This window comes from Rhinopithecus bieti, unplaced genomic scaffold (genome assembly GCF_001698545.2).
Source record: "Rhinopithecus bieti isolate Rb0 unplaced genomic scaffold, ASM169854v2 scaffold_70802, whole genome shotgun sequence".
Taxonomy (NCBI): Eukaryota; Metazoa; Chordata; class Mammalia; order Primates; family Cercopithecidae; genus Rhinopithecus; species Rhinopithecus bieti.
The window spans coordinates 1-52,237 of record NW_016827192.1 but is presented as its reverse complement, the minus strand read 5'-3'; the positions used below and the strand labels follow the sequence as shown (position 1 = coordinate 52,237).

At 40.7% G+C, this 52,237-nt stretch overlaps 1 protein-coding gene across 1 annotated transcript; it reads right to left on the bottom strand.

The window, feature by feature from the left end:
- Nucleotides 1-16,375: 16,375 nt before the first annotated feature.
- Nucleotides 16,376-34,480, bottom strand: SC5D (sterol-C5-desaturase). The gene is made up of 5 exons (XM_017863727.1): nucleotides 34,383-34,480; nucleotides 25,780-25,999; nucleotides 24,933-25,065; nucleotides 22,961-23,061; nucleotides 16,376-22,397 (listed from the first exon to the last, which is right to left on the bottom strand). The coding sequence occupies exons 2-5, from the start codon at nucleotides 25,987-25,989 to the stop codon at nucleotides 21,942-21,944; spliced, it is 900 nt and encodes a 299-aa protein (XP_017719216.1). The 5' UTR covers nucleotides 25,990-25,999; nucleotides 34,383-34,480; the 3' UTR covers nucleotides 16,376-21,941.
- Nucleotides 34,481-52,237: the final 17,757 nt, after the last annotated feature.

The window sequence follows — 52,237 nt, the reverse complement described above, 5'->3', positions numbered from 1 at the left end:
TGTGGTGTTGGTGTGTATTGTGTGTGGTGTGTTGGTGTGTGTGGGGTGTGTGGGTATGTGTGGTGTGTGTGGTATGTGGGGTGTGTGTGGGGTGTGTGGTGGGGTGTGTGGTGGGGTGTGTGGTGGGGTGTGTGTGAATAGGGTAGGTGGAAGGTGGTATCTTCCCTGAGACTGAAGAAGAGGGAAGGGTATGTGTGATAGGGCTTGCTTGGTTGTTGACGTTGTTTTTTTAATGGAGGCAAGAGGTGAGGGAGGAAGCAGAAGAAGTTCGTGCCAGCGGCCTCAGTTTTCATGATGAAACAGGAGGCTAGGCCCTGTGCTGACAGAGAGTAACTTAAGAAGAGTGAAGGCTTGGTGTGAGCACCAGGCAGAATGGGGGAGGAGATGCCAACCAAGGAAATGGTGATCTACTCTTGAGTTGGCCTGGTTAGACGGGAGAGGAAAGACGGGAGGATCCTGCAGGCTGGGTGAAAATGGAGGGAGCAAGGAACTTGGTATCTGTCAAATCCTAACAGTTGCAATGGTCTGCCTGCCTTCACTTCCCCAGTACCCAGCCTCTTCCCCATGCCCCATCCCCTGAGCCTGCACCAGAGCAATGCTGTTGCAGTGTGAGCCCATCACCTCCCTCCTCTGCTCAGTAGCCTGCTTCTATCTCATTCCATGTGAAAGGCAAAATCCTTTCAAATCCCGTCAGTGCTCTGTATGATCTGGCCTCTGTGAACTCTGACTCCATCCTCCACTCAGCAACATCAGCGTCCTCACCCTTTCTTAGGGCACTGCGCTCACGCCCACCTCGGGAGCTTTCACTGTGTTCCCTTGCCTGGAATTCTTCTCCACCAGATGACGTGATCACTCACTCTCTTCCACCCTTAGCTCTTTGGCGCAGGTACCTCTGTCACCACGAGGCATCCCTGACCACCTATCAAATCTCACCACTTCCTACTCGCACCCCTGACATTTCCTCTGCATTTCTCTGCCTCGTTTTCTATCCAGCACATGATACTGACTAGAATACTGCATGTTTTACCTACCCTGTATTTTTTCCGCCTGCCCCAGTAGGGTGGCGACTTAGATCTGTTCTGCTCATTTCTGTATCCCCCGTGCCCACAGCAGTGTCTGGCACTGAGTAGGAGCTCAATGAGTATCGGTTGAACGAGTTCTGATTCAAGGCTGACCTCCTTACCCTGGTTCTCAGCCGGGCACGGTGGCTCACGCCTGTAATCCCAGCACTTTGGAAGGCCAAGGCGGGTGGATCACGAGGTCAGGAGATCGAGACCATCCTGGCTAACACGATGAAACCCTGTCTCTACTGAAAATACAAAAAATTAGCCGGGCGAGGTGGCGGACGCCTGTAGTCCCAGCTACTCAGGAGGCTGAGGCAGGAGAATGGTGTGAACCCAGGAGGCAGAGCTTGCAGTGAGCCGAGATTGCGCCACTGCACTCCAGCCTGGGCGACAGAGCGAGACTCCACCTTTAAAAAAAAAAAAAGAAAGAAAGAAAATGCATGGTTCTCAAATTGTTTCATAGGCATTAGTTTTGTTTAATTAGAGCAGATTGTTTTCAAAAGTAGAGACCTGGTTTACATGTCATGCCTGTTGATTAATACAATATAATGGCCCTCATCGCTCAATTGCCTCGGTCCTTTGTCCCATCCACCACTTTATACCTGATCAACTCTTCCTGTTCCAACTACCATGTATCCCTTTTCACACCCTCAACTCCCCCCTGTTGCCTTGTCTCAGGGAAACCCCATCACTCCTGAGGAAATTATTCTTGCTGATTTAATCTTTGCTTTTTAATCAGATATAAGGAGGTGGGGGTAGAAGTAGAGAATGTATTCAGACCATCATACATCATTTTATGGAAGAAAAAGCCTGACATTTTCATTGGCAAATAAATCCTGGAGCTCTGAGACTGGGAAGGACCTAAGAGGTCAACTCATCCATCTTCACATCTCTGGGCACTTCTGTACTGAAAATCCATACCCTAAATGCAAGTATCTAGTGCTTTCCCTCACTATTCTCTAAGTAAGCTACCTTCCTAAACTTCTTTGACAAGCCATTTTAGTATTTTAGTAGAAAGTATGAAATTATTATTAAAGAACCTGCAGTGCAGTAGGGTTATGAAATTGGAGCACAAATGGAGTTAAGAGGCTGGACTCTGAAGCCAGAACAACCTGGGTTTGAATTCTGAATTGACCACCAGCTCACTGGGTGACCTTGTGCAAGTCAACCTCTTTAAAAAATGAAATAATAAAAAAAGTTCTCAAGATGTTATATGCACATATATACACATATATGTAAAGGATAAATATATACTCAATAAATACAGACGTACAAACATATACTTGACAAATGTCTCTTCTTCCTTTCTTCTATTCCTCCCCCTACCCCACCAACAGGCATTTCATGTTTAATAAGCTAAGCCTTTATTATAGAATTTTCAAGTCTAAGAGATTCATTCAGCTTGATATCCCAGACTTTCACGAGGACTATTTCTAAATCATTCCTACTTGAAGAAAAATACTGTCAACTTAGAGGTTAGATGCACAGGATATGAAGGTTGGATTTGAATCCCAGCTCCAGAATATATCAGATGTGTGGATGTGGGCACTTGTGCTCACAGAGTCTCCGTTTCCTCATCTGTAAAACGGTCGTAAGGTATCTGCTTATCTGTGGGGTTCTTGCAATGATTCAGTGAGATTATGTATGGAGAGGATTCAGCAGCGTGGCCTGGGACTTAGTGTGTGCTTAATACCTGATAATGATGATGATAATGCTAGCTAATATTTAATACATATTGCCCATTTAGTATGTGTCAGGCATTAAGAAGTACCTCACAGTCAATGATGGAAGAGGTTGCTGCTTTCCTTATCATTACTAATATCATGTTTTAAAGACCCATGAAGGATGGTGGCAGAGTTCTTTCCTCTCCAAGGGTCTATTATTTTGTTGTTAAAGTCAATGAGATGCATCTAAGTCAATGTCAGTGGTTGCTGTTGACTGCATTAAACAGAAGAGGTGAAGAGGGTCTCAGAGAGGAATGGATGGAAGGGGCTATCTGTAAGAGAAGCCCACCCGCCAGCCCTGAGTATCAAAGTGGTTCCTTACTGTATAAATGCTGGGCACCACAGTTCCTTTTTGAGGGCAGAAACAGAGCAAGCTGCTCGTCACCACGGCAGGAGCGCTGCCTGGGACAGGGTAGGGGTGACAGGGAAAGGGCATAGAACTTTTGGGCAGTGTTGTTCAGTTTCTGTGGTTTGTGAGTGTACACTTCTTCAGAGGTAGAGGTGGGAGGGAGGGAGGGAGAGAGGGAGAGAGGGTGTGCGATTTTAATCTGCAAAAAAAGCCATTGCAGGTCAAACTGACCTAGCTAAATAAGAAGCTTGATTTGAGCCAAACAATGAAGTTGACAGTGTTGTCAGTGCTCCAAAAACATCTTCATTTAACCTGCAATTTTTTAAATTGTCAAGAACGTACAATTATTGTTTTCAAAACCACTAAAGAAAATGAGGCAAGGGAAAATGTCAGAGACTACGACTGTATAACAATTCATCATGAAAGAGGAAACCTGCTCTATGTTCAAGGTACACCTAGCTGCTGAGTGTCCAGATGATTCCTAACACAAAGGGATCTGAGGTGTAGCAGTCTTCTATACTAAAGGGTGGTGATGGGCACTTTAAAAAGAATCAGTGCAGTTCCAGTTACCAATTTAGGATACCAAACCTGAAATGTCCTTCCTAAATTGCTACGCTCTGTTGAAACTCCCAATTTGCTTTAATAACCTATCAATTTCTAAATTGTTAAACATGTAGGTGGGTGCTTTCTAAGAGCATTTTTGAATGGGTTCCTGAAATACTCGAGGAGGCAATAGGAGAAACAGGATCTCGTTTCTTAGGAAGTGCCTCTCCCACTCTCCACCAGCTCCGGTAGCTCTGTTCCTCTAGTATTCTGTCAGCTCAGGCCTTTCCAACCTCAAACACTCTCAGCTGTAGTTTCCTCTCCAGGAAACAATGTCTCCCTCCTTCTTCCCTTGGTTGTCAGCCTCTTATCCTCTAGGTTGCAGGTTCAAATCCCCCCTTAAGGGAGGCCTTTCCTGACCACACTATCTGCAGCCAGTCCCCTCATCACTCTTTTGGCTTGCAGTGTGCGTTCGTTTCATGGCCCACATCCGCTTATGTGATTTGTTCGTTTTCTTGTGAATGGGTTCTCCCTGCTTGACTCTAAGCTCCATGAGGGCATCCCAGGCCTGTCTCATCTCTCACAACAGTCCCAGCATCTAGCACAGTGGCTGTCACCTAGTCCTCGTTGAAGCTTAATGAATATTGGTTAAATGAGAAGAGTGAAAGTTCACTATTTCCTTTTGATTCATGACACTCTTATGGAAAATACAAATGCCTAGAGCACTAGTCTTTTTTTAGCTGTGTTCAGATCTATCTACAAAGAAGATTCATGCAAATGATTTAACTGAAGATGGGTGGCATCTGACCTTAGGTTACAAGACTAGGAATAAGATTGTGAAAATGTATTGACTCAAGTAAATACACTTTGATTTAAGGCTCATCTCCATTTGGGTAGTTGGGAAGAGCATTCCTTTTGCCATTTAAAAGAGAAATGAAAATGCCTTTCACCTTGGGCTCTTAGTATCTATGAAGACAATATCTTGTACAGCACAGGGCAAAAACAATCATGGTCTACTTCCTTATAAAACTGTTATAGGTAAAGATCGAATCTCAGATGCTCACTAACTGCTGGACTGAGAGCATTACATTAATACTTGGCATTACATTCTCATTTGACTAATGATGAAAATGAGGACCAAGTTTTCAAACTTAGCTAGTGGCAAGAGGCAAGATCCAAGGCCAGATCCATCCAATGCCAAAACTCACATGCTTAGCTCTTACTACAATAAACAGTCCAATCATGAGTGGCATGGTCTGAGGTTGCACTGCACAGAGACAGGAATGGGCATCTAGGAAAGAAGTAGAGAGCTACACAGGCACTGATCTTTGCTTGGAATACATCATCAAAACACATACAAAACATCCCTAACATGCACCAACAAGAACAAGCCTGACATTTCTGAGTAATTAAATACATGAAGGTCAAGAAGAATGAGGCTAGCCAGGCATGGTGGCCTGCACCTGTGGTCCCAGTTACTCAGGAGGCTGAGGAGGGAGGTCAGCCCAGGTGGTCAAGGCTGCAATGAACTGTGATTGTACCACTGCACTCCAGCCTGGGTGAGAGAGCAAGATCCTATCTTAAAAAAAAAAAAAAAAAAAAAAAAAGGAGAATTAGGTAACAGGAGCAGACAGGGATGATTTTTTAAAAAGCCTCTCGGAAAGAAAAAAGTAGTTAGTGGCATTCTCACGAGATAATGAGGGAGGAAGGAAGTGCAAGAGTGTGACTTCCTCGGTGGTCACTCCTGGCCCTTCCACCAGTATCCAATATTGGCTGTATAGCCTTTGGGTCTTGGCCTAAAATAGAGCCAGGAAGGATGATGGGACTGGTCAAGATATCGCAGGTCCCAGGATAGCCAATATTGGCCTATGAGATTCAAGGTCCCCACAGTTCCTGAGGAGCCAGGGTGGTGATCTTCAGGAAAGGAGTAGATCTTTGATTCCTCTCTGATGTTGCAAACAACTTACTCCATTATGATGAAGGGACATGGGGCTGGGGTTGGTTTCCGACCGTCTCTGGAATAGAACTCATGTGAGTACGGCTTCTGGGACTGCTGCACCAAATCTGAAGTTGCTGTAATTCATTTAGAATTACACCAAAAGAACAAAAACAAAACAGAAACACAAACTTCTGGAGGTGATGAATATGTCTATTACCTTGATGGTTGTGATGGTTTCATGGTGTATGCATTTGTCCAAACTCATCAAATTGTACATGTTCCATTTTTTGTACATCAATTACACCTCAACAGACCAGTTTAAAATAAACAAATACAGAAATAAATATTTAAAATTGAATACTATTTTAAAAAACAATGGAGTAGGGGAGCTTGTGGGCTCCTTACACACCTGTAGGTTTCAAGTTAACGCCTAACTTTGCTATAGAGGAAAATTAATAAGAAGGAAATGTTGTAGAGAAGATATGCAAGGAGCCCATATAGGAAGGAGTGTTGGAATGATTACTCAGGGGATTTTTCTGTAGAATCCTAGGTCGCACATCCGCATTCTTCTCTCTCTGCTGGAAAGAGAGAAAATCGTAGATTGAGTTATAAGAGAACATTGGTTCCTGCTGCCAAGGAGCCCTCCTAATGCTCTGTGGGTCCTTTTCTAGAGGACAAGGACTCCCTTCTGCCAAAAACACTACAAAAAAGATGGCTTCGGTGAGGAGGATGAACTCTTTGTAGTTCGAAACATTGGATTCCGCATAATGACGTTGAGACAAGGAAATGATAAGCTTTCCCGTGCCCGCCCCACCCCCAGGGTGGCATGAGTATGATTTATTTATTCTGTCGCATTTCTTCAAACATCATTGACTCTATTCGTGTCTATTCTTACTGGATTATGCTGTGATATTAAGGATGCACTTAAAGTGGACATCAAAGAAAGCACTTGCTTATTGCCGGCATTTAATATGAGCATCTAATTAAGTTCAGGTTATTGTGTTAATTATTGTTCAGATCCATAGAGTTTATTAAACTACCTGATTTTCATATAATTCTACTGCAGTTAGTGGTTATGTATCCATTCAACTGCTCAGATGAAACCCATTAAATCTGGATACGGAGAGTGAATTGTTTTCATTTACCTAACCATTAGACTTGCTCATAAATGTTTATTAGAGTAAGATACACAGTTTTTGTTTGAATTCATGTCTTTAGTGCATCCACCATCGATTGCTGTAGGCAGAATTTGCACGGTGTTTACTTTCATAAGTGTCTTGACCATCAATTACTTTTGCCTAAATTTGTTTTTTTTAAAACACATTTTAGGAATTCTCTGTCCTTCTTCCGATTTCATGAATACTTTTTAAAAACTTTCTCTTTGGGCCGGGTGAGGTGGCTCATGCCTGTAATCCTAGCACTTTGCGAGGCCGAGGCGGGCGGATCACCTGAGGTCAGGAGTTCGAGACCAGCTTGGCCAATACGGCAAAGCCCCATCTCTACTAAAAACACAAAAAATTAGTTGGCTGTGGTGGCGTGCGCCTGTAATCCCAGCTACTCAGGAGGCTGAGGCAGGAGAATCACCTGAACTAGGGAGGCGGAGGTTGCAGTGAACTGAGATCGCGCCATTGCACTCCAGCCTGGGCACCAAGAGCGAAACTCCGCCTAAAACAAAACAAAACAAACAAACAAACCAAAAAAAAAAAAAACCACACACACACACAAACAAAAAAACCTTCCTCTTTGAGAGGAATTTTAAACTTTTGCAATGGGTGTGGAGAAAATTGTAGTCCCTAGTACCTTTTATCCTCACAGAGAGAATGAGAACTGCCAGACAGGAACACTCTCACACCATTGCCACTGAACCCAGAAATGCACAAAAGGCAGAAGCCCATCCCTCCTCCAAACAAAGCCACTGCTCTGTGTGTGCTCTGAATCACAGCCTCTCCAGCCTTCTCGATAAACTTTATCTGAGACTTCCTCCATCCTCCCACTCAATTTGCCACTTCCTTCAGTACTTAAATATCCTCCAAATTTCTTGTATTTGTATAACACCTCCCCACCTTGACCCAATGCCCTATTATCGACTATTGGCTCTATCTGTCCCCACATTTGGAACTGTACTTCCAGAAGACCATCTCCATTCCTTTACAACCAGTCATTGTATTTCTTCATCATAGTCTGGCTTCTGCTGCCACCACTCTACTGAAGCTGGTTTTATCAAGCTTACCCATCGCCTCCCTGTGTTAAATGCATCAGATGCTCCTCAGTCCTTAGTTTCCTTGGCTTCTTGGTGACATTTGTCATCACTGACTTTCCTTCTTTTGGAAGCAGTCTCTCCCCTTGGTTCCTGCAAAGCAACTTTCTCCTAGTTAGGCTCATTTCTCTGGCTCCTTCTCAGTTTATTACTTGCTCTTCTTGATTTTTCCATATTCCTTAGGATTCCATCTTTGTCACTTTTATCACTCGACACACACTCTCTGGGCCATGTCTTCATGGCTTTTGTTCACATCTATACCTGCTAACTCCCAAATCTATATCTCCCTGGCACCCATCCATTCACACAGCAGTCAGCGTGATATTTCTCACGTACAAACCTGATTCCATCACCTCACAGAATATCCTTTTCAGTGTCTTCCCATTGCGTTTATGATAAAACCAACTTTCTTTGCAGGAACAACAAAGCCTTCCAGGATCTGGCCTCACCTTGCTCTCCAGCCTCTATCTCTTTCCAATCTTCTAGAATTCTACATTCCAGGCATGCTGGACCTCCTTTAGTGTCTTGAATGGTCCATGCTCTTCCCACTCTTAACCTTCCTTAACACCAACTATTTCTACCCAGAACCCTCTTCTACTGGCCTTCCTACCTGTCACTTTCAGACATCTGGTTAAGCATTGCATCCTTTTGGGAGAATTTTCTCTAGGGTATGTTACCTCCTGCAAACTTACTATCTCACAGCACTTCCACAGATTTCCTATCGAAATGTCCACTATTGATATTCCTTCTTAACTATTTACTGCTTTATCCTACCTTCTAGCACAACACCTGTTATACACCAATCAAAATTATTTGTTGAAAGAATTTACCTAAATGATAATAGCATTATCTGAGGATTCATGTTTTGAGAATTTTCACATCCCTTCAGGGGGGTCGCCCTTGGGTATTCTCCCATTTGCTAATCACCCACTGCTTCCAAACCAGCCTGCTCATTCATAACAACTGGGCTCTTCCATAAAATTGTGGAGGAAAAGGCTGCAACACCCAGGCAGCTGTGTTGGTCTCCAGGTGTAGGATACAGTATGAGTTTCATTGAAAAGGTATCTAACATCTGATTCAAACAACTCCTGGCTGTTTTATCTTCAGACCGGCTGAGTAGTTTGTACATATACTGTGAAACCTGCTTTGAATATTATGATTAATAGATGATCACAAACATTGTCCTTTTTTTTTTTTTTTTTTTTTTTTGAGATGGAGCCTCACTCTGTGCCCCAGGCTGGAGTGTAGTGATGTGATCTCGACTCACCGCAACCTCCACCTCCCAAGTAGCTGATTACAGGCATGTGCCACCACACTCAGCTAATTTTTGTATTTTTAGTAGAGACGGGGTTTCACCATGTTGGCCAGGCTGGTCTCAAACTCCTGACCTCAAGTGATCCACCCACCTGGGCCTCCCAAAGTGCTGGGATTATAGGCGTGAGCCACCATGCCCAGCCAACATTGTCCGTTAAACATCTAAAAAGTATTTATTAAACCCTAAATGTGGCCTCACATTAGCTCTTATATCTAGGTTTTTTCCAAAGGAAAACAAAGTGATTTCAAATGGGAAGAAAAGGATTAGATATGCAGACAATAACTTCACAGGAAAACTTCCAGGGCAACCAGCTTCATATACTTGAGAAAAATCTTTCTATAAACATCCTTCTGGGTGAGACATAAGTCATGGGGCATGGGTCTTCCTGGGGCCTATGGAGGTGTTGCATCTAAATCTTGCCCTATTGACTTTTAATCCTGCCTTTTTGTCAAGATATTTACCCGATGTTTTCCCCGCTCTGTATCAGGACCAAAAACACAAGGAAATCTTAACCTAAGATAAACAAAATGTTTGATGAGAATCCAAAGATAACATTTACTAAAGTATCAGAATGTAAAGAACTATCCAGACCCTGCAGTACCAAGAGCGATATTTTGTCCCCGGGAAGGGATGTGTGTACACACACATATTTGATTACATTTGAAGTCTGTTATTTTGTGTTTTGTTGTTGTTGTTGAGCCTAAAATAAATGGCCAGGAATGGAATGGCGGGGCTTTAAACACAGTTGAAAGGAACGTGGCAGGGAGGATGCATCCCCACCAGGCTGGTTTAGGAGCACAATTTTCTAAAGGACAAGGGAGGGAGTAGATGACCTTTCCGGATCCCTCCTGTCTGAAGATTTTATGATTCCATGCACGTCCTCTGTCTAGACATGAAATGTGGATGCTTCTGCTTTCATTGCTGCAACACAGGTGAAAAGCATAACTGCTCCACCTACAGTCTGATCCTAGAAACTGCTCAGCCTCAGCCAGGAAAAACAACACAACAAAACCAACAGAACAGGTGAGGAAAAAGCCCACCGGAAAGAACGCAATTTCAGAGTCCATAACAGGGAGTATTCCCCAAGAATCTAGACTTACTTTTCATCTACCCTTTCAAATTGACTATAATTTTAATAACGGTGTCTTACAGAGTTATCAATTATTCATTCAAATATTTAGTGTCTAACAGGAAATACCATTCCATGAGAAAAGGAGGAGACAGAAAATTTGGCCTTTCCTTTGACACATGGGGAACAAAAACTGGAAGAGGATGTTGGATGTCCACAGTTTACACAGTGACCACCAAGATCAGGTGCTCTGACTACCAGTAAGACACAGATCGGAAGACATCTCTGTTTCCAAGAATTACTCAACCTTGCATTGCTGTGCTGTCTTCACATTGTACACCTCACCTTCTTTCTCCCTCACTCACAGCCCCTCTGCTACTCTTCTGTGTCCCAAGACACCTGAACATGCCTTGTCCCTTCTGGTCTCCTTACATTTCTCACCCTTGTCCTCATTACAATCTGCCTCCCATTCCTATAACCCTCCAGTTTCTATGAGGCAGCCCCTTTGTTCCTTCTCAGACATGCCACAAGATCTGCCCTGAATGCTCTTCTCTCGGATGCCATGTGGCCTGCTCTTCCTCTTCATTCGAGTCTCTGCTCAGATGTTAGCTTCTGAGAGGGCTTCCTAACCACCTTATCTGAAACAGCACCCCATGAGTTCTTCTTTCATTATTTCCAAAGATCAGTTAGATCTGTATTTTAGACTTGTGCTTATTTTGAAATGTAATACGTATATACTAAACAGTGTGCAAAGCACAAAGCCCTCCTCAACCTGCTGGGGCTCCTCCACTTGGCCATCACCAATGTGGACATCTTACTTGCCTGATCCAACCTGATGGCTTTAGGACTGAATTACCGAGAAAGAGGAAAACAGAAAGATGAAGAGAGAAAATACTTCCATGCCACTTTAAGTCCCCATCCTTAGTCCTAAATTGTAAGGTTAGGCCCTTACAGAGGCCTTTCCGTATCAAAAAAAAACCCAATTTCTTTTTTCTTTTCTTCTTTTTCTTTTTTTGTTTTTTGAGACAAAGTTTTGCTCATGTTACCCAGGCTAGAGTGCAACGATATGATCTCAGCTCACTGCAACCTCTGCCTCCCAGGTTCAAGTGATTCTTCTGCCTCAGCCTCCTGAGTAGCTGGGATTACAGGCATGCGCCATCAAGCCCAGCTAATTTTGTATTTTTAGTAGAGATGGGGTTTCTCCATGTTGGTCAGGCTGGTCTTGAACTCCCGACCTCAGGTAATCCGCCTGCCTCGGCCTCCCAAAGTGCTGCGATTACAGGCATCAGCCACCGCGTCCGGCCCCAATTTCTAATTGCTACTCAAGTAGCTGGAAGCTTGGCACCCCTAAGGGAGTAGGAACTTCCCATGTTAGCTCCTCACTCAAGTCTGATAAACAGATTCCTTAATTTCCTGTAGGATGGGACTTAGAACAATGGAATTTTGTAAGGATTATCCATAACTATCCAGTAAGTGATTTCACACTCATCAAGGGGTTACTTTTTACAACTCCAGTACTGCAACAGAGTTTACAATTGAAGTTTCCCTGGATGGTATCATTAGCATAGTTCCTTTAGGAGGAATGTGAACACCTGCTTTAGTATTTTATCCTTCTCTTAACCTTCTCAACAGAGTTATTATTCCACCCTATTCATTTGAGTAATTCAACTTATATCTTTGAACTTGTTTCTTCCTCTGCAAGTAAAAGGTTGAACCCATGATCCTTGATATCCTAGATAGGTCTAATCTTTTGTGATTCCATAAAACGTTCTTGAAGAGTTAATACGTTAGTTCTTCACCCCTACCTATGAATGAATCATACAGGCTTTAACCTAGAGAAAGAGGTTTAGAGTACTGAGAGTTGAACAGATTTTGAAGATCCTCATTGCCTGAGGGAAGTCAAATAAAGTATTAAAAGGGCTTTAGTTACCAGAGTTAGAATGAATAATAACAATGGCAACCACTGCTTTGCAAATGTTATTTCAGTTCATCTTTACATTATAGCAGTGTATCCTAGTGCATAATCATAGGCTGTGAAACGAAACAGACCTGAGTCTGAGACCTGAGTTCAAATTCTTATTTTGCCAAATTCTTATTTGCGGCAAATTACCTTAACCTTTCCAGTCTCAAGTGTACTCATCTGTAATGTAAAGAACTTGCCCATGATTTTTTGGGGAAGCTTAAATGAAGCAATGCATGTAAAGGTCTCTGCAAAATGCATTATATGAAACAGGCATTCAATAATGGCAGCTATTTACAATATTGGAAATGCTTAATCCTTAAACGTAAGTTCAGAACCAGTATCTGAATCCATGTTAATTTTATGCCATATTTCTTTCTGCTAAACAGTGCTTCCCCAATATACCTTGCCTACTAGATAATTTTCTCTTGACAAGGACGGCTCAACAGAATTTATAGGTTCAAGCCCTAGCTCATTTTCAGAGTCTCACTCCTTCCCAATCGTTGACATAACTTTATCATACAAAACTCAGTAAATTTGGGAAGCTCAATTTTCTGCCTGCAGAATTAAACTTTGAGGTGGCTTTCAGAAATCTTGGCATTACAACTATAGGAGTTAAGGGTTTGTTATAGGGCAGTAATAGAAGCTTTGGAGTTCCTTAATGGGACCCTAATCTGGGAATTTAGTCATGAGCTCATCATTTTCTTTGTCCAAGATCCTCAGGACACTTAGAAGCAATAAAACAAACTTACCATACACCTTATTTCCACTAACACAGTCTATGCAGCAAATACTTGTTCTTCTCAAGCCTTGCCTTCTATTGGCACATGATTACCGATATCTATAGGTGATCGTTTAAGTAATTGTTTTGCTGTTTTTGTGCACATGATGGACTTCCAACACCCCCTTTACCATTGCAAACAAGATCATTGACTTAAAATGCAATCATGTAAGAGAACCAATTGCAGATAACAGGACCAATTGAGAGAACACATTTGTAAGGTTCTAATCTCTGGAACCACTTTCAGTGCCAAATTCTTTTTTTTTTTTTGAGGAGGAGGAGTCTCGCTCTGTCGCCCAGGCTGGAGTGCAGTGGCGTGATCTCGGCTCACTGCAAGCTTCGCCTCTCGGGTTCCCGCCATTCTCCCGCCTCAGCCTCCAAGTAGCTGGGACTACAGGCGCCCGCCACCTCGCCCGGCTAGTTTTTTGTATTTTAGTAGAGACGGGGTTTCACCGTGTTAGCCAGGAGGGTCTCGATCTCCTGACCTCGTGATCCACCCGCCTCGGCCTCCCAAAGTGCTGGGATTACAGGCTTGAGCCACCGCGCCCGGCCAGTGCCAAATTCTTGATCAGTGTTCCATCAGCGAAGCAGAGATTTGACCACAGGCAACTGAGAAGGCTACTTACAAGGTCCATGTGAGATGACTTTTCCTGTGTCTGGTGTTGGAATCTGAAGTCTGAAGAGTAGGACGTCAGGAAGGAAAGATAATGATTGTGAGGTGGGGGAGACAAGAACAAACTAGAACTTGGAAGGTTGAGCAGGACAACTCAAGATGGTAGACCGGCCCCTTTGTCATTCTTTCACCATCTCCAAGCCTCAACTTTGAGGTGGCATTGTCCTGCATCAGAGGTTGGAGCCCTTCATCATGAAGTTAAATATGCATCAGGCCTGGAATTTGGAGAAGCTGAAGGAGGATCAGAAAGGAGCTGCTGCTGCTCCCTCAAGCCAGTGAAGTGACAACATGAGTGGATTCCAAGTGTTTTTGTGGACTGCTCCATCTTCCAAAGCATAGAAAGATGGCTACTGCTCCACTTCCACCTTCTAAATCTCACTCTCGTGGAGCCTGTATACCCCCATCCCATTGTAGTCATGCTAACCTGTAACTATGCACAAAAGTAATTCTGGGAAACAGAGCTCTGGCTCAGATAAGGTAACACAATACAAAAGCCCACCATACCACTAGTCAAAGAAGAAATCCCATCAGAAATAAAAAATGCTTTGAACTAACAATAATGAAAATATAACAAAATTTGTGGGATACAGCTACAGCAGTCCTTATAGGAAATGCTGTGGCTTTAAATGTTTATATTTATAAAGAAAAAAATAAATGATCTGAGCTTCCATCTTAAGCAGCTAGGGGGAAAAAGGGCAACTTAAATACACAATAAGTAGAAAGAAAGATACACGAGCAGAAATTAATGAAATTGAGGCTGGGCGCAGTGGCTCATGCCTGTAATCCCAGCACTTTAAAGGCTGAGGCGAACAGATCACCTGAGGTCAGGAGTTCGAGACCCGCCTGGCCAATATAGTGAAACCCCCATCTCTACTAAAAATACAAAAATTAGCTGGGCATGGTGGTGCATGCCTGTAATCTCAGCTATTCAGGAAGCTGAAGTGGGAGAATCGCTTGAACCTGGGAGGCAGAGGTTTCAGTGAGCCAAGATCATGCCCCTGCACTCCAGCCTGGGTGACAGTGTGAGACTCCATCTCAAAAAAGAAAAACAGAAAAAAAATGAAATTGAAGACAAGCAATAGAGAAAAACCAACAGGGCCACAGTCGGTGTCTTTGTCTGCTTGTTCTGCTAAAACAAAACAACTGAGACTGGGTTATTGTAAACAACAGAAACTTACTTCTCACAGTTCTGAAGGCCAGGTAGTCCAAGATCAAGGCACCAGCAGGTTGGGTGTCTGGCAAAGGGCCCAGTACCTACTTCCAAGATGGCACCTTGAATGCTGTATGCCCTGGGATGGGGTTGGGGGATGAATGCTGTGCCTTCACGTGGCAGAAGGAATAAGAAAAAGGGAGTGGCAGCTCTCTGTAGCTTCTTTTATAAGGACATTAATCCCATTCACAAGGGCGGAGCAATCACGATCTAATCACTTCCTAAATGTCCCATCTCTTAATACTATCACACTGGCAATTAAGTTTTAACATACTAATTTTGTGGGACACATTCAGCCCACAGCAGTTGGTTCTTTAAAAGATCAATAATAGCGGGCTGGACGCAGTGGTTCACGCCTGTAATCCCAGCACTTTGGGAGGCTGAGGTGGGAGAATTGCTTGAGCCCTGGGGTTCGAGATCAACCCTGGCAACATAGTGAGACCTTGTCTCTACAAACAAAACAAAACAAAACAAAAAAAAACAGCTGGGCGTGCTGGCACACGCCTGTAGTCCCAGCTATTTGGGAGGCTGCGGCTGTAATGAGCTGTGGTCAAGCCACTCTATTCCAGTCTGGATGACAGAGTGAGACCCCGTCTCAAAACAAATAAATAAAAAAAAAATCAGTAAAATCAATTTTATCTCAGACTAATCAAGAAAAAGAGCAAACAAATCATCAATATCAGGAATTAAATAAGAAATATAACTACCAATCCTATAGGCATTAAAAGGGAAATAGGGAATGTTACAACTTTATGGCAAAAAAATGTATTACTTAAATGAAGTAAACAAATTTCTTGAAAAACAATGTATCAAAATTGACAAAGGAAGAGAGGAAAACATGAAGTCTTTATCTTCTAAGAAATGAACTCATTATCAAAAATCTTGTCACAAAGGAAATTCCAGGTTTGCTTTGGGATTGGCAAAGATTTCTTAGGTAGGACAGAAAATGCAATAGCTATGAAAGATAAAATTGATAAAGTGGTCTGAATAAAATTAAACTTTTTTCCTTATCAAAAGACAGTAAGGAAATGAAAAGACAAGCTACACTGGAGTAAATATTGGTAATACATACATCTAACAAAGAATGTGTCAATATTCTTATAATAATACAAAACAACCTAATTTTAAAATGGCCAAAGATTTGAACAGATACTTTACAAAAGATATAAAAGTTTGAAAAGAAAAAAAAAAAAAAAGAAAAGGTGCTTAACATCATTAGTCACAGGAAAATGCAAATTAAGCCACACTGGGACACTACCTCACATCCACTAGAATGGTTACAAAAAAGGACTGACAATACTGTTAGTGAACATGTGGGAAAAATGGAATTCTCATCATTGGGAACAGGAGGGTAAAATGGTACAACCACTTTGGAAAATAGTTTCACAGTGTTTTATAAAATTAAACATATACATATATGTCTCTTCCCTATGACCCAGCAAATCTAATAGATATTTACCAAAGAGAAATAACATATATCCACACAAAAACTTGTACACAAATGTTTGTAGCAACTTTATTAATAATCCCACACCAGAAATAACACAAATATCCATCAGCAAATACATAAACCAATTGTGGTATATTACAATGAAATACCAGCCAGCAATAAAAACAAAAAGCTACAGACATACACAACAGCATGTATCTCTAAACATGCTAAGCTAAAGAAACTAAACGTAAGAGTATATACTATCTGATTTAATTTATATGAAATTCTAAATCAGGGAAGAAAACTAACCTACCAGTAACAGAAGGTGGATCAGTGGTGACCTAGGGCTGGGGAGAATGACTGCAAAGGGAGAGGAAATTTATTCTGGTAAGAAAATGTTCTTTACTTTGATGGTAGGTGGTGGTTACATGGGTATACACATTCATCAAAGATCACTGAACTCTACAGTAAAAATGGCTACACTTAATTATAGTAAATTATACTTTCATTAAGTTGATCAGAAAGAAAAAACGTCCCAATGAAGGGATAGACAAAAGTCACCACACCAGTGTCTGTCTGAATATTTGAATATGCACTAAATTTCTAGGTTTCTACTTGTTTCATGGCACACGTCGGGGGCCAAGTTTCCATCTAAATAAATGGCTTAATCAGTTAAATTATAATAGAGGAAGACACTTATATATAAACATATGTTTATTTTTAGAGAGAGCGTCTTGCTCTGTCACCCAGCATGGAGTGCAGTAGTGCAATTATAGCTCATTGCAGTCTAAAAGAGGGAGATATAACAATTATTCAAGAAATGAACAAAAGCCTATGGTATGAATGTTTTCCAACTGAGTGATTAACTTTTGATATGCTATTTTGTGTTTATGTTTGAATAGTGAGTTGTCAAGTGTTTAGAAAAATCTGTCAAGTACACAAGTCTGCCTTTTTGGTAGTTGGATCAAAATATTAAATCTCTTATCAAATGTTTAAGAAAATGTGATTAATAAAATATGTAAGTGGTATTAAATGTTCAGGATAATTGGAATTTGCAAATTGTTAAATGGGAATGTAAATTCTCATTTTTATCAAATTTACTGTTCTTATGATGTCTTCAAGTTGAACTTAGAGATTTAAAAATGCTATATTTTAAATGTATTTTAATAAAGCAAATATTAAAACAAGTATTTATAAGTATTTTTCTTTCCATACCAAAAGCCTGCTTTGACAGTAAAGCTTGTTGACGCATGGTTCAAACACTTCCTTCCTGCCTTTTTTGAGAAATTTATTCTGCTTTTCAAGGAAGGTATGTTTCTATTTTATCTGCAAACCTTGTAGACTGGCCTTATGGTTTATAGCAATATAAAAACACACAAAGTGATGTGTTTTTTAAATGAAATCAGGTAACAACACAAAATGTATGTATTTTACCTCTCTTACAAAGATAACTTACAGTAAATAATGTTAACCTGAGTTATACGATTTTTCTCTGTACCCTCTATCTCTACTTCACCTCAATGTCTTTCACCCTCCAATTTTAAGGTGAAAATATCTAGGCTTCTGCCCTCTGCAACTGATTTCTATTGAGGGCCTATTGAGGTATAATGACAATAATCACTGAATCTAGAAAGAAAAAGCATCAAGCACAATTTACATGAACAACAGCTTCAGATGACATTTAACGGAATGCTTCTAACTTATTTAATCTTATTAGATAGGCAGCGTTTTAATCAATTTACAGATGGAGAAACCAGGATTGTGCAACTTGCAAGTGGCAGAGCCCTGTTTATCTCCGAAGTTCCTGTTCCTCTGAGGTGAAGTTATAGATTAACCTCCCAGGTTTGCCCTTTCTTGATGTAACCAACTAATATCTTTGAGGATCTTTTTTCTTTTACCCAGAGTGCTAAGTGCTGAGTATACAGATTCATTCAACTCTCTAACCAGTTCTTGTATTACTGATTCATCTGTGGTCAAAATCTGGGGTACTGGTGGGTTTTGTTTCCAAACGGTTATGACTTTGACCAAAAAAAAAAAAAGTTTATCTTTGATGAAGGGACCATGTTTGATTTCTCATTACTTCCCCTTTTGACCCCTCCAAGGCACTCAGCAAATGTCAGCTAATGAATAAATGAGAAAGAAAACTGTTGGCTAAAAAGACAGCATCAGAAGAGAAATTTGTACCTAGTGCAGTGCTTGGCACCTATCAGGGATTTATTAAACATATATTGAAGAGAATGACATTTCTGCCATTTTATTAATAAATTCAACAAAGTATTTATTGAACTTTAACCACGTCTTGGGCATTTTTTAAGGATGAGTGGTTTAATACAAAGATGATTCAGACACAGTCTCTACTTCCAAGGAATCTGGCATCTAAAATAGGTAAGACGCACATAAAAGTAATAGGTGATAGCTGTTAAGTGCTGAAATAAGGCTGTCATTCAAGTGTCATGAATTTGAAGAAGCTGGGAAGATCAGGAATGGAAGTTTCCTCCCCCTTGTCTTAGTCCATTCGTACTGCTTTAACAAAGTATCTTCAACTGGGTCATCTATAAATAACAGAAATTGATTTTCTGACAGCTCTGGAGGCTGGGAAGTCATGCTTAAGCACCAGTGGGTTTGGTGTTAGCTGAGTTCCCGGTTTCTGCTTTCAAGATGGTACCCTGTTACTGGGTCTTCACATTAGAAGGGACAGAAGAGCTCACCAGTTGCCTCACACTGCTTTTCAAATCATTAATTTCAGAGCCCTCATGACTTAATCACTTCCTCAAGGCCCCACCTCTACATCCTATCTCACTGGCGAACATATTTCCACACATGAATTTGGGAGGACACATTCACACCACTGCACCCCTCAAGTTCGTTAGTGTCTTTGAGTATCTTTCTTCATGTTCTCTGTGGCAATCTCATGGTTTCAAACTTTTCTTCTATCTGGGTTAATCCCAAATAGATTTGTTCTCAGTCACCTCCCTATAGTTTCCATCTTTCTCCCAGACCTCCTCTCTACATAAATAACCTGCATACACTGTAAACTCCATGAATCCAAAAACTGAACTTGTGTAATTCTCTTCCAAATCCGTCCCCTAGAAGATGGGAGGAAAACATGATACAGAGGAATGAGGAAATTCACTCGGTATTGCAGAGACAGGAAGGAAGACAAAGACTCAGTCTCTGGGTTTCTGAAAGGTCTTGTCGAACCATATCCACCCACTTCTCAATTTCTACCACGAAAAGTAGAAAACGTAACCTTGATTTTCACTTTCCGTCTTGTAACTATAAAAGGTTTCAGAGTCACCTGTAGAAGGTAATTTGGGTCCTCACTTCCATGAATATTCTCTGACTTCCTCTAAGAGAAAAGAGGAGAATGTGGCAGTAGTGTATATTAAAATGTTAGGACTACTTAACATAACGCTGCTTTAAGAGACCAGAATTTGAGATGGGTGAAAGGGCAGAGGCAAGTTTGATTATTCCTAACACCTATGAGGAAGCCTTTGTCTTCCCCACAGGAAGCTGTCCTTTCTTCTCTATTAGCTATACAGGAATAAGAATCTAGAGGAAGCTTTAACACTCATAACTGGAGTTATAGAATTAAAGACACTGAGATGATTAGCATGTGGATAACCTGAAATACTTCATGGCTCCTTCACCGTTTCAACGTCAAGAAGAGGGAAATAAACACCACAAACAAGGCAAACAGGCCAGCTGCTCAAGAAAATGGTGCCCCTTCCTCCCAGGCACACAGCTGGACACACTTGCCAGAATCTCTCTAGGTGGGCCATGTGACTGAGGTCTGTCCAAAGGAACATGGGCAGAAGAGATCTGCACCACTTCCAGGCCTCACCCGTGAACATTTGCCACGCAGACTTTTCCTTCTTTTCCTATGCGCTCCTTCAACAAAGAGGGTTCTATGGACTGAGAGAAAGGCAGAGCCCCAAGAGGAAGGAGCCTGGGTCGCAGAATGACTAGGTGGAAAGCTGTCCACTGACCACAAACATCCGCATGGGACATTATATGAGAGAGAAATAAACCTTGGAATAGTGACTTAACTTCTTTGGGTCCTAGTCTCCGGGCAAAGAGGAAAAGCTCAATAAATATCAGCTGTCATTATATTAGGAAATAAAGTTTACTTCTCCTTAATTTCCTTTTCTTAGGCAAGGTGGAGCACCGGGGGCAAGTGGGATTAGTGAAAAGTATTAAATAACATTTGCCCATTACAAAATACTAATTGGTACATTTAAAGAAGATGACATTGTGACAATAACACATAGATTAAAGACATTTTCTTCTGGATCCCAGACATGAGATTTTTATGACCGATTTCTTGCTAAAACACTCAAATCTAGTTAAAATGTGAAATATAAACAGCATGTGGTACCCACTTCTTTCTCCCCGTGACACTGAGTATCTGGGGATGTTCTGAAACACATTTAACAATCCATATCATTTCTGTGGCTTCAGTTTGACAAAATCTGTACAAAGAATACTCTGTGCTGCTCTAATATTTAACTGATACAGTTTAATTATAATGATCAACTTTTATTGATTTTACATAAATAGCTTATAGAATGCCTTTACAAACTATGTTTTTGCCATATATTTATGTTACAACACACATTTCCTTATGAAAGTATTTGTCAAATCTTTTTGCAGACGAAGTAGGGAAAAGTGAGGGAGAAGAGGAGGAATAAGATTTTAAAACTAATCGTCAGCAATGGGTATTTGGCAATTATTTCCTTTACAAAAAAATCACAGGTTTGTAACTTTGAAACATCAAAAGCGTAGTCCATCAATTTAATTAAAAAATCAGTAGTGCCTAATATATCATCTGGGCATCAAATTTTTTTTAAAAATATACCCAGATTCACATATTTTTACTCTTATTAAATAATGGTTTTAAATAATAATCACCACCATGTTTAGTTACATAATACCAGATCTGGATTAAATCATGGTGATATCGGTATTTTAAAATTCCAATTTATTTATTAATCAGTAAAATGTAACAGTTGACAGTGTGCCCAGAGAATGAGCCTCCTATGTGTAGGAAGACGATAGTCTTATTACACCTGCCATCAATTAGGTCAGTTACATAGCTGCTAAAGTATCCGAATTTTTTTCCACACTGATGTTTTGACTTGAATAGAGTACTACAAGTTATCATTATCAAACCAACATTGAAGAATTAACCGTTCCTGAAACAAGAAACAATCTTTATATTAGTATTTCTTGGTTACGGTGCTTAGTCTTGGTATTAAGCACGATGATTCTTAATAAAAATGAGTGGATTAAGGCAAATGCATATAGCCTAGTCCCCTCAATAATTTATTCTCTATCTTATTTCTAATTGTTGTTGAGGCTACACAAACTACAGATCTGCTGCTAGAAAGATACAAATGAACAACATCTGGCATTTTAAGCATAAGATTAAAATCCTGATGTTCACCGCATCTTCTCCTGGACTGCCACTATGATCATTCCTCAGCAGTGCCCACAACGCTGATTTCCAAATGATACCATTTGCTTACTATGTATCTTGCTGTATGGAGATTATTTTTTCCTTATTAAAAAAAGAAATATGATATTTCCTTCTTTGTCCTTACTTAGGAATAACTGGGCAATAATCTATTCAGTCTTTGTAAACTCTCCATTGAATAATTTTTCATTCTTACAACCATTCCCTGCATGGCTGCTGTACTTTCCCTCTGTCATCTCCTTCACATAATTGAGTGGTCCCTTTCCCTCAAAGGAGGAAGGATTTTTGAATGAGCCTCCAATCCTATCCCACAAAGTGAAATATTGTCCATAATTATAGTCAAAGAACATATGATGGTCTGTATGATGAGCTGAGCCATTAATAAATGGCTGTAAGATTTGGGGGACACGAAAATCACCATCATGAATGGAAATTGTCCAGATATTAACCAAGATGTACAGACCTAAATAAACCATCTTGTGTAACGGAAAGATAAAAGGGTATATATGGTAAGGTAGACTCTGAAGAAAGCCATCAATAGGGTGAAAAGCATGACTTGCAAATGGAGTAGGAATCTTCCAAGTATGGTGAGGTTTATGTAGGCGCTACAGAAGAAAAGGACACAATTAGCACTGCAAACCTTACCCCACGCAACATTCAACTTAGCTTCTCAACTCATGTTGGAAACGACCTAACATATCCTGTAGAAATCAGCAAAATTATTTATTCTATAAAATGTCCTTCTTTGCCCTAAAACAGTATAATTTTATATGGATTTACGGGTACAAATGCAGTGGTGTTCCATGGATATACTGTATAGTGGTGAAGTCTGGCTTTTAGTGTACCCAGCACCTGAATAATGCACACTGTACCCAACAAGGAGGGTCTCATCCCTCACTCCTCTCCCATCCTCCCACCTTCCGGAGTCCCTAATGTCTATTTTTCTCTCTGTAAGTTTATGTGTACCTGTTGCCAGAACAGAAGAACTTTAAGACAGCCCCTTAGACCCATAAAGAATATGAACAAAATGCACTCTGTACCTGTTATGATTATGGCTAGACATTTAATATGGTTAGAGGAAATTCTTGGAAATAGAGAATGGAATTTATAACCATACATTGCTGAAATGTGTAACCTTTTTTTCTCTTTTCCCCACAAATGACTTTACCTTATACACCAGTCTATGATGAAGGCCTCTGTGAATCCAGTAGATGAACATGTCAGTGAAAAAGAGGAAAGATATGATACTAATGATGAGTTCAAACAATCCTAGAAAAGAAAACGGGAAACAGAAGAATCAAAACTCAGCTCCTAGGATTAGAGTTCACTTTTCACATGTACATCTAAGTGTAAAATGGGATCCTAGACTCAAACACTATAAACGATCTATTTCAGCTAATTCAATATATTATAAACTAATCTCTCCTGGCTTCCTGGAATCTGGTCATTTCCTCATTTCCCTCTTATAAGTACTTGAAACGTTCTACCTAAAGTACTTCTTAATTAAACTATGAAGATATTTATGAGACAGGATACTCCTAAGACATCTTTATTATTTAAATCTCTGGGAATCATCACTTCCTTCATATTAATCTTCCTAAAACCCATCTTTACACATTATCTCCCTGCTTAAAATTTACTTCCCACTAAATACTTTAAATTTAGCATTTATTCCGTACTCCAACCCTTTCGGATCTTTCCAACCTCATCAATCCTGTATTCCTGCTCTAACCGGGCAGGTTTACTCAATATCTTCCCACTATCTTGGAGGTCTTACCTCTGTACCTGTACCTTTCCTCATAGGGGTTCAAGAACCTAAAATGCCCTCTCTCCCTTTATTTTTACTCATAATCATATCCATTTTTCAAAGCCCAGCCAATTCAGTACCCCAGTATATAATTTTTTTTGTCCCATCTTCTAAATAACTTTTTTTTTTTTTTTTTTTGAGACAGAGTCTTGCTCTGTCGCCCAGGCTGGAGTGCAGTGGAGTACAATCTCTGCCTCCTGGGTTCAAGGGATTCCCCTGCCTCACCCTCCCGAGTAGCTGGGACTACAGGTGTGCACCACCACACCCCGCTAATTTTTTGTATTTTAGTACAGATGGGGTTTCACCATGTGGGCCAGGATGGTCTCAAACTCCTGACCTCATGATCCGCCTGCCTCGGCCTCCCAAAGTGCTGGGATTACAGGCTTGAGCCACTGCGCCCAGCAATAACTGACTTCTTAAAGAGCAGGGTGCCAGCAAGCGTGAGTCCAAGTCTCAGATCTACCACCTACTCGTTACTGAAACTCTCTGTACACCTCATTGACTCACCTATAAAAGGAGCATAGTGATAGTATCTATCTCATAGAATTGTAGGAAAACAATGCACTGATTCTTGTGAAGAGCTGAGAACTGTCACTGACACATTATCAGCCTTCAATAAATACTATGATTGTTTTTCACATACTAGATCCTAGAAATGTGTCTTGAAAAAGTTTCAAAATTTCACAAAAGTTTAGTCACTACAGGACTATTTATACTTATAGTAGGTAACAATCTGAAGGTCTAACAATTAGGTATCATTTACATAACTTATGAATATCCACACAGTACTATTACATAATCTCAAGATTTTTTGACATGAAAATACAACCATGTAAGTTGCTAAGAGAAACAAAATGCAGAGCCCATACCACTATGCACCTCAGGACTTCATTTGTGTAATGTAAACAATGAAGTATACAGGCGCAGAAAAGTGGGTGGTCGTATGCCAGAAGAGTTAGTTTCTAAGAAGTAGGATAATGGATTTAAAAACTCTGTAGTTTTTAACTTTCAGCAATTATCATAAGCTACTCAAGTTTTTTTTAGAAGGTTGAATTCAATAATTAATAGAAAACAAATGCAAGGACCCATCTGATCACTCCAATCTTCGGCCAGACACAATCTCATCTACAACAGACTTTTAGATTGATGGAAAAACTAAAGAAACGCACATGTGGCAAGACATGAACACATGAAAATAGAACATGGAAAACAATCGAATAATTTGTAATTATTTTAAAAGATAAAAAAAAAAAGAGGCAGATTTGTTTTTTTTTTAAGAAAACTAACCTGTGCTTAGACTATTATGTTCCTGACACTTGTGTTATTTACTTACCATATGGAAACTCTCCTAGGTCATCATGTAATTTGCTGTAACCTCTTATCTCCAACAGGAACAGTGGAACAGTAAAAATACTTATCAATGGCAATGCCTGGACAGTAAACTTAATCTCTCGACGGACTTGATTCTGAAAGTGAAATTTCCAATACTTAAAATCACAAAATCCATGTTAAACAAAACAAGCGTAAAACTGTTCCGGACTGGATTTTTAAAATCTCTTTTACATGAAGGGGCTTACCTCCAAACTGTTTCTATTAAAATTTTGAAAACTTGAAAATAGGTAGGTAAGAAAATCATTCCTTTTGTACTGAGAAAATGCAGTAAGTATTTTAAATTCTGAAACCTTTTTTCCTTCCTCCAAAATCTGCATTCTAAACTTCTATTTATGGAATAATCGTTTCTTTCCTAATTAACTTCCATCCCCAATCCTCTATTTTTTCTTTTTGCTGTTCAGTCCCTGGAGTCACCGACAAGTACAAACAACTGAAATTTAAAAATGATTGTAAACAACTTCAAACTACTGAGTTTGAATCCCCTATCTAGCCAAAAAACAAAACATGGTAAAAAAAAAAAAAAATTTCAGTTTGTGAAAATCATATTAAAATAATGACATAAATGTATGCATTTACTCATCAATATCAGCATAAAAATGCTCCAATATGCATCTAACAATATAAGATACTAGACTTACAGTTTTGTTAAAATGAAAATATCTAACCCATTTGTGGTTGGTCTCCAAAATTTTATTTAATGGTTACACATAATCAGCTCAATCTAAAAATCTCAGAAACATTGTTATTTTTACTTTAATAGTTAGAAAATGGGTAAAAAAAATTCTTACCTTTAAAAATTGTGGATGTTTCATTAATGCATGATCAAAGACAAAATAATAGCTCAATGTTGCACAGAAGAAATAAAGGATGTAAGCACCAACATTTGTTACAATCAGAAGACTAATAGTTTGTCGGAAGATGTCATCTTCTGGCCATGTGGCTGGATATACGTATGGTGTAAAAAAATAGTAATCTGCAACACTGAGTACAAGATCCATCACTTAGCCCCTAAAAGATAAGCATGTGCAACAATTAGTTACCATGTCTATATTTTCCAGGCAAAATTTTCAGAAACACTCTATCTCAAGTTCCTGATTTAAGAACAATCATATGTAGTACATCTGCTGCTATCAGAATCCCCTACATGCCATCTTTAGAGCCAGAGGGGACCTTAGATGCCATCTCTAGTCCAATTTCTTCATATTATGCATGGGGATACTAAAGTTCAGTCAGAGAAAAACTGAGGCCAAGGGAAGGTCATCAAGCTGCTAAGCGGCACAACCCCAGATCCAATTCCATTTCTGTGTCCTTTCCTAGTGCGTCCTATGGCAGCACGGCAAGTAGTAAAGATGGGAATGCAGGGGACTAGGTACTCAGAAAAATAGTTTCCTCTTTCAGCTACAAGTTTCAGCTGCATCTCTCTCCTTCAAGGACTCATACTTCAGAGATTTTTGCTTCAGCGCTGACACGTAAGATAAATTCCCTAGAAGATTTCCATGCTGCCACCACAACCATAGAATTGGGACTATCTATCTGTTCTTCTGACACTCCCATTGACAGAACAAAGGAAGATGTATTCTTGGTGTTAAGAACTAGAATACATTTATTTCTCTACACGTCTAATCAATATTCCAGATCAGGAGTTGGTAAATTGCAGCCCACAGGCCAAACTCAGAGCCTGCTTTGTAAAAATCTTTATGGAACACAGCTACACCCAGATGTTTACATACTGTCCGTGGCTGCTTTTCTGCTACAAAGGTGGGCTTGTATCACTGCAACAGAGACAGTACAGCCCATTGAACCAAAGGCATTTACTACCTGGCCATTTAGATAGTTTGCCAACTCCTGTTTCAGATGCCTAAACTCTAAAACACATTAGTCAGTTCAGTACATATTTAAGTACATTCTATACTCATGGTCCTGTTACAATACAGTTCGGTGATATTATGGTCAGCTTTTGTGATCTGACTATGGAATCTATCATTTACGATTGACTCACTCATTCCTCATTGCATTGTTCGCACAAGAAGATGTGGTCAGCATCTAAAATACCTCTGTCACTTAGAACTGAAATTTTTGAACAAGAAGCCTATCTGCAAATTGCCTACCCAAATAGATTTCAGGTGTTCAAATGGCCTTTCTCTCCTACATACTGGGCCATGTTACTAAACACCAATTTATGAAATAAAATAGCCCATAGGTAAGGAAAATTCTGAAAATACTGATTTACTTCCTTGTAGCCTATTTCCTTCACTAGATTCCCTATGAGATTTCTCCACTAAATTCCCACAGGGATTTAAGAAAGTTTCTTAAAAAATAATACGCATATAGTTCAAAATGAGAAACCGATAGGAAAAGATATACAATACAAAGCCTCGCTTCCATCCACGTCACTGTAAACCACACCGTCATTTCATTTCCACCTCTGAGTGACCATATCTATTAGTTTCCTGAGAATCCTTACAGTGTTAATGTAAGATGGAACAACAGATTTTTCTCTCCTTCCTTACAAAATGTGGCATACTATATACACTGTGAAGTTTCTTTTTCTTAACTGTATATATATATCTTGGAGATCTTTCCATCCCTACATAAAGATCATGCTCCTCCTTTTTTTGTTTTTAATGAAACAGGTTTATTGAGATACAATTCACATACCATAAAATTCACTATTTTAAAGTATATGATTGACTAGTTTTTTAGCATATTCTTAGAGCTATGCAATCATTACCACTATCGAGTTTCAGAACATTTTCAGCACCCCAAAAAGAAACCCCAACCCTATACTGTTGAGCTTCTTGGATGTGTAAAGTTTTTCATCAAATCTGGTGAGTCTAGGGCCACTTTCTTAAATCTTCTCCTTTTGGGACTCTCATTATGCTTATGTGGAAATGCGTGATGGTGTCCCCAAGTCTGTTCATATTTCTCTTCCCAGTTGTTTAATCTCAATTGACCTAGTCTGCACTGTACATCCAGATGGCCCGAAGCAACTAAGAATCACAAAAGAAGTGAAAATGGCCAAGTCCTGCCTTAACTGATGACATTACCACGTGACATTCCTTCTCCTGGCTCAGAAGCTCCCCTACTGAGCACCTTGTGACCCACAAGAGAACAATCCCCTTTGACTGTAATTTTCCACTACCTACCGAAATCCTACAAAACTGCCCCACCCCTAACTCCCTTTGCTGACTCTCTGTGGACTCAGCCTGCCTGCACCCAGGTGATTAAAGCTTTATTGCTCACACAAAGGCTGTCTGGTGGTCGCTTCACATGGACACGTGACACTTAGGTGCATTCAGAAACCTTTCAGCAATTTCCCCATCACCCAAGAAATGCCTAACGGAAGCATCATGATTAATGTTCAGCATTTCGTCAACATCAGCTTCTCCTGACCTATCTATGGTTTTGGCCATTAAATGTATGGTATAATTTTAAAGACATTATGTATCATCACTTCATTCGTGATAGAAAATTTCAAAATATCTACAAGTTCATTTTCAAACCTCATTGTCAGCTAAAAATTTATTATTGCTGATTTATCATCATTTCAAGCATTAAGTCATTTTGAAAACAGGATCTTTACAACTGAACTCTTAAAAGAAGTTTTGATTCCTAGGCCTCCCTTAACTGTGCAAGCAATATACTTGCTCTTTCCCAGAGCGTAACACTCCTTGGAGAAAAAGATCGTATTCTGGCCGGGCGTGGTGGCTCATGACTGTAATACCAGTGCTTTGGGAGGTAGGCTTATTCCTTGAGCCTGAGCAATACAGTGAAATCCCGTCTCTACAACACATATAAAAATTAGCTGGGCATGGTAGCATAGCCCTGTGGTCCCAGCTACCCTCAGGAGGCTAAGGTGGGAGGATTGCTTAAGGAGTTCAAGGCTGCAGTGAGCCATGATCGTGCCACTGCACTCCAGCCTGGGCAACAGAGCAAGACCCAAAGGAAAAGGTTGTATTCTGCTCACAGTGAGGTAAAAGTAAATGATTAAAAACTATAATATACGGTTGAGGAGAATGGGTAACAGAGCTGTCTAGAAAGTAAATTTTCAGTTGACTCTTGCCTTACTTTTAGGTATTTTTCACCACACTGTTTCCTAAATTTCTGAATTCTTCCTTGTTAATACTAACATACATCCTTCAGTAGCAGTTCTTCACACATGACAGCTTTTTTCATGATCAACAAAGCAATCAGTGGTCTCTGTTTACTTCCTGTTGTGAAATCCACTTAACCAAAACACAGTTAGAATCTTCATTTGTGGTCCTGTGCAATGTCTCCCTAGTTTTCATCAATTCTTAGTCCTTACTACCACTATAAAACATCCGCAATCTGTTTTTCTATTCTTTAAGTCACATGAGGTGGTAGTTCCCACACTGCCACATGAAACTTAAAGTAACAAAACAATAAAAAACACCAGAAATACCTGGTAGGGGTGCCAAGACACAATGGCACCTCAGTCAGATGGAGTCAGAATTGATCATCAAATGAGTTTGGGAGCTGAACTTAAAGCAAAAAAGAAGACAACTTTTTGTTTTTTCAGAGCTTTCTAGACTTCCAAATTGTGACTAGGGACTATGGACCTGTGTCCCTTTCTGTGAGCTCAACTGAATTATGTCTAATTCAGTGTTATATAGGTGTTTACTTAACACATATCTAGATATGTGGATAGGTTCCAATTTTTTGCTATTACAAATAATGCTGCAATGACAGGCCCTCATTAGGCAGATTTCTAAAAGCAGAAGAGCTGAGCCAAAGAGTAACACACTCATAACTTGGTAAATATTGCTAAATCACTCTCCATAAGGGTTACAACGACTTCATAGTCCTCAAACGATGTAGGACAGTACCTTACCTATTTCTCTACAATCTTACTAGCAGGGGATATCATCAAACTTTCACATATTCATCAGGAAAGAAGGGCTATCTCGGGTATACTTAATTTGCATTTACCTTATTATGAGTAAAGCTGAGCATCATTCAATATATTTAGAATAATTTATACTTTTTTTTCCTGTGTTTATCTGTTTTATCCTTTGCCCATTTTCCCACTGGGTTTTAGTATCTTTATAAAAAAGTCAAACTCTAGAAGCTCCTTATATATTAGGGAGTTTGGCCCTTTGTTTATGACATGAATTATAAACATTTCCTCACTTTGTCAGGGAAGGAAAAATTTCATTAGCACCAAATGCCAGATATTAGCACATACTCCTTATCATACACGCCATGTTAATTCATTCAAATAAGAACTTAAGTGTTAAGCACTGCACTAGGTAATGAGCATATAAACATTAAAAAGACGGTCTAAATCAGTCTTAAAGGTAAGGCAACTACAGACACAATTCTATCAACAGGACACGTCCTGCAATACAGATATATATGCAAATTCTATGAAATCAGAAAACACAACACAACTACCTCAGCTTATGGTAAAAGGCTTCCTAGTGACTATGATATTAGATTTGGACTTTGAAGGATATCACCAGAAAGAAAAGGTTAGGGATAGCCATTCCAAAGAGAAGTCACAACTGCAAAGCAAGGGAAGAACATGATGCATTCATGGCTCACTCCGTGTGGCTGGTGGGTGTTAGACAGGGTGATGGGGTGGAGCAGAGGGAAAAACATGTTAGGGGATGGACTTGTAAAGGAGATTGGTGTTAGATGACGCATGGAGGGATCTGCTGTCCTGCTGGGGAGTTTGGACTTCCTCTCACACACTATAGGGAGACACTTAAGATTTCTGGGTAGGAAAAAGATACACTCAGACCCATATTTCATAAAAACCATTCCATTAGAAATCTGGAGTACTGGGCCAGATGAGGTGGCTAATGCTTATTTCCAGCGCTTTGGGAGGCTGGGGTAGGAGGACCGCTTGAAGCCAGGAGTTCAAGACCAGCCTGGGCAACACAGCGAGACTCCATCACTATAAAAAAAGGAAAGAAAAGAAATACGGGTTATCAGTGACAAGCAGGGAGACTAGTTTGGTTGTTCCTGTGGCAGACTAACCCAGAGAAAATGATAGCCTGACCTCAGGCAGTGGCTGTTAAGACTAGCCAGCAGAGATTTCTCAAGTAAAAACATCCATAGGATTTGGATAACCCACAGATGCTGGGAAGTGAGAGAGAAATCTAGGGCGACTGTGAGACTTTGGCAGGTCTAAGTAGATGGTGATGTGATGTCATTGTAATTGAAATAGGGAATACTGGCAGAGCTAGCAGATGTGGGTAGGGTAGGAATAGGGGGTGGGTAAGGAATGATGGTATGAACGGAAAATAAATCTTGGGACTCCAAAAATCACTAAGAGAAAAGTCAAGCTGGAAACTATGTTAGGCAAACCTGCCTCCCACTTTATTCCTAAATAAGATAGCCACAAGAAGAAGAAGCTACATCCCTCCCTCACAATTTGCCCTCAGAAAATTCCTTTGTGGATAAAGAACAGACAGAACTCAAAGTCATCCCTCTGAGGCTCAGCTGAGACAAATGCATATCTGATTGCTTCCTCTGCCCTATTGTTTATGTAAAAATGAAGATTCACTGAGCCAGACTAAATTGTGTATTCAGTGGAAGGCTAATCAAGGATTCAAAAGAATGCAACCTTTGTCTCTTATCTACTTCTAAACTGGAAGTCCCCACTATGAGTTGTCCCACCTTACCAGACCCAATCAATGTAGATCTCACACATACTGATTGATGTCTCATGTCTCCCTAAAATGTATCAAAGCAAACTGTATCCCCCAGCACCTTGGGCACATGTTGTCAGGACTTCCGAGGCTGTGTGAGGCTGTGTCACGGGTGCATCCTTAACCTTGGCAACATAAACTTTCTAAATTGACTGAGACCTGTCTCAGATATCTGGGGTTCACAATGGGTTCAATGTAGATCTTAAAATCTAATTATCTGTGGCTCATCTTATATCTTAGATATAGGCAATAGGCCACATGTAAATATAAACGTGAAGCTCAAAAGCTAGCCTAGTTAGTATACAGGTAGTAGCTGAAGAAATAAGGGTGAAGACTGTCAAGGGAGGTGGTGCAACAGGGACAGGGTACTAAGTAATATCAGAGAACATAAACATTTAATAATTGAAAAGGATATTGCTATATCAGTAAAGGTTGCTAACAGCTGATGAATCAATCTACATGTTTCCTACAGTGCCCTGTAGCCCTAATTCAATACAATACCTAGAATAGTAAGGTGCAACCAAAAAGAACACAAACATGTTTGATTGCTGTGAGGTTTAGAGACTAAGTAGTCTTTTGACAGTTGACCCAAGAAAGGTACTCAATAAAATAACACCTGTATGATTATCACTGTTAAGGCAGTCAAAAATGAGTCAAAATTACTTCAATAGAAGATAAAATAGGTGTCACTTGATTTTTGTTTGAAAAATAACTGACAGTAGTTGATAGTAATATTTACTATATACTAGGTAATCTAAATATTTTACGTATATTAACTAATTTAACCCTTTCAAGAAGCCTCAAAACTTAGGTACTAGTATTGTATTATAGATGAAGAAGCTGGGCACAGAAATTTTAAGTAACTTGCATAGGGTCATAAGAGTAAGTAAATGCTGGAGCTAGGATTCAAATACACACAATCTGGTTGCAAAGTACGTGAACTTCTGCCAAGTTCTATTGCCTCTTCACCACTACTTCAAGTCGTCAACTCCTGAATTTTTAAAAACTCTCAGTGCTTCTACAAACTCATATAATTTTAAGGGGTTATAAGCCCTGAAGGGGTCCCCAAGGACCCTAAATTGAGTACCACTGCTTCAAACAGAAACTTAAATACGTTGTCCTTGCAGAATTAAAGAAACTTTTTAAAACTCAGTTATAATAACAATATCAGACTTAGAACAACTCAGTCTACCATTATCTTTTTGCTCTACTTAAAAAGTATAGAAAATAATAGCTAATATTTATTGAGAACCAGGTATTCTTTGTATAACCTCATCTAATCCTTATAACTCAATGAGATAGGTACTTCTATGACCCCCACTTTATAGTTAGGGAAACTGAGGTCAGAGTACTTAAATAACTTGTTCAGTACAAAAAAAACCAGCTGGGATGTACATTCCACAACCTGTTCTCTTTGTTACCACATTGTGTTATCTCTCAAGATATTTTATATGCAGATGAGGAATTCTGAGAAAATAATAGCTAATATTTACTGAGAACCAGGTGTTATCTTTGTATAACCTCATCTAATCCTTTTAGCTCTATGAGACAGGTACTTCTATCATCCCCTTTATAGATAGGGAAACTGAGGTCCGAGTATTTAAATAACTTGTTCAGTACAAAAAAAAAACCAGCTGGGATGTACACTCCACAACCTGCTCTCTTTGCTACCACATTATGTTATCTCTCAAGATGTTTTACATGCAGATGAGGAATTCTGAGTACCACACATGCTAATTAATTACATCACATCATGAATGGAAAAGCACTCTAAATGATCAGGGATCAGTTATTACTTATTAGGTATCAATCATTAGAAACTTTAAAAATGAGAGTGATATAAAGACAACTTGCAGAGGCTTTCAGCTCAAAGTACCGAGCTGCCACAAACTTTCCAGTATGGAAACCCTATCTACTGAGGTCTTTTCTTCACTTATACCACCTCGAAATCTACTCTGCTGTAACACGCGGACGGCAGTATATATTATTTTTCCTTCTATGGTGCTAAAGGAATAGATTATTTCCCTTTTCCTTTCAGTCTCCTCAGACCCAGACTGCTGTCCCTTCATCCTAACTACGCCGCAGTAACAGAGGCTTGCGCCGCAGTGGTCAGGAATTCTGATACCGACCAATTCTTCAGCCTGATTCCTTTGGCCCTTAAAAGAAAAACACCCTCCAAGAACGAAGGGAAAAGTAAAGCATTCGTGTTCAGCAGCCGGACCAGACTTCCCTTGAGTAAGAGATCTGCAACACCCAACATCAAACACTGCATTTTCTTCAAGCCCGTCCACGGTCGGCTCTTTCACGTCCAGACCTCCCCATCCGCCGCGCGATCCCTCCCGCTGCGAGCGGAAGGCCCCTCCGCCCGGACTCCCAGGTGGCGCAGCCCTCCACGCCCCGAGGTCCCTCGGCACAGCCCTCGCCGCCAGTCCTCGGGATGCCAGGCTACCTGCCAGCCTCTCCTCACTCGGCGCAGGACTCGGATCCGTACCACCACCGCGTTCCTAGCACCCACCCAACGCCTGCCATCCAGAGGGCACTCGCTAACCTCCCACAGCGCGGAGAAAATCCGAGCTCCGAGCACACCCTCCGCCTCGCCCACCCGAGTCCCGGACGCTGAAGTCTCTCCAGCCTTTTTTATTCCATAGCCTCCCGGCCCGGCCCGCTCAAGTGCATTCCGCTTCCTTCGCCGCCCGCCCACCCACCGTCCACACCTGGAAGCGGTACGCCGCCGCTCCGCACTCCACTGCTCTGCAGACTGCCCTGGCCCGCGGGCAGCCAGCAAGCTGGCTGGGCGGGGAGGAGCCGAGCCGGCGCCGGGAGACTGGAGCGGCCAACCAATCAGCGACCGGCGCCATAAGCTGATATGACGGCAGATCGCGCGACGTGCCTGCGCGCAGCTCTCCGCGGTCACGTGGGTGCCGCGCGCTCGGCCACGCCCCCTCCGTCCTCTGACTATGGGGGAGGGCGGGCGCCCCATACGAGTACCTCTGCGGTGGAGAATGGGGTTTTGGGTTTTGCGTTTCTTTGCTTTCTTTTTAAACTAGCTCTGGTGACCGTCATTCATGGTGGTACCAGGCAGGTTTACGGTGTTTATGTAAACATTCCTAGAACGGGTGCCCTGCGTTGAGGAAAATAGACACTTCTTTGACGCGAATGTCTGGGACGTTTTCTCCCTCAGGGGAGGAGGCGCAGAAGTTCCCAAACAGGTGCTCAAGGTTTTAAGGCGTAGTCCCCCCGATTTTCTAGCGCTGAATGGCTGGAGGCTCCGCGAACCGGTGTACATAGGGGTCTAAATGGTGGCAAGATGAGGGTAAACATGGACAAAAACCTTTTCACAGTACAAGTTGTTGAAAACCAAAATTACCGCAGATCTAATTGGCTTTGATTTGCTACATGTGATTCGAGCAGCTCCGATTTCCCGAAACAGAGCTGAGCAGAGGAGGCTGGCTTCACAGGCAGAAGAGAACGGAGGAAAGCAGAAATAAGGAACCACAAGATCTGTCGTTTCAGAGTGACTTTCCTTAAACAGAGATTAAAACAGGGGACTGACTTGTGATACCAGCTCAGCAACCTCCAAGTGGCACACTGGGCCATTTATGTATTACATAAATAATACAAGGAACACATGACAGAAATGAGGGATTTTTAAGGGAAAACGTGATTCAATCTGCCTTCAAAAGACTTTTCTGGTAAACTTCAGATGTACATAGGATACTGGACAAAGTTCAAATGAATTTAAAATACTGTAGGTGGTTTTTTTTAAAAAAAGGACTCAGATTAAATAAAACAATTTTAAATTTTAAAAGTTTTGAGTGTCTACTTCGTATAACACATCATACTAAACACCAGGAACGGAAAGAGAAGTTAAAATAATGGCAAAGACATGGTTCCCAACCTCAAAGACCTTATGCGCTATGGGAGAAATGGGCGTGTATAAATAACTGTTGCTTGTTACAAGGAGAGGAAATAAACAATAACTGGTGGTATGGGCTGAGCACAGAGACAAAATGGCTATTCTGATGAGGGAAATTAGGGAAGGAACATTGCTTTGCCCAATGAAATGATCTGAATGGACACTTAATGTTCTTGAGCATAGAAGATAAAACATTAAATGAATAAAAGCTCAAAAGTGAAATGTTATAAGCAAACATCAAATATCCTGAATCTCTAGAATTTTATCATTGAATATGCCTTAGCTATTACAAGTGGTCTTTATTCTTGGTGACCTGGGGATTCCCAAGAAATTTGCAATCACTTCTGGCAACTCAAAGTAGTAATAACCTCAAGAGAACAATCTTGTTAAATACACTTAAAATTTTTAAATTATTTTTTAAGCTTACATGCTAGTAAGGAGATAGAAAACTAATAATAGATATATAATACAATGTCAGATAGTGATCAGTGCTATGAAGAAAACGAAAATAGGGTAAGAGAATCAAAATTAACGGAAGCTGTTAGACAGTGTGGTCAGTGAGGTTCTCTGAGAGGGCGGGCAACATTTGACCTGAACAGAGTTAGAAGTCCTCATTCACTTGGAAGATTCTAAACTGAGATTTCGAGTTTAAATTTTTTTAAATAAAATGTTGCCATTTAATGCATCAATAATTTATCAGCCCATGTTCATTATACAACAGTATACTTTAATGAGAACACTAAGCACTAAACTGTTTAAAGACCTTTGTCTTTACAAAGGTACTACAAAAGGAAACTACAAAGACTGTAGTTTCTGAAGTTAGGAAATGCAGACCCTTTCTTTCTGCATTCGTTCGTTTGCATTGATGTAAAGGAATACCTGACACTCGGTAATTCACAAAGGAGGTTTAGTTTGGCTCACAGTTTTGCAGGCTGTACAAGAAGTGTGGTGCTAGTATCTGGTTCTGGTGAGAGGAACTCGGGAAGCTTACAATCATGGTGGAAGGCAAAGGGGGAGCAGGCCTATCACATGAAGAGAGGGAGCAAGAGAAAGAAGGCTCTCTCTTTTATTAAACTCAGGCTCTTTTAAGCAACCACATCTCATGTGAACTCACAGAGTGAGAACTCAATCTACTGAGAGGACAGCACCAAGACATTCATGAGGGATCCGCCCCCAACACCCAAACACCTCCCGCTCAGTCCACCTCCAACATTGGAGGTCACATTTCACCACATGATTTGGAGGGGCGGAAGCATCCAAATCATGTCACTTTCTAACTGGTTTTCAGATGTGTAAAACAGAAAAGTCTTCTTAATGAAATGTTGTCACTGAATGCATCAGTAATGTATCAACCTGTCTTCATTACATCACATTGGACTGTACTAAGAACACTAGGCACCAAGCTATTTAGAGTGAATGTTTCTGATGAACTGGTTGGGCCACTGGCTCACAAGCATCTGTTTGCATGAATTTTTTTTTTAGGGAGAAAAGAATCTTCATGAAAAAGGTGGGTGTACCAGTGTCCAAAAGTAGATTACAGGAAGAGAAAGTGTTTATTCCTTAACCTGGCCCCATGGATTGGATTTATAATTTATAGTATAATACTTTACAAATAAAATCTTAAACCGCCCCCCCCAGACTGAATAGACCACCTCTTGGCCAAAGGGATCCCAGAAAAGCCTTAAAAACTTAGTTCCCAGCTATGATGGGATGAGGTCAGACAGGCCTCATTGTACTCCTTCGCTTTTTAGACACAACAACTGACCAGCATTGATGTTAAAACAGATCATAAAACTGGCAGAACAGATTCTTTGTGACAATACAATACCAAATTATAAATAGGACCCAAACTCGTGCCAGGCAAGGGTTAAGTCATGTACCCTACACTTAAAGAATAAACTATGTTCTGACTGTCACAAGATTTTTCTTTTTCTCTAGCAGCTAAACAAACACTGGCCTTCAGATAAGCAATATTAAAACAATTTACAGATCCACCAGATGCTAACTGACCCCTATTCCACAAGTCACAACTATGGCTTTCGTCAGATAAAAGACTGGTTTTAGTAACTTTCTCCTGATAATACCGCTGACCCATGAGCTGGTTCTGATCAGTTTACAGAAGTTGCACATCTATATGCCTTCATGTCCTGAAAAAACATTTTGACATATAGGGCCTAATGGTAATATATTTAAATGTTAAATCTCCATCCCAAAGTGAACATGGTCATATGTTACATGTATGTTTGTTCAATATGCATGTCAGGATCAGCTTCATGAATATTCATAGCTCATGTAACCTGTTGAATGTGCATGTTTAGCCAACCTGTTCAGCATAAAGCTCCTACTCCAGCCCCTTCTCCAAAGTGCCTGTCTCTGGTCTTGGCTGGAGGCACACTTCCTAGCCTGTGGGTTGGTCACCTTGCAGGCTTTATAGTAACACTTTATAAGAAATTCTTCTCTCCTTTCTTAAATTTATAAACTGAATAATTTTTAAGTTAACAGTACTTAACATTTTAGTGATCATAGATCCCTCCAAAAATTAAATGACATCTATGGACTCTTTCCCCAGAAAATACATATGTGCATACAGAAGTTTTCTAACATCAACTTAATATTCTTGATTCCCTTTCTGAAATATGCCAACTGATTCTCAAAATACTGAAGACTCATAGCTAGTAGCCTTCACTTTGTTTTACTCCTACATATCTGCTTCCACCAGCTAAGTGAAATACTCCCCAAGAGTCAACTATGCTTGTTCCCAAACTTCATTTCCATTGTATGCCTCATACTTATGTAATTTAATTGAATTGCATAAACTGATAAAACTCGAGTCTGCAAAGAAATCATTTTCTATGAAAATCAAGAAAATGAGTGCTAATAAAAATAGTCATTGTCAGACACTTAGGTTGTTTCCGTATCTTGGCTACTGTGAATATGCTGCAATAAACATGGAAGCACAGAATATCTTTTCAGCAAACCGATTTCATTTCCTGTGGATTATCATACCCAGTGTTGGGATTGCTGGTTCCTATTGTAGTTGTTTTTAATTTAGGAACCCCCATATTGTTTTCCATAATGGTTGTACTAATTTATATTCCCACCAACAGTATACAACTGTTTCCTTTTCTCCACACCCTCCCCAACACTTGGCATCTTTCACCTATTCTATCATAACCATCTAAATAGGTGTGAAGTAATGTCTCACTATTTCTTTGATTTGCATTTCTCTAATTGTTGATGCTGAGCTGCTCTTCATATACCAGTTGGCCATTTGTACCATGTGCATGTCTTCTCTGGGAAAATGTTCACGTCATTTGTCCATTTTTCAACTGGGCTATGTGGCTGCTTTTAGTTCGTTTTGCTATTGAATTGTGCGAGTTCTGCAATGAACTGAATGTTTATGTCTCCCCCAAATTCGTATGTTGAAATCCAAGCTGCCAAAGTGATGTTACTAGGAGGTGGGCCTTTGGGGAGCGTTGAGGTTATGAAGATGAAGCAGTCATAAGTGGTATTAGTGCCCTTACAAGAGACCCCAGAGAGATCCCTTGCCTGCTGCCATGTGAGGTTACAGTGAGAAGACAGCCATCTATAAGCACACAAGCCATTACCAGACACCAAATCTGGTGGCACCTTAGACACCTTATAGCAGCCCAGAGGGCCTAGGACAGTTCCTTATATATTTTGGATATTAAGCCTTTATCAGACATACAGTTTGCAAATCTTTTCTCCCATTCTGTAGGTTGCCATTTCATTTTGTTAATTGTTTCCTTTGATGAGAAGCTTTTTAGTTTGATGTAGTCCCACTTTTTTTTTTTCATTTTGTTGCCTGTGTTTTTGGTGTCATATCCAAAAATCATTTCCAAGATCAATGTCAAACAGCTTTTCCCTGTGCTTTCTTCTAGGAGATTTATGATATTAGGTCTTACATACAAGTCTTTATCCTATTTTGTATTACTTTTTGTGTAATGGATAAGGGCCAAGTTTCATTCTTTTGCATGTGGATATCCAGTCTTTCCAGCACCATTAAGGAGGCTGTCCTTTCCCTATTGTTTTACTTAGCACCCTTATCAAAGTTAAGTTGATGGCAAGGTGCAGTAGCTCACACCGGTAATCCCAGCACTTTGGGAGGCTGAGGTGGGCGGATCACTTAAGTCAGGAGTTTGAGACCAGCCTAGTCAACATGGTGAAACCCTGTCTCTACCAAAAATATAAAAAAATTAGCCAGGCTTGGAGGTGTATGCCTGTAGTCCCAGCTACTCGGGAGGCTAGGGTGAGAGAATTGCTTGAGCCTGGGAGGCAGAGGCTGCAGTGAGCCGAGATTGCACCACTGCACTCCAGCCTGGGTGACAGATCGACTCCATCTCAAAAACAAAAAAGGGTAAGTCACTATTTATGTATGTGTTTATTTATGGGTTCTCTATTATTCCATTTGTCTATGTGTCTTTTTATGCCAGTACCATGCAGTTTTGACTACAACTTTGTAATATACAGCCACATGCCACATAACAATGTTTCAATGACAGACTACATATGATGGTGGACATACAATTGAAATGGAGCTGAAAAATTCCTACCACCTAGTGATGTTATAGCTGTTAGTCATAGCACAACACATTTCTCATGTGTTCATGATGCTGATAAACCTACTGTGCTGCCTGTCCTATAATAAAAGTCTAGAGTACATATAATTATGTAAATACTTGATAATGACTTAACTGGTTTATGCATTTACTATAGTATACTTTTTACTGCTATTGTAGAATGTACTCCTATTTATACAAGTTAACTAAAAGTTTCAGGCAGGTCCTTCAGGAGGCATTCCAGAAGAAAACAATGTTATCACAGATGACAGCTCCATGTATGTTACTGCCTCTGAAGATCTTACAGAGGGACAAGATGTGGAAGTGGAAGACAGTGACATTGATGATCCTGTGTGGCTGACTGCCACTACTACTACTTGAGACTGTCATTATAGCAGTTACTACTGTTACTGCTTGAGACCTTCATTAGGAGACTGAAGGAAGGGATGAACACAGAAATGCTAACAAAAAACAAAAGAAACTGTTTTAAGGAAAGGGTCAGGGGAAGAGAGCTCCCTACCTCTAGTGAACAAAGGCAGCCCATGAGCTTCTACAGCCCTTTATATTTATATTAGGTAGCAAGGGCAGGGAGAAGGAGGTAATGATTGGTCAGCTGCTTAATTGATCACAGGTTCATATTGTTACTGACAGGCTTCAATTATCCCTAATCATAAGAAACATTTGCGTCTGGATAGTGACTGCCCTCAGCAGTCCTTCTGGGTGGCATGCAGTTTGTCAGTTTGCCAACATTCTGCATTTATGAGAAACAGTTTGCTGCTTTCTCATATAGCCTCCAGTGGTATACTGAGTTGATCACGACCCTCATTCTTTCGGCCTCCTATATTTCCTCCTTTTTGTTTTTAAATTAATTGAGCAAGGCTATTGTAGGCTGTGCAGCCCTCAATTGCCGGTTGGTGATCCAGCTTCATTTTTCTTAGCTCTTATTCAAAATGGAGTCGCTCTGGTTTGAATGCTCCTTACATATTTCCCTCTTCCCTTTTACAAGAGGACCCTTAATCCTAAGGGTTGCAGAAGGATAAAGGTCCATCTTCTGCAACTTCTTCATGCTTAATAGGGGCAACGACATTCCTGCCTAACAGTCTCTTGTATTCAGCGTAGAGAGCTCAGTCAGAAAGCATTGGTTCATTAAGCATCAATTGTACCTCTGAGTTCCAGCAAAAGATGAAACCCTGGTGCTCCAGCAGTTTCTCGGCTTGTGTGGTTTTCTTGATCTGTCACCATATTATGGGGGTTGATGTCAGTGTGACTCCGGTCAGTCCTCGTTCCATCTTCGCATTCAGATTCAACTGGCTCATGGCTTGTATTGGGGGAGCCAGGCCTATAGTTGGAATCCATGGGTCCCTCCCGTCTCCCATTCCATGGTCGCACACATCTTGAGGGCACCCACATGACTTGTTCATCTTCTGCAGAAACAGAAACATACCCTCGTCCCCACATTAGTAAATCTACCAAAACAGAAGCCAAAGTTTTTGTGGCTGTAGCTGCGAGGCATGCCACTGCCGAAGCATCTGCTTTACAAGCTGCAACTCAGCTTCTGCCTCTTTGGGTAACTGCTGCAGGGTAAAACTTTCCACTGATAAGAAACAGGCTTTCTGGTTAACAGAAGGCACAGAGAAAGCAAATCGAGGTTTATCCTTGTAAACAATCCTCAAAGATCTATTACCACGAAAGACCAGTCTCTTGCTCCCGTTTCCATATGCCCACAAAACTTTTCTTCTATCTACACTGGGTTTATCAGATGCTATGGGTTTTGATAGATAAATTTCCCAGTAGTTGTACTTCCAAAGTCCCCAATTCCCTCATTTCTCCTTTCATAGAGAAGGGTGCAATTTACAGGAAATAAGCAACAGTTGAGCAACATATTCTCCTGGTTCAAAAACCCAAAGACATTATACCACTACCTGAATTTCTCCTTCACAATCAAAATCAACTCCTGGGTCTACAGTAATGCCCTGTAAGTTGACTTTTACCCAAAATTAATCCCATGTATCCTGTTGGCAAAAGGTCCCCAAATACCAATGAGAATCTTAGTGAGTTTGTTCCTTTCAATTAACGTAATTTGCTGTCTAGGAGAGCTAATCCTGCATTTCCAGGTGTTCCTGGGGCAAAGGAATCGATGTGCACCTCTGGAAACTCAGCCCCGAGACAGAGTTGTGGCGTGGATGGGGAATGCCCTCATAGTTTGAGGTGACCAGGTTCAGGCCCCCTTCTTGTTTCCCAACACTGCCGGGGGTGCCGTTCTGATGGAATTTTGAGCGGCATTGATTAGCCCAGTGATTTCCTTTACTACAGTAAGGGCAAAGTCCTGGCATTTTTCTCTTAAGGGGGAACTGCATTATAAAATCCCTTCTGCCCAGAGGTCTGGCGGCGTTCTTTTCCGAAACATCCAATCTTTCTACACTTATAACACTTTCCTACTTTAGGGCTTGACCCTCGGCTTCCTTTAGATCTGTCAGCTACCAAATTAGCCATTGCCCAAGCCAACACTGCAGAGCAATGAAGCTTAGTTCCCACATCCTGATGAGCTCTAAGAAAACCTCCTAAGTCCTCTGCACATCTCACAGGTGCCAGTGCACGTTTACAATCCACGAAATCTAAAGTTAGCCTTTCTGTAGCCACAGAAGGAGACGGTAAAAGCCAATTTTCATCCTCCCTCTCCTGTTCACTTTTGATAGGTGCTGTAGGTGGGGCAAAAAAATTTTCTCTAAACCTTGAAATAACAAAAAGATGGTATGTACCAAACTCCCAACTAAAAAGAGAAAACACATAACCAAATTCTTCCCCATGTTACCCTGATTCAAAAACTTCCCATTCTTTGTACCTCTAGGGCACTGACCAGTATTTTTTAGAGCATTGGCCTTATGTTGGTTCCGGCAGACTTGTAACAGGGTTTCTTGTTCGTCTGGTTGGTTTTTTTTTGTTCCAGCAGACTTTCCTTGTTCAAGTCCCTATAGGGCCCTATCTGTCCCTGTTTGTCCCTGAAAGTTTCTGCTAGCTTCTACTTTTGTACCTGTTTAGGGCACTGACCTTATATTGCTAGTCTTATGCTAGTTTTGTATCTATCCCTATCTGTCCGTAATTATGTTAACACTAACAGTGTTAGTTCCTGCAAGTTCCCACAAGTCCCCGTCTTCTGCTACCTATCTCATCTCTACTTACTTTTCTCTACTTATCTCTACTTAATTTACTTATTTCTACTTATCTCTATTTGTCCCTGTGGGCCTCTTCAGGCCCCTTCAGGTCTCTAGGTCTCTTTTTGTCCCTGATACTCCCTTCAAGTCCCTGTTCAGGCACCATTTGTGGCTGACTGCCACCGCTACTACTTGAGATCGTCATTACAGCAGTTACTACTTTCACTACTTGAGACAGTCATTACAGCAGTTACTACTGTTACTGCTCGAGACCATCATTATGAGAATGAATGAAGGGACAAACGTAGAAAAGGTAACAAAAAAAAAAAAAAAAAAAAATTTTAAGGAAAAGAGCCAGAGGAAGAAGAGAACCCCCTGCTTCTAGTAGAGCAAAGACAGCCCACGAGCGTCTACAGCCCTTCATATTTATTGGGTAACAAGAGCAGGGAGGAGGTAATGATTGGTCAGCTGCTTAATTGATCACAGGTTCATATTGTTACTGACAGGCTTCAGTTATGCCTAATCATAAGAAACATTTGCGCCTGGATAGTGACTGCCCTCAGCAGTCCTTCTGGGTGGCATGCAGTTTGTCAGTTTGCCAACATTCTGCATTTATGAGCAACAGTTTGCTGCTTTCTCATATAGCCTCCAGTGGTACACTGAGTTGATCACGACCCTCATTCTTGCAGCCTCCAACAATCCTGACCCTGTGTAGGTCTAGGCTAATGTTTGTGTCTTCATTTTTAACAAAAATGTTTTAAAAGTAAAAAATGAAAAAAAAAATGAAATAAAGACGGTTTTAGATTGAGAATATACAGAAAGGAAGGATTGTTAGACAGTTATAAAATGCACTGATGTTTTAAGGTAAGTGTTATTACAAGAGTCAAAACATTAAAACAAACCAGTGCTGCGAGTGCCCAGCAAACTGACGAAGGGAAGAGGAGGATGACTCAGAGAATAGGAGCTGGAGATCCCTTCTGTGCCACAGCTTTAAATCTACTGCATGAACAAACCAGCAATTCTAAGAGGACCCACAGACCCTCTGAAGGAAGCAGACTGCTCCTGTAGTACCCAGGAGACATCCCAAATACTGGGAGTGCCCCAACGGCAAACGAGGGAAAGGGAGACCCTCCTCTCTGGAACACACACCCCTACTAAAGCAGCTGAAGCTGGGAGGCAGAAACCCTTGGGCAAGTTTTCAAGCCCATCTTGCCCTCCACCTGCAAACAGACTCAGGGCTGTTTGGAATGGGAGTGAGACCAGCCCTTCAGTTTGCATGGGACCTGGGTGAGGCCTGTGACTGCTGGCTTTCCCCTGCCTCCCTGACAACCTGCAGGACTCAGCAGAGACAGCCATAATCCTCCTAGGTACACAATTCCAGTGACATGGGAATCCCACCCCCATCTCCCACAGCAGCCATAGCAAGACCCACCCAAGCAGAGTCTGAGCTCAGACACACCTAGACCCACCCACACCTGATGGTTCCTCCCTAACCACCCTAGTAGGGGAAGACAAAGGCATACAAACTTGGGAGTTCAGCACCCCACCTATTGGGGCAGCCAGACCCAACACCAGGCTGTGGGGGCTACAAAGTCTGGTGGAGTCAAAGGAATGAGACAAGACAAGTTGAGTGCATAAAGTGGGTCCAGGGGGCCAACACTAGTATGGCAGCTGCAAAGGCCCCGAGCTCTGGAAGTACACTATTTATTGGTGATCAAACAAAGAAGCAGGTAGTGAAGATGTAGGGGTTGAAAGGTAGTGGCACATCAAGCATATGATCTATAGCTGTGACAGTTTAGCATTCCCACTGAAGCATATGGAACATGTTCTGCTACTTGAGATAATGGGGAGCATGTTCTTCTAGTTTAAGATACAACTGATCCATGAGCCTGGGAGTGCTAAAAGCAAGAAGCCAGCAAGCCTAGACACATTCTAGAGGCCACGAGGGCTTTTATGCCCTGAGCTCTGAATTCCATCCAAGCCACAAGGGGTTTTATGCCCTGGGCTTAGATTATGGTATGGCAGGGCAGCCTTACACCCTTTAGTACAGAGCCTGATGTTTCAAAGGCCACGAGAGGTTTTAGACCTGGACCCAGGACATGTTCCAAGACTCTTTTACATTATGTCAGACATGCAAGTCCTGCCTCAGCTTTTCCCAACACTGCCCACCACCAGTCCCTTGCCACACTACTACAGCTGATGCTTTCTGGAAAGTGCCACCTTCTGGCAGGAGGCCAACCAGCACAAAATAGAGCATTAAACCACCAACACTAAGGACCCTCATGGAGTCCATTGCACTCTCCACCACCTCCATTGGAAGAGGCACTGGTATCCATGGCTGAGAGGCCCATAGACAGTTCACATCACAGGACTCTGTGCAGACAACGTGCAGTACCAGGCTGGAGCTGGGTAGACTCACTGGGTGGCTAGACCCAGAAGAGAGACAACAATCACTGCAGTTTGGCTCACAGGAAGCCACATCCACAGGAAAAGGGGGAGAGTACTATATCAAGAGAACACCTATGGGACAAAAAAAGTCTGAACAACAGCCTTCAACCCTAGACCTTCCCTCTGACAGAGCCTACCCAAATGAGAAGAAACCAGAAAACCAACCCTGGTAATATGACAAAACAGGCTCATGAACACCCCACAACAATCACACTAGTTCACCAGCAATGGATCCAAACCAAGAAGAAATCCCTGATTTACCTGAAAAGGAATTCAAGAGGTTAGTTATTAAGCTAATCAGGGGGAGAGTAGAGAAAAGTGAAGCCCAATCCAAAGAAATACAGAAAATGATACAAGAAGTGAAGGGAGAAATATTCAAGGAAATAGATAGCTTAAAGAAAAAGCAATTGGTGGCTTATGTCTGTAATCCCAGCATTTTGGGAGGTTGAGGAGGGCGGATCACCTGAGGTCAGGAGCTCAAAACCAGCCTGGCCAACATGGTGAAATCCCATCTCTACTAAAAATACAAAAATTAGCCAGGTGTGGTGGCGCACACCTGTAGTCCCAGCTACTCAGGAGGCTGAGGCAGGAGAATTGCTTGAACCTGGGAGGTGGAGGTTGCAGTGAGGTGAGATCACACCATTGCATCCCAGCCTGGGCAACAAAGGGAAACGCCATCAAAAAAAAAAAAAAAAAAAAAAAAAAAAAAAAAAAAAAAAAAAAAAAAAAAAAAAAAACCAGAAAGAAGAAAAATAATAAAAAATTCAGGAAACTTTGGTCACACACTTTTAGAAATGTGAAATGTCTGGAAAGGCTTAGCAATAGAATTAAACAAATAGAAGAAAGAAATTCAGAACTCAAAGACAAGGCCTTCGACTTAACCCAATCCAACAAAGACAAAGAAAAAAGAATAAGAAAATATGAACAAATCCTCCAAGAAGTCTGAGATTATGTTAAATGGCAAAAGCTAAGGGTAGTTGGTGTTCCTGAGGAAGAAGACAATTCTAAAAGCTTGGAAAATGTATTTGGGGGAATAATTGAGGAAAACTTCCCCCACCTCGTTAGAGACCTAGACATGCAAGTACAAGAAACACAAAGAACAGCTGGGAAATTCTTCACAAAAAGATCTTCGCCTAGGCACATTGTCACCAGGTTATCCAAAGTTAAGACGAAGGAAAGACTCTTAAGAGCTGTGAGACAGAAGCACCAGGTAACCTATAAAGGAAAACCTATCAGATTAATGCAGATTTATCGGCAGAAACCTTACAAGCTAGAAGGGGTTGGGGCCCTATCTTCAGCCTCCTCAAGCAAAACAATTATTAGCCAAGAATTTTGTATCCAGTGAAACTAAGCATCATATATAAAGGAAAGACACAGTCATTTTCAGACAAACAAATGCTGAGATAATTTGCCATTACCAAGGCACCCCTACAAAAACTGTTAAAAGGAGCTCTAAATCTTGAAACAAATCCTGGAAATACATCAAAACAGAACTTCTTTAAAGCATAAATCACACAGGACCTATACAACAAATATACAAGTTAAAAAGCAAAAACAAACAAACAAAAAAAGTACACAGGCAACAAAGACCATGATGAATGCAACGATACGTCACGTCTCAATACTAACATTGAATGTAAATGGCCTAGATGCTTCACTGAAAAGATACAGAACCACAGAATGGATAAGAACTCACCAACCATCTGCTGCCTTCAGGAGACTCACCTAACACATAAGGACTCTCATAAACTTAAAGTAAAGGGGTGGAAAAAGGCATTTCATGCAAATAGACACCAAAAGTGAGCAGAGGTAGCTATTCTTACATCACACAAAACAAACTTTAAAGCAACAGTGGTTAAAAGAGACAAAGAAGGAGGTTATCTAATGGTAAAAGGCCTTGTCCAACAGGAAAATATCACAATCCTAAACATATATACACCTGACACTGGAGCCCCCAAATTTGTAAAACAATTACCAATAGACCTAAGAAATGAGGTAGATGGCAACACAGTAATAGTGGGGGACTTCAATACTCCACTGACAGCATTAGACAAGTCATCAAGACAGAAAGTCAACAAAGAAACAATGGATTTAAACTGTACCTTGGAACAAATGGACATAACAGATACATACAGAACATTTCATCCAACGACCGCAGAATACACATTCTATTCAACAGCACATGGAACTTTCTCCAAGATATACCATATGATAAACCATAAAATGATCCTCAATAAATTTAAGAGAACTAAAATTGTATCAAGCACTTTCTCAGACCACAGTGGAATAAAACTGGAATTCAACTCAAAAAGGAACCTTCAAAACCATGCAAATACATGGAAATTAAATAACCTGCTCTGGAAGGAGCATTGGGTCAAAAACAAAATTAGGATGGAAATTTAAAAATTCTTCAAAGTGAACGACAATAATGACACAACCTATCAAAACTTCCGGGATATAGCTAAGGCAGTGCTAAGAGGAAAGGTCATCGCCCTAAACACCTACATCAAAAAGTCTGAAAGAGCACAAACAGACTATCTAAGGTCACACGTGAAGAAACTAGAGAAACAAGAACGAACCAAACCCAAACCCAGCAGAATAAAGGAAATAGCCAAGATCAGAGCAGAACTATATGAAATTGAAACAAAAAAATACAAAAGGTAAATGAAACAAAAAGCTGGTTCTTTGAAAAGATAAATAAAATTGATAGACGATTCGCAAGATTAACCAAGAAAAGAGAAAATTCAAATAACCTCACTAAGAAACAAAACAGGAGATATTACAACTGACACCGCTGAAATACAAAGGATCATTCAAGGCTACTGTGAACACCTTTACACACGTAAACTCAAAAACCTAGAAGAGGGCCGGGCGCGGTGGCTCAAGCCTGTAATCCCAGCACTTTGGGAGGCCGAGACGGGCGGATCACGAGGTCAGGAGATCGAGACCATCCTGGCTAACATGGTGAAACCCCGTCTCTACTAAAATACAAAAAAAAAAATTAGCCGGGCGCGGTGGCGGGCGGGCGCCTGTAGTCCCAGCTACTCGGGAGGCTGAGCCAGGAGAATGGCGTGAACCCAGGAGGCGGAGCTTGCAGTGAGCTGAGATCCGGCCACTGCACTCCAGCCTGGGCGACAGAGCGAGACTCCGTCTCAAAAAAAAAAAAAAAAAAAAACTAGAAAAGATGCATACTTTCTCAGGAAAATACAACCCTCCTAGCTTAAATCAGGAAGAATTAGATGCCCTGAACAGACCAATAACAGGCAGCAAGACTGAAATGATAATTTAAAATTACCAACAAAAAAAGTCCAAAACTGGATGGATTCACAGCAGAATTCTACCAGGCTTTGAAAGAAGAATTGGTACCAATCCTTTTAACACTATTCCACAAGATAGAGAAAGAAGGAACCCCCCAATTCCTTTTATGAAGACAGCGTCACCCTAATACNAAAAAAAAAAAAAAAACCTAGAAGAGATGCATACTTTCTCAGGAAAATACAACCCTCCTAGCTTAAATCAGGAAGAATTAGATGCCCTGAACAGACCAATAACAGGCAGCAAGACTGAAATGATAATTTAAAATTACCAACAAAAAAAGTCCAAAACTGGATGGATTCACAGCAGAATTCTACCAGGCTTTGAAAGAAGAATTGGTACCAATCCTTTTAACACTATTCCACAAGATAGAGAAAGAAGGAACCCCCCAATTCCTTTTATGAAGACAGCGTCACCCTAATACCAAAACCAGGAGAGGACACAACCGAAAAAGAAAATTACAGACTGATATCCTTGATGAACATAGATTCTAAAATCCTTAACAAAGTACTAGCTAACCAAATCCAGCAACATATCAAAAAGATAATTCACCACAATCAAGTGAGTTTCATACCAGGGATGCAGGGATGGTTTAACATACGCAAGTCAATAAATGTGATACAGCACATAAACAGAATTCAAAACAAAAATTACATGATCATCTCAATAGATGCAGAAAAAGCATCTGACAAAATCCAGCATCCTTTATGATTAAAACCCTCAACAAAATCAGCATACAAGGGACATACCTTAATGTAATAAAAGCCATCTATGAGAAACCCACAGCCAACATAATACTGAATGGCTAGGACTTCTCCAATGTTGAAAAGAAGCAAAGTACCCTTATCTTTTTCCTGATCTTAGAGGGAAACTTTTCAGCTTTTCATTGTTGAGTATGATGTTAACTGTAGCCTTGTCATATATGGCTTTTATTATGTTAAGGTACGGTCTTTCTATGCCTAATTTGTTGAGGAGTTTTATCATGAAAGGGTGTTGAATTTTGTCCGGTTATTTTTCTGCATCTATTGAAATTATCACATGATTTTTATTCTTCATTCTGTTAATGTGGTGTATCACATTTATTGATTTGTGTGTGTTGAACCATCCTTGTACCCTAGGGATAAATCCTGGTTAATTATGGTGTATGATCTTTTTAATGTGCTGTTGAATTTGGTTTGCTAGTATTTTGTTAAGGATTTTTGCATCTATTTTCATCGGAGTTATTGGTTGTAATTTTCTCGATGTGTCATCATCTGGCTTTGGTAAGAGGGTAATGCTGGCTTCATAAAATGAGGTTGGAAGTGTTCCTTCCTCTTCATTCTTTTTTGGAAGAGTTTGAGAAGGATTGGCATTAGGTTCTTTAAATGTTTGGTAAAATTCACCTGTGAAGACATCTATCCCGGGTTTTTCTTTGTTAGGAAGTTACTTTTAATATACTTTTTTTTTTTTTTTGAGACAGAAGTTCACGCTTGTCTCCCAGGCTGGAGTGCAATGGCACGGTCACTGCCCGCTGCAAACTCTGTCTCCCTGGTTCAACCGATTCTCATGCTTCAGCCTCCCAAGTAGCTGGGATTACAGGACCCTGCCACCATGCCTGGTGAATTTTTGTATTTTTAGTAGAGACGGGGTTTCGAATGTTGTCCAGGCTGGTCTCGGACTCCTGACCTCAGATGATTCGCCCCCCTCGGCCTCCCAGAATGCTGGGATTACAGATGTGAGCCACCACACCCGGCCTTTATTATATACTTACTTGCTGCTGGTCTGTTAAGATTTTCTATTTCATCATGATTCAGTCTTGGTTGGTTGTATGTTTCTAGGAATGTATCTATTACTACTAGGTTATTCAATTCGTTGGCATATGACTGTTCATAGTAGATTCTTATGATCCTTTATATTTCTTTAATATCAGTTGTAATGTCTTCTCTTTATTTATAATTTTATTTATTGAATCCTCTCTTTTTTTCTGGGTTCATCTAGCTAAAGATTTGTCACTTTTTTAAAGTTCTTGGTTTGGTTGATCTCTTCCATTGTCTTTCTAGTCTCTGTTTCATTTATTGCTGCTGGAATCTTTATTTCCTTCTCTGAAGCACAGAGAATGTAAATAACTTGCCCAAGGGCACACAGTTTGTAAGCACTTGCTAGGTTGCTATGGTCTGAATGTTTGCGTCATCTAAAAATTCATACATTGAAACCTGATCACCAATGAGACAGAATTAGGAGACAGGGCCTTTGGGGATGATTACATTATGAGGGCATAGTCCTCATTCATGGGATTAGTGTCCGTATGAAAGGCCCCTGAGAGCTGTCTTTTCCCTTTTACCATGTGAGAACACAGCAAAAAGATGGCCATTCATAAATTATAAAGCAGTCCCTCACCAGACACCAAATCTGCCAGCACCTTGGTCTTGGACATACTGGCCTTCCAGAACGGTGAGAGATTAAAATTATGTTGTTTATAAGCTATTCAGCCTATGGCATTTTCCATATCAGGCTGAAAAGGCTAAGAGGTAGAGCCAGAATGATGATTTTTTTTCCCTGTCTAGCTGGTGAGTAGATTGGCCCCATAGGAGTGTTGGGCCCTGTTCCCTCTAATTCTCTTGGATGTTTTTTTCCCCCAGCCTTAGGTAGTTTCCTTAAATGCATCTGCTGATTGATCCTCAAGGAGACCCTCTACAGATCTCTGGGATTCTCTCTCTGTGCAGCTCTCTCCTCTGTGGTGCTCTGTCCGATGAACCCTAGCTGCCTTGGCCTTTCCATACTCTCAGCTCTGTCTCCTCATTTCAGGAACTCCATCATGCTCCACCTTAGTTCTCTGTCCCTGCTTTACAGCCTAGAAACTCTCAGGGCAGTAAAACTGGCCATTTGAGGGCTCATTTGTTTCTCATTTCTTAAGCAATGCTATTCTTCATTGCCTGATATCTAGTGTCTTAAAAGCTATTTTAAAATGTATTTTGGTTGTGTTAGTTGTTGCTGTTGTTTCAGCCAGGAGGGTAAATCTCGATCCTTTATTCCATCTTGTCCAACAGCAGAAGTCGGAGCTCACACTCTAAGCACTTATCTATACTACCTTCTACAGTGTGTAAAATAGTGCATATGTCTTTCATTTCTTTTTTTTTTTCCAGTTTATTCGATATCCTTCTTTTTTTTTTTTATTATAC

Bases quoted from the DNA above. Each gene is read 5' to 3' on its own strand.
- SC5D (XM_017863727.1), bottom strand. From the start codon at position 25,989: ATGGATCTTGTACTCAGTGTTGCAGATTACTATTTTTTTACACCATAC. The intron at 25,066-25,779 runs GTAAGAATTTTT...TTTCACTTTCAG, and splicing joins AACATCCACAATTTTTAAAG to AATCAAGTCCGTCGAGAGAT. The intron at 22,398-22,960 runs GTAAAGTCATTT...TTTCTTCTGTAG, and splicing joins ATCATAGACTGGTGTATAAG to CGCCTACATAAACCTCACCA.